This window comes from Epinephelus fuscoguttatus, linkage group LG12 (assembly GCF_011397635.1).
Source record: "Epinephelus fuscoguttatus linkage group LG12, E.fuscoguttatus.final_Chr_v1".
Lineage (NCBI taxonomy): Eukaryota > Metazoa > Chordata > Actinopteri > Perciformes > Serranidae > Epinephelus > Epinephelus fuscoguttatus.
In genome coordinates, this window is record NC_064763.1 from 38,557,755 (window position 1) to 38,629,843 (window position 72,089).

At 41.8% G+C, this 72,089-nt stretch overlaps 1 long non-coding RNA gene across 1 annotated transcript; it reads left to right on the forward strand.

Moving 5' to 3' along the window:
• The first annotated feature begins 36,493 nt into the window (after positions 1–36,493).
• Positions 36,494–60,205, forward strand: LOC125898532 (uncharacterized). The gene is made up of 5 exons (XR_007450636.1): positions 36,494–36,661; positions 37,404–37,455; positions 47,157–47,210; positions 55,066–55,112; positions 60,079–60,205. It is a non-coding gene; the product is annotated as an uncharacterized LOC125898532 (long non-coding RNA).
• Positions 60,206–72,089: the final 11,884 nt, after the last annotated feature.

Genomic DNA, 72,089 nt, shown 5'->3' on the forward strand with positions numbered 1-72,089 from the left:
CCTGTCACACCTCTCCGGACTCCTTGGACTGAACCAATCACAAGCCAAGGTGATGTTTGCCACCATGGATATCAGTCACACGGGCAGCCAGTATCTCACCCGAGAGACTGCTTACACTAGGAGTGCTAATGCTTGAGTGTAAAAAGTATGTTTTTTTTTTTTTTAGTAAACAATCAGTGTCTCAAGGTTGTTCTTGTCAAAGTTCTTTCTTCCCTCTCAGGGATGAAATTGAATAAACAGGTGAAGTCAATGGACCTGCATTCACTTTATCAACAGAACACATATTTTTACAGTTGTACATCTGTTTACATAGGCATTGCCTTTAACTGCTTCGTTTATCTATAAAGGTTTTTAAAAATGAACTCTGGCACTGCATTCCAATACACTGTACATCTGCTTAACATTTTCTGATCATTTTTTATTTCAGGCTTTTTTTCTTTTCACTTGATGCTGTCTGGTATTCATAAATGAAGCAGATAATTGGTCACAATTCACAGACTTATCAAATAAATGAGGCAGGGACCTTGATGCTTTTAGAAATGGAGTGTAAAATGAGAAAAATGTCAAACTTAGATAATTCTTTTAAACTGCGAAGATGATCACGCTACACAACCGAGAAAAAATATTAAAAATACACAGGCATTTCAAAACATTTTGAATTTAACTATGAAAAAAAAGTTAAATGATTTCAAACAATACCATGCCTAAAACTGAATTTAACTTATTTTTTAAAGCTTGCCAGTGTTGTTGCTCTACTTGTTATTTGTTGTGCATTCATCTGCATGTGACTAGACATACCTGCTCCAATCGCCAGTCTTGCATACATCATTAAGCCATCAAAGAATTTAAGTGTCATGAGTGGCAAGAAGCATTGTGTGAGAACTATTGAGGCTGTCAGAAAAAAGTACCACATGAGGACACAAAAGTATTTAAAGTGTACACAAAAAATACTCGTACAGAGTGCAGAGGTATTTTTCAGTTCCCACTATGGCCATGCAGGGATTCTGATGGTTTAAAAAAAGTGTGGATGCCGTTTGTTCTGACTGTCCCACTGGTGCATCAGAGGTTAATTTCCACAAGGTGGATCCACCGGTGGTTTCAAACACAAATGACTGTCAACATCTGTCAGAAGCTCCTCACTTCTAACTATGATTTATCGGAGTGACACTCTTCAGTGTGAATGACAGGACAGTAAGGAGAGTTTGCAGAGCTGCCAACACAAGTCAGACTTCTTTAGAGGAGAGCTACAGGAGAGACTCTGACTGACTGTGACTAGACACTGAACAACCAGGTCCTGGAGATCCAGAGAATATCACTGCGAATAAGACCATCATCGATTTTGATCTTGTTGAAATTAGAGGTCGTGGTGTTCTAGCAGCCCAGTCGCTACAAGAAACTGTTGGCATTGTATGTTTCTGCAAACCACGGATATGTTACATTTGCACGTTTCATGCACATCGTATAAGTGTTTCTGTAGCATTCTTGTGCTGGGTGTACAGAAACTGACTAAACACCAAGGTAAACTGATGCCAACAAAGACAGAGTCTGAAATAAGTTTGACCATGAACTGTCGGGTTTTTTCAATAGCAACTGGTGAAAACTGTAAATAAAAACAATACAAAAGTATTAAGTATCTGTGTTTTTGTTGTTTTGAACTAAACATTCTATTGCACATAAATGTAAATAAATGTGCTTTTAACTAACTTATCAAATCTCATTTTCAGCAAATAGCATCTAACATATACTTTTTAACATTTCTAAAATCATATAAATCAACTTACAGCATTGCCTCTATAATATTTATGAGTGGATTGAGATGGATTGCTCCAGGAGCATGCAGCACACGTGTGGCTGAATCCAAATGTCCACCCTCTTGACCTGTAGACTGAGACTACAACTGAGGATTTCAGATTTCATGTGACGTATTTACTGTCATCACGTAAAGTCTGCGAGGGCAGAGACTGCAAGTGGCTGATAGGCAGCCCTCAAAACCATTTTACTTGTTGCCGTGGAAACGTTCAACTATTACATATTCATATATATGTCATATAAGATGATGAACAGTGCCTACTCATCTGTCCCTGCAGATAACAAGATATAAATCCCATGCACAGCCTTTTTTTTGAAAAGAAAAGAAAAATGTAAGCTATTAATACATCTCTGTATAACATACAGTCTACACACATTCAAAAACAGAAATGTTTGTAAGTAAGGACAAGAGTATAACTTAATAAACTGGGTATTTACTACACTAAAAGACCTTCTTTTGTTGTTTTCAGCCTTTTCGTCTCATGTTTTTGTCTCGTGCATTTTCATACCCTCTACAGCCTAGACTTCTACATATCTCTGTATCATGATGTGGTTGAATATTATTTCTGGCCTACACAGTTCAAGAAACATTTTAAGAGGCCTAACTTTCACTAACTAATTTATATTTTCATTATATTTTTTTTCGGCAGTTGAAAAACCCACAAAGTCACGTCAGTATTGCAATGAATTGTGGGTTATTAAATCAGTGAAGTCTGCTGAAGTCTGCACCCCAAGCGGACTCTGAGGGCCCTATTTAGATGGTCTAAAACGCGAAGCACCAGGCGTGCGGCCCATGGGCGTGTCCCAGTCACTTGCTAGTTAGACAGTGTGTTTTTAGAGTGTGCGCCATGGCGGAGAGTCTAAAAGGGTTGGACTTACTCTGTGAATTAGTCATGGGTGTGTTTTGGGCGTATCGTTCAATAAGCCAGTCAGAGTGTCACCTCTCATTCCCTTTAAAAGAGGCGCGATCGGAGCGCATGGCTGAGAGCTAGTTAGATGGCGGACCTACCAACTGGAAAGAGTGAGCGTTTTACAGCTGAGGAGACGGATCTCCTCGTGCGGGAGGTGAAGGCCCGTCAGAACCAGATCTACGGGGACAGCAGACAGGCACCCAAGCTCCCCGAGGTAAAGCAGGCGTGGGATCACTAACACAAGAAAGACCTTACTAAATATCTGTGGAATATTATTCTAACCTGTTTTCATCATATAACAGAGCACAGCTAATCCTGCAGCTAGGACCTGTTCAGCGTTTTCTCCCCCACCCACGTTTGTTAATTGTTTTCACATGTTTCCTAGAGCTGTGTCCTGCCTCTTATTTGCATGTGTGTCCTCTCTACACTCAGATTACAATATAATAATATAATATAATGTAGCCTAGTATAACATGTTAAAATAAATGCAATGTGTGGGCTTTGGTTTTCAATCAAAAATGATTGATTGGTCAGATAATTTCACAACTTCATTTGTCATTATTACAAATTATGATGCTCATTATTACTGCGATTAGATCATTCTGATTAATGACTGACCATTAAGACGTGTTTCTGATAAATATTTTAATGTGCACAATAATAACCTTTCACATTGTAATCATATTTTTATTTATCTTTTGCATATGTGTGGCTGCTCCGTGTGTGTCTGAGCAGAGTGCACGTGCGTTGTACACCTGCCTAGAGACGCATATTACTAACTTGTTTAACAGTGAAATACTGTGCCGTTGACTTTAGACCAGGTTTTTGTTGGTCAGTGGCGCATTTGCTTTTTACGTCATCTAACTAGCAATGCGCCATGACTGCGCCTGACCACTCCTCATTTTTAGACCATCACACCCAGAGAAGCTCAAGTTCATTTGCTAGTTAGACGACAAGGGTGCAGGGCGTGAAAATGACAACTGCGCCTGCATCTAAATAGCAATGACACTTGCGACATGGATTATATGCCTTCCGCCGTCTGCTTTAGACCATCTAAATAGGGCCCTGAATGTTCCGCAGGAAGTCCACTTGAGGCCCCTTGTGCTCTGGCTGAATTGTGGATTTGGACAGCCTGTGAGTCTGCAAGTGTCATGAAGTGCGGATATTTGGATTCAGCCTTTCTCATGGCAGGACCAGGTAAACAGGAAGTAACTGAACAGGAAATGACCAAACAGGATGTGTTGTCATTATGTTTCAAAAAATAAAACACTAATATATATTTTACAACTTAAACATTAAACAGTCAAGTTATAATCTACTTCTTATTTTTAATCAGAAACTAAATTAAATTGTGAACAACAGGAAAGTGAACATGAAACTGAAAGAAACTGCATAGTTCTGATTACATTTACATGAGCTGACTTTCTCATCAGGAGGTAGTAGGGGTGGTGGATAGCATGAAGCGTAGGTGAGACAACTGCCAAGCCGCAGATCACTGCAGAATGGGTCGTGTTTCTTTTTTAGTGAGACATCGGCAGCATTTCACTGTTCAAAACTTTCAACCTATCTGCTACATAATAAAGTGTGGGTGTTACATATTTGCTGTTTGCAGAAACGTACAGTGCCAACATTTATTCCATAAACCCCAAGGGTAATGCTTCCTGTCCTATGACACGATAGCCTTTTGTTGCTCCCTGCTTTTCAGGATCAGAAGTGGATATAAAAACTAGACAACATTGCTTTCATAGTTGAACACAGCGTAGGTGTTTGCTATAAAAATATTTGTCTAATTACTTGGCAGTACTGAAGCACAGTGCTTTAAAGTTTAGTTGGGAGTTTTCTAAAAGACACTTCAGAGCCCTGCCATTGCTGTCAACACCACAGCCACTCTAGAGAACGTAACACCCTGAGATTTAGCAGGAGTGCTAATGACTCCCAGTCAACAAAGATTCCTGTATCTATTAGCAGACTTGTCAAATGCTTTGGTTTCAATGCTCACTGTGGTGAAAAGCTATTTCAGACTGCACTGGGCAAACAGCAAGTTTCATAAGTAGCATGCAATGACTGTCACAAACGGACAAAATCAAATGTGTATTTGCTTGTTATATAAAAACAGTGTAATTATCTGCACCTCATGTCATGCATTTTATAGTGACTATGGTAACATTTTTTTTCATTTGTTTCAAACATTAAATCTTATTTTACAGATCTGAAGACCAGGGAACAACAAGGTAAGGTGAAGTTGGAATAGTTGGATGAAAACAGTGGGCAATTCAATTTCCAGGTGGACAGAAATGTTCAACCATTTCTGACTTTTTTTTTTTTTTTTTTTTTTTTGCAAGGACAGTACTGCCACCATCACCTTATATCCTCCGAACTGAAGTGGCACCAACTGAACAGCAGTATTGAACAAATGAGAAAAAGATTGTGATGTGTGAATTAAGAAGACTGACATGTTAACTTCATCCATTTGTCAAAAACATAGTGAATGGTCAATCTAAAATTATGACTGATTTTTTCATTATTTTGATAGTCAGAGAGAAAAAGTGTTATTTAAAAAGTCATATAAAAAACAGCAGCTGGAGGCAGCTTTTTGTAATCATTTTTAATGAGAATTAAGCTTTTTGCACGGTGTTTTGCGTTGCTACGGGCATTGTGTTCTGTGCTTTAGGTGCCTGGTGATTTTTTTCAGGTTGAAAAAACTTCAACTCAAGCCATGTTTCCATCAGCCTGTTTAGATGTGCATCTAGAAGTATCACATCAGAAAATTATGATGGAAACGCCAAAATTCGAATTAAAATCCCCTGATTCGCACAAACTAAAATACGCTCGCTTTAGCTGGGTTTTGGTTGATTCGAAAAAATGTTGATTCGCAAAACGGGGGATGGAAACAGTTATGTTCGAATTAAGTCTGACGTAGCGCACCTCTCTCCATGGTGATATCCACACTCCGGGTCGGGAAGGCGGTAATGCATTTACAAGCTGGTTGCCAACCGCCAGAAAATGTAGAAGAAGAATGCGAGACTTGTTTTGTTTCCGGTTCTGCGGAAAACTCGCGCGAGTTCGCAGTTTTCACCAAAGTCCGTACATTTAATGGAAACACACAGGATTCGTATTTCTTTTAATGCACATTTCCCAATGATTCAAATCACTTTTGGATGGAAACACAGCTACTGAGTGGAAAAGCGCCCCATGTCATCTCCGCCTTTTTTTTTCCATTGTCCAGTTGGATGATATGAGACAGACCTTCAGCGCTGGTCACAACAACAAGTTTAAAGTCAGTAAACAATGGAGGAGAAACTGGTGGTAGCGGTTGCTGGATACAAAGAGCTATACGACCCGACGATAGACAGCAGGTTGTCGAAGGTCCTGGACCAACTGGTGGTACTCCCTATGACCCACCCTCTATTTTACGGTGTCATGTACCCACACAGGTCTCCATTTCCCTGTGCCTAACAAACTATTTACTGACAGACTCTCACCCTCAACCAGAGCTGCAGCAGCTACCCTCTGCCTGTCCATTTTAGCAATTAGCTACTAATTTCTGTGAAATAAATACAATCAATAATAAACGGTAGATTAATTACACAAGAGAATTAGGATAAGAATGTGATGGTGTGGTTGAAATCAATTTGTTACAATTAGATAATTAAACGATGTAGTCATGATAGGCCGACAACAGGATGCTGGTAGACCAATTGAAAGCCTTTAAGCAAAGCTGTGAGCTCTAACACACCAGGTCGCCTAGGTTGTTTCTGTCCTCACTTCAGCTTCTGTATTTGCTTATCGTACACCTTTGTGTTCACGCTTTACAGCAACCCCACAGCATGCTCGCTGCATGAACCACAATCAACACTGATTACACCGACTTTCACCTTCACCTGCTGTTATTTGTTTGTATATTTCAGACGTATTTTATTTTTTAATTAAATTAATGTTGCTTTGCTTTAAATCATGCACATCCCCCCTCTTTTGTCATTCCTACAAGCTGTTACCACACAGCACGGCACCAAACAGGCAAAAAGTAAAATGAATTAGTAAAACTTTTTTATTTTGTCAATTTATTCAAATTAGCAAGCAGAGTACTTCCAAAAATATATATAAATAAATTAAACAGCCGGACTAAGGCTGACGCAGAATTGACAATCTGGCAGGGACAGAATGGGAGTGGGCTGGTATAAATACACTACAGGGCTGATGAGGAAGTGGAACAGGTGTGCAGGTAGGTGGGGGAGGTCAGGTGAGTGGGAATGACGGGAATGACAGGAACGAGGGTTACTGCAGGGCAAGAGCGAGTGGCTGCATCTAAAATGACAAGAAAGTTAGTACACGGCAGACGATGCAGACAAGAGAATGTGAGAGCAGCTGGATGGCACAGGGAAAAGTTATTTTGAAAAGTATTGAAATAATAGACATGCAGCTTTTGTTTAAAAGCAGCGTGAAGTTGGAAAATGCCAAATGTCATTTTGTGAAAACTGCTTTTGTAACTTATTTTTTGAAGATGATTTTGTTACCATTAGAATTGTGGGAATTTAGTTGCTGTTTTTGTGTTACCTGCCTCTTTACTGACCTCAGACAAAAACTGACTTTTCCTCACAGGCCTGAATCCCTGGCAAAAGATGAGTGAGGTTAATGCAGTAAATGAGCCAGGCCAGCAGATAAGTGATGGAGACCAGCTATATTATCACCCACTGCTCACGTCTTTCTGTTTGATCCAATCCTCCTCATGATGGCTGTGTCTGTGTGCAGGACCAACCACAAGTAAACTGGCACAGAAAAGTAGTTTCTTGAAATGAATTTGCTCTGTATTTGTATAAATGTGTAATTCAAAGGAATGAAAACAACCTCAAATGTCTGGGTTAATGACCTCCTAAATGTGCAGGCACCCAATTAAAATTTGACATTTGAACCAGCTGGAGCAGGCTTGATGACAATCACCGTCATAGACACAGAGCACATACAGTCAGGTCCATAATTATTTGGACAATGATACAGCTGTCATCATTTTGGCTCTGTACACCACCACAATGGGTTTTAAATGAAACAATGAATACCCGCTTAAAGTGCAGACTCTCAGCTTTCATTTAAGGCTTGTTTCAAAAATGTAGTATGAACCGTGTAGGAATGACAACCATTTCTTCACACAGTCCCCCAACTTTAAGGGCTCATAAGTATTTGGACAAACTAACATAATCATCAATTAAACAGTCAGTTTTAATACTTGGTTGCAAATCCCTTACAGTCAATGACTGCCTGAAGTGTTGGACACATAGGCATCACCAGATGCTGGGTTTCTTCCCTGGTGATGCTCTGCCAGCCCTTTACTGCAGCCGTCTGCACTTCCTGCTTGTGTTTTGGGTGTTTTGCCCTCAGTTTTGGCTTCAGCAAGAGAAACGCATGCTCAGTTGTATTCAGGTCAGATGATATGACTTGGCCATTGCAGAACATTCCACTTCTTTGCCTTAAAAATGTCTTTGGTTGCTTTTGCAGTATGCTTCAGGTCAATGTCCATCTGCACTGTGAAGCATCGTCCAATGAGTTTTGAAGCATTTAGTTGAATCTGAGCAGATAATGGTGCCCCAAACACTTCAGCTTTCATCAGAAAGCTCCACCAATAATCTGACTTATTCACGTAAAAGGAGAATTTCGGATTTGTTTGTACAGTGGGCGGGTAAGTCATCTGGGGGGGTTCCATAATGTTTCGCCATCTTGAAAATACATCCGCCAGCAAGGGACATATAGCTAGGCTGATCAAATGTCCTCTTTTGCCCGGACATGTCCACTTTTCACGTCCTGTCCGGGGCGTCTGGGGGGTGTTTATAAATTGATGATAATGTCCAGTTTTCCTTTCCGAACCCGACAGTCATTCTGTTTTGTTATGTCCGAAACCAAACCGAGCCCAACATTATTTAATGACTAAAGCACTGAGTTTGTGTCACACAGTTGTTATGGTTACAGGCTATTTAACAGGCCGGGCGTGCGCCTGGGTGCTCCGTGTTTGAGATGGGAGCGGGCGGCGGGAGGTCCAAGGCCTCCAGCGAGGGGAGAGGGAGAAATATAACATTTGGATGGACAATCAGTCAAATCTGACATCGCCCGTAAAAGTTTTGAGGTGGCCTTCATACTCTCCTGCTTTTTTAGTAGCTCAAGAGCCATGTGGACATAGTCTGTCATAGTCTCCTCAGTTTTGTGCTGTAGGTGATAGCTGAAGGTGAGGCAGATTGAACACACAGAGACATGTGGGCCACATTTTGTAGATGTCTGGTAAAAAATTTAGTTCATTTTCACATTCTGGGTTAATAGGAATTCGGCAGCAAAGGTACAGTGTTATAATTCCTGCCAAGTACATGCTTCTTCCTCATAATAATGGTGGCTGAGACTCATGTGTACTGTAATATTTACAGTCATCCACTGTATCTGAGAGGAAAACCTGATTTCTCAAAAAATATATTTATAATAATAGTAATAAATTAATGAAATAAAATGAAATAAAATACTTGATTGATTGAAATTCTGTGTAAAAAAAATCTTAAAGGGGCTACAAGCACATTTACTCCATCTCTCTCATTGAAAAAATCAATCAGAGTGGGAAGTATAGTTAGCATATTTTATTTGTTCACATTGTTTGTTAGCTTCTTAGTTTGTACCTGGCAGCGGCTGACACAACGTTCAGTTTACCTACACTGTTATTAAATTATTTACACTTTAAATTACACAAAAAAACGGGGGCAGTGCCTCTGGAGTGGCAGACCGGGGTGGCGGTCCCCATCTTCAAGAAAGGGGACCAGAGGGTGTGTTTCAACTACAGGGGGATCACACTCCTCAGCCTACCCAGTAAGGTCTAAGCCAGGGTGCTGGAGAAGAGGGTCCGGTCGATAGTTGACCCTCGGATTGAGGAGGAGCAATGTGGTTTTCGTCCCGGATGCGGAACCGTGGACCAGCTCTTTACCCTTGCCAGGGTTCTGGAGGGGGCATGGGAGTTCGCCCAACCAGTCCACATGTGTTTTGTGGATTTGGAGAAGGCTTACGGGCATCTGGTAAGGATGCCTCCCGGACGCCTCCCTTGGGAGGTATTTCGGGCATGTCCAACTGGGAGGAGACCTCAGGGCCGCCCCAGGACACGCTGGAGGGATTACATCGCCCGGCTGGCCTGGGAACGCCTTGGGGTTCCCTCGGAAGAGCTGACGGAGGTGGCTGGGGAGAGGACTGTCTGGGTTTCTTTGCTGAGGCTGCTGTCCCCGCGACCCGGACCCGGATAAGCGGAGGACGACGAGACGAGACGAGACGAGACGACCATCTCTCTTCAGGAGAAATGTAAGGGATAGGAAGTTTTTGACAATGACCAAGGACAAGCATTGTCTGTATTTAAGCTGTTTTGTTCTTATTTGTAGTTCAAGTTCCCTGGGACAAAAAAATGCCAGAAAGAAACAAATCTGTGTTGGACCATCTCTCCATTGCTCCAGTGCTACATTAATTATTTTATCTCCCAGGACACTTCAGGTTATTTAATATTCCAGGTCTCAGCTTGATAAAGGAAGTGAGAAAATCAGAGCGCTACACATCAGTTAACACCAGAGCCCTTCAAGAGTTTCTCACCAAGCTCTCGGAAGCAAAGGAGTTGTTGAAATCCTCTCTGCTATTAAATCAAAAGCTCTTTGACACTGACAACCACCGGAGAGCTGTATCTGTAGTCAAGTAGTTTTCCCAGCTGTGAATGCAAATTACAACCATGAGATTAAGCTATGGGACTCCTCGAAATTACAGCAGTTGAATCATCAGTACCCAGACCTACAATATTTCATTTGTCAAATCTGTAATAGCTCCATCTTTAAGGATGACTACAGGAAGAGGTAAGCTCCGGTAGGGCATCAGATAGGTTATTAAAGAGTGTAGTGTGTGACATAAACAGAGATGGACCATGGGTGTGCATTACTATGAGCTTTACACCAAGACATTAAAGGGATAGTGCACCCAAAAATGAAAATTAAGCCGTTATCTATTCACCCATAGCGGCTAGCACACCTAATGGCAGACGGCGCCCCAGCCTAACGTCCAAGAACACAAAATTGAATCCACAAAGTATCTCCATACTGCTCATCCATAGTGATCCAAGTGTGCTGCAGCCGCGACATAAAAAGTTGTTTGGAAAAACGTCATTTGAACTCTGTTTTTAGCCTCACTGTAGCCTGTAGCTCTGACTGCTTCTCTGTGCACTGTGTTCACGTGTGCGCGCTCAGGGTGATCAGTGATGCACGGTCTCTGAAGAGCAGCAGTCTCGTCAGTACTGATGTCCAGATTCTCAAATGCAGGCATTGCCAATTCCCAGTCTGAGCAGCAAAGACTTTCCTCATCTGTTGGCATTGCTTTGCATTTGAAACAACTACACCACCAGGTTTCCAGTGCTCGACTCCGGTATTCTGCGGCTGGCTGAGGCTCATGAGCTGCGGCGGCTGCTTCGTCCAGTAGCCTGAGTTGGAGTTGGAGTATGGAGATACTTTGTGGATTCAATTTTGTGTTCTTGGACGTTAGTCTGGGGCGCCATCAGCCATTAGGTGTGCTAGGCGCTCCCCCCGCTGATCTCCGCAAGGGATGTGAGGACTCTAAAACTTCACCTGAGCCTCCATCGGCATATGGGTGAGTAGATAATGGCTGAATTTTCATTTTTGGGTGCACTATCCCTTTAAGAGAACTGTGAGGGATAGAAAGTTTTTGACAATAACCAAGGACATACACTGTCAATGTTTAATTTTTGTGTCTTTATTCTGAGTACAAGTTTCGAAACAGATAGGCTACCCTTAAATTAAACTTTATTTCCCTGTTAGAAAAACTGGCCCCTAAGCCTGCAACAACAGCCTTGCAAGGCTGTGACACACTGAGTAGCTCGTCAAAACAATTTTGCCTTCTCTCACAATGTTTACAACGTGTTTTGTTTAGAGGTCAGTCTGGTTAAAACTAAGTGCTGCTTAGATTGTCAACCACCTTGAATGCCTTCAAGGAGAGACAGTCCGTAATTGTACACCTGCATTTATATAATTCATCATGTCAAGATTACAAAGGCGCGCAAGAGACACTTCTCTCAGTGACATTCAACTAGGGGGGTATGATGGCAGGCTTCACCCCACCTTTTGTGGCATTTGGGACAGGTATAAACACTTTAGCCTTTAGAGGTGGTCCAAACTACACAAGCAGTTTGTTTGAAGAATACTGATCCCTTTACTTGTGCAGCACCATCCATTTTTTCGGAAGACTTCAAGCTATGCAGGCTGTCCTCATGCACTGTTTATAACTATGAAAAGTATGCACCACAATTTGTATATAACCCATGTAATCATGAGCCAGTAAACCATGTATAATCCATGTACTGGGAAGGCTGCGATCATGTGACCAATGCACTGACGGGGGTAAAGAAGGAAATACTAAAAGACTGACAGTCTGTGTAAGGAGGCAGGTTGGTGGATGGGTTGAAAAATAGAGGACTTTCCCTAAAGCCTAGTTCACATTACACGATTTTCACCGTGATTTTGACGTCGCAGAGGATCTTGAGAGCCACCTTGGGTCGGACGTGTGGCAGATAATCTGCCATGACAAGTCCTCATGTGTGAACAAGTCTACAAGCAAGTCGCCCCCTCGTCTGCGACTGGGACTGGATATCTGTCAGTCGTGTCACACTTCTCCAGTTTTCTAGCATGCCAAAGAGCATCAGCCAATGAGAGTTGCTTATTTGGGCTTGCTCTCTGAACGTTGCCTTTCTCTACTATATCCGTCGCTTCTTTTGGGCCTGTTTCCATAGCCCTGGTTACTTGTTCCTCTCCCAAGATCTGGCAACACTGACAAGCCGGCAAGCAACAACAACAATGGCAGCGTCAACAGGATCACGGGGAGCGCGTTGTGTTTGGACCCAAGACCTGGAGGCAGATCTGATTCAACACTGGGAAGAATATCCATGCCTTTACGATGTGTCGTCTCCAAGTTTGGTGACGTCACCGCGTTATCTGTGGCTCTGTCGGCGAGGGCTCGGTGGAGAAATCTTGTGGTGTGCACACACAGGTCGTAACGCAGTTGGCGAAATCCCGATGACAGAAACACACGTCGCCAGGTATAAACACTCAAAACATGACAATAGTCTCCGCGACGCGTTTTGCGTGGTGAAAATCGTGTAATGTGAACTAGGCTTAAGGAGAACAGTGTTCAGAACTGTGTGGAGCCAAACGAACTGTGTGTTATTTTAAGGTTCATCATCACCATGTTTCTTTTCCTGAACCTAACCAAAATAACTTTACTTTCCAAAAACAAACCTACCTAGTTTTGCATGAAGTTGTTGTGTAGTCTGATCAAGGTATCCTATTTGCCATACAGGTTTTATTAACTGAGGGTTAACACTATCCTCGCCCTTGACAAGATTTTCCACCATATATGACAGAACGCTTCCCCGCCATTGACGAGATATTCCAGCAAAATGTGTTTTCACTGTTATAATGTAGAGGGTGCTGTTACACATCTTGTGAAATAGAACAACACTGCCATGTCCAAAAACAAATATGGAAGAAGATCCCTTGGAAACCAGAAGAAGATGTTTGTTTACAGAGCTGCAGCAGCTTGTAACAGCATGTAAAAATGCCGCTGCTGATGGAAAAGTTTACAGTTGCGCAAGCAGTGGCGATTTGGAGGAAGAAGCAAACATGTTTGGTGGGACGAAACAGGATTTCCATGACAGTGACAGTAGCCCCTTTTTCGACAAATGTTGGGCCATTTTGCCGGCAAGCTGCAAGCATTTAGACACACAGAGCCGGATTGGCGAGTTGATCTGAGGTGTCCAATTTTCCTCATCGTAGGATAGTCATTTTGGTGGAACACTTTTAGTTTAAAAAGACAGAGGCAGCCTTCCACAATGGGAGGGGCTGTTGAAGACTTGTGGGAGGAGCTGTTGATGACGCCGCACGTGTGACCCACTGGCGGTGGATAAACAGGAAACAGCTAATAGCATGGATGAGCAGCTAGTAGCAAGAGGGAAACGCAAACCTGACAGACACTGTGAAGATGAGGCCATTAACCATCAGATGACTACTTGAAAATGACATTGACTGTGTTTTTTTTTTTTTTTTTTGTTGTTTTTAAAAATATTTTCTCAGCTTTCTGTCCAAAATGTGGACTCTTCTTTAGTTTGATGTATATACTGTTTACATATTCATAGAACAAATTATTCTGTGGGTCTTGAAAGATTAGTGAATATAATCAAAAATGCTGGTGTTGGCTAAATAATACTCTGTCAGGGAAAGTGTTAATAAGAACTGAACAATATAAAATCACATCCTACTAGCAAGTAGGTGGTAAGGTTGTGTAAATATTTACATTGTAGAAAGTAAGAAAATATATAAATAAATAGAAAATAAATTAAAAAAAATAATTGTTCTGTATTCACCATTGGCAATAGGATTGTATTCAAAAACATCAGTATATAATTGTGATTTCTGAGTCCTTGACGTTCAGACGGCTCACCAAGTAGAACCCCTCATTCCTCTCTTAGCAATGAAAGACACACACTCAGCATTCACTTCAAATCCTTCTCAGTGAGGCCACAGTGCAACATGTATTGATTCTCACACACAAACACATGCACACTGCCTTAAGTGTTGGTTGGAGGGATTAGCACAAAGATAGAGTATGTGAAATGTATGGAAGTGGTGAGAGAGAAAGGCAGAGAGAAAAGCTAAAGTGCAGAGTGCTGAGAGGTAAGAAGACAGGTTTAGAATAGGTTATCTGTGACAGACACTTGAGGGAATAACTCATCTGCTAAATATTTCACGAGCTAAAGTTGCCTCAACTTTGTTGAAAGAAACTTTCCAGTGTAGTTCAGATGCCATGCAAGTGTTCCAATTGCTCATAATTCTGAAGCTCCAATAGTCCGAATAATGTCCCACTGGATTTAAAGGCGATTCGTCTGACAGCTTGGTGTCCCTAAAGCAAATGCACATTGCTCCAAAGGGCGGTTTCTCCAGAAATGGGTTCCACACTCTCCCAAACAGAAGTACGTGACCAATAAGTCATCGGATCTTTGTACTATGGTGAAGGCGTGACCCACCTTACCCTGCCTCTGATTGGCTTACGCTGATATGTTTACCAATCTAACTCCACATGTCTAAACCTTACTAACCCAACCAACAAAGGCAAGGACTACATGCTTTCCATAGTAGGATTTCTGCATAATAAGTAGCCATGTGCTTCATTTCGGGAGAGTGTGATGCCTATTTTAGGGCAACAGCCCTTTTGAGTAATGCACATTTGTTTTCAGGATACCAGGCTGTTGGACAAATGGCTTTTCAGACCAATAGGACATAGGGCTTCAGAATTATGGGCTGTGGGAACAATGGGTAGTCCCTGTAGTTCATGGACAAATCTGTTGTTGTTCCACTGTAGTGGGAAGACTCTATGAATGAAGTTGATGTAATTAAAAATGTCACTTTCTGGACATGATTATTTTTATGTAAAAAAGAAAAAAGAAAAAAGAAATTGACACAATGCACCCTCTCATTGAGCCTTTTTAATGTTTTACTAACATTCTTATTTCCATTTTGCTTTGTTATGATTCCGTTTTACTGGCAAGCTGCAAGCGTTTAGACACACAGAGCTGGATTGGCGAGTTGATCCGAGGTGCCCAATTTTCCGCCTTGTAGGGTAGACATATTGGCGGAACCTTTTTCGTTTAAAGAGAATGAGGCGTCCTTCCACAACGGGAGGGGCTGCTGATGACTTGTGGGAGGAGCTGTTGATGACGCTGCACGTGCGACCCACTGGCGGTGGATAAACAGGAAACAGCTGATAGCAGGAATGAGCAGCTAGTAGCAAGAGGGAAACACAAACCTGACAGACACTGTAAAGATGAGCAACTGGGGAGACAAGGAATAGCGCGCCCTCCTTGTCCTCGCAAACGAAGAGGCCATTAACTGTCAGATGACGGGGACGGTGAAGAACGGGCCGACTTATGAGAGAATCGCCGAAGGACTGACCAGCCGCGGCTTCCCTCCCACGTCACTGTTTACGTCACACGCTGAGCTATATGTTTTGTTACTTGCTCACGCCCCCCATTGCCCCGAAAAAGGCACATTCTGTATAAACAAAAGTAGGTAGGCGGCATTTTGCTGCACTCCCTGATTTTGTTTTTATACTGCCAATGCTGAAAAAAGACTGATTGGGCTTTCCTGCAAATTTGCACAATTCCTATTTAAAAATGGCTTTGGACTAAGTGGTTAAAACTAGCAGATAAAGCATTTTTACATAAAAACAAAGGGAGGGACTCCCAAATAGTGGCCAACACAAAAATGAATGCAAATGGTCCTGTCAGCCAGTGTTTGATTTGTCTGTTTTGGGTTGCTTTTGAAACATGGTAGTGCAATATGGCAATCTCAGCTGACAAGTACCTGTTCCCTACATATATAGAAACAGCTCATTCTAAGGTAATGAAAACACAACAGGGGATTAAACACTAAAGAAAGCTGTACAATATTTTATTCTATTTCAGCCTGTATTATCTCCTGTACACACTGGATCTCTAAAGAAAAACATTTAAAAACATTTAGACCTACCTTGATTCCTTTGTGCAACTATTTAAGGGTATGTGTTGGCAGTCACATCTACAACACAAATACTGCAGCTATTTCTCTGCTTCCTCTCAGGCTCAGTTCCCTCCATGCCACAAGCTGTCTTCAGACAGCAACAGTGAATAATTCCTTTTTCACCTCTATTTGGCCTTGACAGGCAGTGACTGAGACCCTGCAGCCCAACACAGCTGAGTCCGTGCCCCTGCAGTACATAACATGTCACCCTCTCTGTTGGTCATTCAGCACACCGCTGTTTGTCAAGCCCTCTGTGTTCACCTAACACGAGCTAGCTACACTTGTTTTTAGCTTGTTGGCCAGTAGCATATCTGCTGCAGACTACACAATGTGTCCTAGATGTGGGTTGCTTTTAAATTACAGAGATACTCACTGTATTTTTGAAATTAGAAATTATGGTTAACGTCTGTGGTGCATGTCTGTTTCTCTGTGTCCATGGTCTGAAGAAAGAAGGATGGGTGGATTAGTCTGGGTATGTAAAACAGATGCATGAATATAGTGGGGGAAAAACAGTAGCTAAAGCCTGAGAATGTAAAAGTTTTCTGCTCATCATGCAGTTTTTAAGAGAACATGACCATATGGCAGTTCACAGGGACTAATGAATGTCACTGCTTGTCCATTTGTGAATAAATAAAATGCTTTAATGGATCAAATTCTTTAAGGAAACTTATAGAGTCCTAAGACATTTCTGATGTGCTGCAACATTTCCAACAGAAGCCTTTACACTTACATGTTATGTGTGAAGTACGTCAAAGGCCATGCTGTGAAGAACACACTGACATCCTTACAGAAGAAGCTGCATTGAAGCTGGATGTGCCGACAGCTTTCCCCCACTAGAGATGTTGGTATAATACTGTGAGATTCAAGCCCTCCACAAAAATACTTTAAGAAAACCTCTAAAACACCTTCCACATTTACAAATGGATTTTAAATGGATTTCCACCCCTGCAAGCTCAGGAGGATTTGCCTCACACCTTTAGGAAAGCAGCCTAGATGCTCATCCAGGTGTTTGTCATTGCCTGCCTGGACTATTGCAAGTTTCCCCCTGCCAGAGTCCATGTGTCTGCCCCCAGAACTCTGCAGCTCATCCAGACTGCAGCTACTCTGCTGGTCTTAAACCTCACCAAGTTTTTCCACTCCACTTCTCTACTCAGTAGGCTGTTGTAGTTCATGTAAAGGTTAAGACTTTGCTCCTGTCTTCAAGCTCTGATCAAACCCCACACTCTGGTGAGAAGTTAAAGAATAAAAACAACCTTTTAAAAGCTCTCTTTTTTTATAACTTAAAAAAAATATACACTTTCCTTTTTTTTGTTCAGGGAAAATATGCTTACAAGTTCTGATGACATCATGTTCAAGTTTGATGCACTTGTAAGTTGTTCTGCCAAATGATTGTGATGTCTAATGTACTGTAAAGGTGTAGGCTTGAGCAGATAGGTTGTATTTGTCGGAGGCACGTCGTGCAACTGAGAGTGTGGGCTCTTGGCTGAAAGATGCTCAGAAATATTTCATAGTGCCTTAAAGTCTTGAAAACATCAACTGTAATTGTCAAGGCACTTTTTTGGATAGGCAGGTACTCTACATTAGACTTCTAGTGCTGCCGCATGTCTAGATCCATTATGTAGGATTAATTGCAGTTTAAAGGGCCGTCCACACAAAGAATGATAAGTATAACATTAACTAAAAATGTATCATTTTAAAAATCTTTCTTACTCCAGAGGAAGGCAGAATCCACACCACCACTATAACAACGACACTGGCAAACAATATTGTTGGCATATCTTTCAGAGCTATTTGATGAACAATGGAGACGCTGATGATGAATTAAAATCCATCCCAATTTACAGGGAATCACATTCAACATGGCAGACACTCATCATAGAGGTTCAAAAGAATGCACCCATTTTTAATAAAACAATCTTTATAAAGACATCATCAAGACAAGGACATCTGGTCGCAATTTGGCTCATCCTTGGAATCAGTGTGGTATTGTTATTCAGTGTAATTAAAATCATTAACAGAGATTGGGGAACTCCACTGTTCACAGATTGTTAGAGTTCATCAGTGTGCATGCTCACATTGTTACCGTTCTAGTTGCTCTTAACCGTCTGTTGTTAAGGATGTTTTGACATTGAGCGGTGAGGTGGCAGAACCGAAACTTCAAGCACGTAGGAGAACTACAGTGGCTGATACAAAAATGCTACTGTAGAACATGGACAGCTCAATGCAAGAGGATGCGCCGCGTATGTACATAAAATGACTCATTCTAAGGTAACAAAATAACAGGGATTACTTTTGTTTCCAGGTAATTAAAAACTAATGAAAACATAGTTCTGAAAATTATACACCATTTCTGCCAATAGATGCCCCAAAATCATACACACAGGACGTTTAACTGACATTGTTACATCCAAACTTTTCTCAGATCTCTGGCCAAGCACATGTTGAAGTATTCTCTGTATTTCTATACTAGCTGTCTTGAGCTTATTTGATACATTCAGATTCAGATTCAGATTCAGAATACTTTATTAATCCCCGGGGGGAAATTGTTTTTGTTCCAATGCTCTGTGCAAAGTAGAAATAGAAATATAGCATTAATGGAAACAAGAGATAAAGATGAAGATATAAATAAAATACTAAAACAGACAATTAAATAAATAAAATAAAATATTAACGTAGACAGTAAAATAAAAATAAATAATACAATAGTAAAGTAGACAATCTGAAATATATACAATATACAATGAAAAACATATAATAATAATATACAAAAACATAACGATGTTACCGTCACTGCCCACATACTTCATGCGTCCTTTATGTTGGCATGGATGTTAACCAATATATCCACCAGGTGGCAGCCCAGCGTCAAAAGTTTATGACAACAACAAACTCAAAAACAAACATGGCGACTGTGGAGGAGATATTGATAATGTACCTCTTGCATAAAAGACAAAAACAGAGGCAGCGTTGTAGGAGGCGGTGGTCAGTGAGGCCGTTAAATACATCATGACTGGAGGACAGAGAATTCTTTTCTCTAGTACTGCCGATGAGAGAAATTGAATTGGTATTTCTTCTTCGTGTCTCACTAGAGCTACGTATCGGGTAGTGACAGCAACACTGGCCCCACAGTTCCCGGTGGTACTGCTCCGTTTGGCCCGTATCCGTAAGCTTTATGGAAACGTGCAGAAATACGGACGAAATGAACGCAGAGCACGGACAAAAGGCTCCGTCCGTATCTGGATCCATATTTAACGTTGAGCATAAATGAGCCCTTACTCTTGTGGGCTCTATGTATGTGTAAACTAGTACCACGTTGTACCTCCTACAGGACATACATAAAGTTACATTTTACCCGATGCTTTGTTGCAGTTTGCATTATGGGAGGAAAAGGTGCCACATAGAAAACTATGTTTTGCCTCCAGTATTGCCTGAGATGATGGGTGGCTGGAATAATACAGAGAGTGGGTATTTTACTGCAGAGTGCATTTAGACTTGCCCTACACAGTCTGATGCCACCGGGGAGCTTGTAGAGAACACACTTCCTGTCGATGTGTCCTACCCTGGAGCAGGCGATGTCCTCCATGCAACCACAAGACATCCATACCTGCAGAGAGAGAGCGAGAGGGGGAGGGAGAGGGAGAGGGAGAGTGATGTACTGTAAAATGGACAGATGTGCGAAGGACAGCGTATCATTTGTGTGTCGGTGCCTGCAGTTTGAATGTACGTGCTGCTGACAGGGTGTAAAAGGCAGGAAACTGGAAAATAGTGGGACACAGAGGGGGAGAGAAAGTATGGGATGGCAGATACAGATACAGAAATATAGATGTAGGCTGGAAAATGAGAGGTAGAATGGTGAGAAAGTAGAATGAGAGGGAGAGAAGGAGTAGAAAATATAACCAATATAGAGGCAGGGCCAACGGATGAGAGGCGAGACAGGCAGAGGAGTCTCGGGAAGGAGGAAGGGTAGAAGATGAAGAGTATTTTAGACAGAGATAGAATGAAAATATGGAGAAAAACAGGATGACAGGAAGTAGTGCAGTTGCAGTGAGGAGCAGGGGAAAGACAGGAGTGAAAGCAGCTGTAGAATTACAGAGATGTAATACTATAGGGGCGAGAAAACTAAGGACTGCAATATGTTAATGCAACATACTGTACATACTCACACCCTCATTCAGTGACTGAGGTAAACTCAACATTCTTCATGTTAGGGAGTTGAAAACATGGCAGTGTTCCTCCAAATGACTTCTTGAATCTGATGCCAGGTAGAAAATCCTCAACATGTATTCCTGTCCACTTCCTGTTGGACGAAGACACCCCATCAGAAAGCTGTGTAGTGAAAGCAGCAGGTTAGCAGAGCAGCAGCAGTTTAGTCCTCCACCAGTGTGTACGCAGGATGCATTCAGGCACAGTGCTGCATGTAGTTGACCTTCGTTTGTGCTATGTATAAAACACAAGGAAACAGACATGATGTAAGTAGTGGTAAAGTAAAATGAAGCCAATATGTGGCCCATATGGACAGCTGTATTCATTAAAAATATCTGTTCCATCACATGTGCAAGAGATGAACGACTGAAACACCTCCTTTGCATGAAAGCCTTTCGCCTACATGCAGACATCTATTGCTGAAAAACACTGCGTACCACAAGTCAGACCTTTCAACAGTCCCTCTTTTTTGTTTGAGGCTGTGCTTTGATTGGCTAGTTAAATGGCTGCAATGCAACTCAGGAGGAAAAAAAGGGCCCTGTTCTATTTTACAGCTGCAAACAGCAATGCCAGCCATCAAAGCTTTTTAAAAATGTTTCAATTTCAAATGGGTTGATGCTTTGACTTGTGATGTGTGGTGTGTGATGTGCCTGTTTTAGCTGCAAATGCTTGCACGCTGTAATCAGTAGCCCCTTTTACACTTACTGTTCAAGGCAGAAAGGCCATTGTGCCACCTTGCTGTGTTGTTTGTAAGGTACAATTGTGGGACAGGGGGACAGAGCCCCTGTAAGCTGCCGCTGGAGGTCGTAACAATGTTGAAATGGTTGTCGTGGTCGTTGTCGTTGTTGTCCTCCGCTTATCCGGGTCTAGGTCGCGGGGGCAGCAGCCTCAGCAAAGAAGCCCAGACAGTCCTCTCCTCAGCCACTTCCGTCAGCTCTTCCGAGAGAACCCCGAGCCATTACCACGTCAGCATGTCCTGGGGCGGCCCCAAGGTCTCCTCCCGGTTGGACATGCCCGAAACTCCTCCCAAGAGAGGCGCCCGGAAGGCATCCTTACGAGATACCCGAACCACCTTAACTGGCTACTCTCGATGTGGAGGAGCAGCGGCTCTACTCCGAGTCCCTCCCGGATGTCCGAACTCCTCACCCTATCTCTAGGCTGAGCCCAGCCACCCTGCGGAGGAAACTCATTTCGGCCGCTTGTACTCGCGATCTCATTCTTTCAGTCACTACCCAGAGCTCATGACCATAGGTGAGGGTTGGAACGTAGCTCGACTGGTAAATCGAGAGCTTCACTTTCTGGCTAAGCTCCCTCTTCACCACAACGGACCGCTTAAGCTCCTGCATCACTGCTGGCGTCGCCCCAATCCGCCTGTCAATCTCCCGCTCCATCCTACCCTCACTTGTGAACAAGATCCCGAGATACTTAAACTCCCCCACCTGAGGAAGGACCTCCCCCCCGACCTGGAGTGGGTAATCCACCCTTTTCCGGCTGAGGACCATGGCCTCAGACTTGGAGGTGCTGATTCTCATCCCAACCGCTTCACACTCGGCTGCGAACCGTCCCAGCAAGAGCTGGAGGTCACTGTTCGATAGAGCTAGGAGGACCACGTCATCTGCAAAAAGCAGGGACCAGAACCTGACACCCTCCACCACTCAGCTGCACCTAGAAATTCTGTCCATGAATGTTATGAACAGAACCTGTTGAAATGGTCTGTATAAAATCTGTATAAACAGAACATACAACAGGTCGGGAACATGGGCACGACTGGTGTGACATTTTGACAAGTTGTTATGCGTGCGACCCACCGTGGGAGATTTAAAAGGGAGCTGCTAGCGGTTAGCGGCTAACTCAAAGACGAAGATGATGAGATCTGGGAGCTCCCTACCCTCCGAGCAGAGGACAGTTTCAGTCTATGATCACACATTGGTGAGGCATGATGCAGCCCTCGTTTGGCTCTGACTTTGTAGCGGCCCTATAGCACGGTCTCTGTGTAAAAAGGGCTATTGCCACTTCAGTAGGTCACTCCTAGTTGATCTGCACTGGACCTATTTTGGAGTAAAAAAAAATAATGAATGGAAGTGTAATACCCAATCAAGATTAGGTGTCAAATGGCTTCAAAGCCTGACACGAAACCGCAAACTTAATACATCTTCAAGTCTTCTACCACATATTTTGTTTTGACATTTGGAGGACATTTTTACAGACTGCTCCACCATCATGACACGCTCAACCATGAACCCACAAGAAACATCCCATTATTGTTCTTTAAACTTCTGACCAGACCATCCTCACTGACTTCCTATCAACCGATGGAAATACAAACAAGCTAAACACCATGAAAGCTGTTAAAATGCACTACTTGAAATGCTTGACATGGTGAGGCAGAACTTCATGCTCCAAGAATCATCCACACAGTTACTGTAGAGTTTCCACATTAATTCATTTCTGCTTTCACATGTATTTATTGAGTAAGCATATCCAGCAGTGAGGTTTCTGCCCATCCTCAACCACAGAAGACCATTTGTGCGGTTCTTTGCTTTGCCTCCTCCGAAAGTTTTACAGCAATCAGAAAAGGAATGAATAATGAACACAAAAGGAAAGACAAAGAGGCTTTTAACAAAAGAGGATTAGAACAAAATGGTGGGTGTGTGTGTGTGTGTGTGTTGAGGCGGTGGGGGACGCGGGTAGGGCAGAGAGCTGAAAAGCAAGACTAAGACATGAAACATACGGGGAGAGTGATAACGGAATGGAGAGGGAGAGGTACTCGCTCCAGCTAGATTTGGCTGAGCAGGGTCCCTTGATATGTAAATGCGCTACTGCGGTATGAATGTTTGATGGCTGCTGAGGCTCGACGTGCAGCGAGGGCCAACAAAGCATGAAATATACATTACAACTTGAGGCATTGTGTTGGCAAAGAAAGGTGTGAGGCACGCACACACACTCATACACATTGTTCTGAACTGCATTGCTCTGTCACTCACACACCGCAGTCAATAAAGGACAGCAGTTCAGCCCGGTGTCAGAAAGTCGGGGCGTTTGAGGGTGAAGGAAAAAAGAAAAAGAGGGGCAACTGTGTTTATTTACATGTTATGAGTTGTGTGTGTTGTGTCTCATGCTGTAAATGCTGGGTCACACTAGGTGACTTTTGCTGACAGAGTAATTCTGTGTGCATGTGTGTGTATGTGTTGTGGAGTGACATGTTTGTTATTTGAGATCCAATGGGCGGGAACTGCACTGCTAAATGTTGATAACAATGTAGAACTATTCACACATGTCAGTGTGCAGAAGACGCTATTATTTTGGATACAGTTTTGTTTTGTTGGATTTCTTGTCACTCCTGGTTTGACAGGTGATCTGTGCTGCACCCCATTAAAAGCAAAGCTATTGCAACTTTAGGAAAAAAATACAGTTGTGAGTCATGGAATGAGGTCTCTTTTCACGTTTCCTCAACTAGCACCAGTGATTGTGATTTGTAATTCTCTTTGGATTCATTCTGTAGGAGAAATCTTGCAACATACCAATTTAACGGCTACATGGCCTACATGTTATTTTGATGACCTATATAACTTGAAACATGTCAGAAAAACCATGAGGATATCAGGATGGAGGGATACATGCCAGACACCAGTGTGTCTCATACCCCTTTTCGACAGTCATGGGCTGGTTTGGCTTGGTTTAGTTTGGGTCATCATCAGTGATAAACACATTTCATTTCCTATAGATTCTTCACAATAAAAGTCCCCTGTTATTTTGATAGGTAAAAACTTTTATTGTGAAGCAGAAACACAAGGAAATCTTGAGTTTTCGAGCAGCAACTTCACACAACTTCTAATACGGCTTATAGCGAACATGAATGCAGGAGAGAAACTAAACTCCAAACCACAGAGATTCAGCTAGAAGCTACAACAGTACTGAACGCTGAACACTTTAAAAAACGCCTTTCTCTCTGGTCTCCTGCAGACAGAGGTGATTAGAGTCTTGCAAAACACAGGTTTCTTTCAGGGGGAGAAGAGGGCTCATTGTGGGCTGGCTATGGTCAGGGAGACGTCACGGCTACCTGCACGGACCAGCTTTTGGACCTAGTCCGGAGAAGGTCCATCTCTAGTGCACGGCGCGTCTTCACTGATAATGGAAACACAAATTGGCACGGCATGGCTTGACTCGGCACGGCCAAAGTGACAGTGGAAAAGGCCCATCAGTGTCTAAATCTTCCCCTCAGGCCAACCCGGTCTCATTCCCAGCTCGTCAAATACTGAGGCTGGGTCAGTAGCCCTCAGTGTCAGATACTGAGGCACTGAAGCACCATTAGTCACACATGAGTCACACTGCGCAGTGGCAGTTTCTGATGCTCTGAGTAACCTGCAGTATAACACGCAAGGAAGTACATGTTGGTTGGGAGGGAGCGGAGATGGTGGGGTTTTTCTTCAAAGCTAACTATGTGCTTTTGTTGTCTAAACCTAAGGAAGTTCTGAGTAACAAACTGCACATTTGCTTTGAAAATGGAAGTTTATTAAAAAAAAAACACACAATGCATGTAAAAAGCATAAATTGACAAAGCATCCCTATGCATCCAAAACTGACATTAGAGGAGTACCAGAGCATCATAGCTTAACTTGTACGGGCAATGACCAAGTATTCGATGAGCTGAGAGTGAGAATGTGTTGCTCAGGTACATACTCCGAGGATTGCAGGCAAATTATCTAAAGTTTAGGTGGGCCCAGGTTTGTTCTCAAGCAGTAAGATTTAGTAGGTAAATCTGACCATGTTGGCCACTCAAATAGTAAAAGATCATTTTCCCAGCAGACATTACGACATGTGCAGAAAAAAAGCACAGGTGTAAATAATACACAAACCAAGCCGTGTCCTTGAGTAGGCACGCACAATACCAGAGCCCTGAAACTGGCTCACCTTAATGGATTGCAGCCGTCTGAGCTTTTCCTGCTTTGACAAGTCAAAATGTCGGCCATTAGACCACCCCATGCATCCCATGGTTCACTGCATTTGTGCATAGGTTTTGGTTTATATGAACAGAGAAAAACACATGCTTGCTTTGCTCTTCTCGCTGCCTCACATATCCTTTTGCTGCCAAAGCACCTTTTGCAATAAAGCAGTGTATTTAAGTATTTACAGTAAGTGCTTTCGGGTGGCCTGGTCACCTAAAAGCTCTGCTGTAATTGCTGCAGTCTTTTACTGTTGCTGCTGATGTTCATACAGCAGCTCATGCTCCTAACCTCCACTCATTACCCAGATTAACATATGCACCCTGGATCCTAAATGAAGACCAATCTTACAGATATAGATATTGTGACACTCACTTTTTTAATGCACACAATGGTGATGGATGGATAAGATCTATAGCTAAAGTAGAAGTTATTGTCTTTCTCCCACTCTCTAAGCATGAGCTAGATGTATGCTTCAAGGGAATAAGGTCACAGCCTAAATGCCAGATATCAACTCCATACACATCACACAGTCATAAAAATCTTGTCCACTCAAGCATAAATTTAGGTTATAAAGGGTCAAAACTCCTTTCAAAAAAGACAGAGGAGGAGGCAGTTCTGCCATGTTGACTCTATTAATCTTTGGTCCCCTAAAATTTTGCCTTCATCATATGATTATTCTCATTTAACCACACTTCACTGGTAAGTGGATTTTCCACAACTCTGCTTTTACTGTGTAGAAGCGCACCAACACCAGCATTTCTATTTCACAAGGATAAAGAGCACTTTGCTCTCCTGCATTGTCTCGTCTCCCTCTGCACAACAAACAATCCCTCCTCCCCACAGTAACACCCCACCCCCCCAACTCCTTCTCCGCATTCTGCATGTCAAACTCCATCCTTCATCCTTTCTTCTAAGTATGATGCCAAACCCTCCATCTTCCCAATGGCATGCCAAACATTTCACACCCTTCATCCTCTCCACCACACCGTTTGAGCTCACTAACTGCAGGGACTGGCTGTTTGTACAATCTGAAGTTTGAGCTCTGTGCCACGGGGATTACTCTGAAAGCCCTTTAGTCATTTTGTCTCGAGAATATAACCTAAACTGTGCCATGTTGCTACTGCATAGCATGCCAGGGCTGGTTGCTGCACTATGATTAACAGTGACTTACTTGCATTATAATTTTTGCTCAAGTGACAGGGGGCATTTCTTTCTTTTTGGTTTGGTCCATTTGGTTTGGTTTATGGGAAGCTGACCTTCATGATTTCTCGTTAATCAAGCAGTGAGGGTTTGTGTTTAGTTTGCATCTGTTTTTGCTTCCAGCTACTTTCTCATTTTTATTTTTGTTCATGTTAATTAATTCCAGTGAAGAATTAATTCCAAAAGAACAGAGGAATAAAATGAATTAGTAACTTTGTGATATGTCAAGATAAAAAAAACAACAAAAAAAGAGGGGTTGAATCAGGTAAAGTGGCCCTACACGATGTCTGTGCTCAAAAAATTTGGATTTAGACCCTCCTTCATAAAATGGATTGAAATAATTCATTCACGACCGACCGCAACAGTTATTACTAATCAGAATATCTCCATACCTCCATTTGCAGTTCACCTTGGTTCATCGAACCACTTGCTGCTAGTATCAGACAGAGCCCTTTAATCTCTCCCATCGACATGTTTGGCCATAAACATTATCTTTCACTATATGTGGACGACATCCTCTTGTACATACACAAGTTTTGCAGTCTGTCAAGATTCTCTGTCAACTGGGAGAAAAGTATAAGAAACTTATGCCAGTCTCCGCAGCAGTTAACAAGGCATATTTGCAGTCCATTCCATTTAAGAAATCCTACAAAGCTTTTACATATTTAGGAGTGACGGTCACCAAAAACCCAAATGATCTCCTCCGCTTAAACTGGCAAACCAAAATTAAGCAAGCCAAAACCAGTATGTTTTATTGCGCAATCATACTTCAAGCAGTTAGACTCAATTATTATACCTTTCATTTAGAGCTATAAAACAGTTAGAATCTCTAAAAAACACCTATCAAAACCAAAGGATATGGGAGGTTTTGCTTTACCGAATTTTAAGTTGGATTATTGGGCTGCACACTTATCTATTCTCGCATGGTGAAAGAAGGGCAGACTCCTGCCCTGCATGGTTGTGTACGGAATGAATGCTTTGCAAACACACTTCATTATCCGCTCTTCTTAACAGTCCCACTGCTGTTAAAAATGTATGCTAATAGTTTTGTAATTGGCAACACCATAAGAATCTGGAAGCAGATAAAACATTACGTCGAGGCTCCAAAAACCTACTTGCACACCCCAATATGTGAAAACCATTCTTTTTTACCAGGTCTGACTGATAGTGTTTTCCTCCTCTGCAAGGCATTTGCAACATAGGTGAGTTATACATTAACGCCATTTTTGCCTCATACCCACAAATATGACATTCCTAAATCTGGCCTTTTTTGATTCTTCCAAATTCGAATTTACGTCAGGATGCATTTACCCAACTTTGAAATTCTGGTAGAGCATGAGGCCCTTGAGGCAATAAACAAATTTGACCCTGCTGCTAAAGGGGCTGTTTCGTTCTTTTACCGGATCTTGCACAACAATACTCCTTTGAACACAGCGAGTCTTAGACAGGCAAGGACGGATGAGCTGAATGCAGAACTGGGAGATGAGGTATGGGATGAACGTTTAAAAAGTATACATGATTGCTCTGCGAATGTTAGGCATTGCCTTGTACAGTTTAAGACATTGCATAGGCTCTATTATTCTAGAGAAAAACTGCACAGTTTCTTTCCTGATGTTTCATCCATCTGCAACAGATGTAAGTCTATGACTGGTAACTTAGCACATTCTTTTTGGTTTTGCAGTAGATTGTATACATACTGGAGAAGTATTTTTCATTGCTTCTCTATGGCTTATGGGAAATGTTGGGAGCCTGATCCATTTGTAGCCATTCTTGGGGCAACCACCCCTTTGTCTTCCGCCAGTAAATATGAGAAAAAAGGCTATCCTATTTGGAACTGTGATTGCGAAGAAGTGAATCCTCCAGGCATGGAGGTCAGACATTGCACCCACGTACGATCTGTGGTTGAGAGAAAAGGCAAATATGCTTCACCTGGAGAGACTGAGACTTTATAATGAAGACAGGGGAGACACATTTGATAAGATGTGGGAGCCGGTACTGCAACTGTTTCAAGGAAATAGTCGATCACTGTGAAACACCTTGCTGTGTGTATCTCTCATTTTACTCGTCACTTTGTACATTTTTTTTTTTATTTGTATGTTTATTTTATTGTCATGACTGCGGCTCCTGTTATTATTATTATTTCTTACTTATGATTTGCTGATCCTGTTCATGATTTTTGTTTTATTTTTTTAGTTTTGGGGTGGGGGGAGAGAGGGTCTTTTTTCTATTATCTGTTTGTCCTGTGTTCTTGTTTCATTCTGAAAAACAATAAACATGTATTTTAAAAAAAAAAAGAGGAGTTGAAAGGTCAGTCAACATTTGTTGTCTAAACTAAACTTCAGAATATGTGTATGTTAATCCGTCCCATGGCTTTTGTTTCTGTAACAACTTGTAATGTAAAATAAATTTTCCCCTTGTCTTTTGTCAGTTATTCTCAGTTATTTTTTTCTTTGTGCAGAGCAGACTTAATGCAGTAGTAAGCTGGATCTTGGTAGTGGATTTCCGAGCCCGGTCTTATTTCAAAGTCATTGAAATTCGGCGCTTGGGCAGTAACTTGGGGCATCAGACACCGCCGAAAAAAGCTGTCCTCAAACATAAGCATGATAGGCGGCCGGTCCCCGATATAATTTAACAGCGCCTGGCAGCATCGGGGGAAACACGGTGGGACAAGGACGAAAGTTAAGGTGCTGAATGTCTGAATGAGGTGGGTGGGAGTAGTGGTGGATGGGTCCAAAACACCGACTTTCACCCAAGAGAGCGGTGTTCACGTCCCGTAAGATTCTAAAGCCAAACCCTGTTCTTTTTTCCTAACCCTACATGGGGTTTTGTTGTTGCCTAAACTCAACCACGTGTGTTTGTTGTTGGAGGAAAAAAATGTCCATTCGTGGTGTTGTACCAATGTAGTGCGTTTATTTTGAAAGAGACTGTATGTAAATGTTAAATTGTAAAAGTGTATCTTGAAAGAAAACGATGCATGTAACAGGCAGAACGTCAACAACCAACACACCCAGGGTACCTTGCACATCGTATGTGGACGTGGAAAGTTAATGACCAAGCATGTAAATACGTGACGAGGTCGGAGTGAGAATGTGTTTGTGATGCCCTCTGCAGCCTGATATATGCTTTCTTTTACTATTTTTCATGGCTGTAGTGCATTAGTAAGGTAGCTATGTAGAAGGATGCCATCAGCGGCTTAATAACGTAATAATGCTCTGATATGGTAGCATGAAAGTGAACAGTAAACAGTCAAAATTGATGTTGATTATGAAACTCATGACATTAGAAATAGTAGCCTTGGACTGGACTGCGTGCATTCATAAATGTATGTGAAACCTCAATAAAAGGCAATTTGAGTCCATCACAGGAATGGTGCGCTTTGCCACAATGAAAACAACTATATAGATATGACTATATATTGAGATGAGATGATACAGAATGTGAGTACATTGAATAGCTACTCCTAAAACCAAGCCAGACCATAAAGAGTAAAATAGATAACTTTAAGTGGCCTCTATTGAAGAAGGGGAATTTATCAGGCTGTATTATAGCTGGGTTTCTGTGATTCTGAAAATCCCTACAATCGATTAAAGATAGGGTTTGATGTAAAAAAAAAAATAAAATAAAATAAAAAAGTAAAACAATAATAATTAATACATTTAAATAATAATAGTATTTGCTAAATCATAAACTTGTATAGCCTTTATAGATTGATCGGGATGGGATTATGTATTCTTGGGAATCCAGATTATTATCTTGTCTTCATAATTTTGTTTGTATATAGCTACATATATATATATATATATATATTATACATATAAAAAAAGACATGCTATAGTGTAACTCTTGTGGTGATTGTCTGCTTGGTTTGTGTGTTGGAGAGTGACAGAGAGACAGAGAGAGAGGAAGAAAAGAGAATCCTGCTGCATCCAGTGTCTTTCATGTTCCTGTGCTCGAGCCTGAAGGTGCTCTGCGCGGCCAAGAACCAATTAACCCATCTGCACCACTGTGGGCTCTGACTGGTGTGACAAGCTCTGCGGTGCCAAACTACATAATGGTCCTCAGCTTCAGGTGCAGTGGGAGCTCCTCCCTGTCGTGGAGCTGAATGAAACAAACTGAGCAGCTCAGGACGCAGAGGGCACACTGCTCTGCTGCTGAGCGATGACAATGTGACAACAGGTGACGATGGAGCTATTGTGCGAGTCCCACTTGTCCTTGCATGCTTGCTGGATTGATTTTGCACTTTGGCTCACCAATAGGAGGAGTGAAGCTAGCAAAAAAAGGGGAAATAAAATAACTTTCTCAAGCCTGTCCTGCATACGAATAGGAAATGAATGGATTACAATGATTGGAAGATACAAGGTTAAAGATGCAATGGGTAGTTCTGTGGTAGAAGTAACCCCTGAGAGTAAATCATGCTGGGAGAAAGATACATAAGGGTTTGGACAAAACAATGACAGCCACAATAAGAGAAGACAAGAAAAGAAGTTGATCTAAGAGAAAGGAGAAAGGGCTGGAAGGCCTAATCTGTATGTTTAGTTCTTCATCCATCCCCTTTCCCTACCAGATTTGTTGTTGAAGCTGGCTGTACATAACAACTACAGCTGTTCTTGCTTTTTAAATCCATTTGAAGTGTGATGCTCTGTCAAAGGTGAACAATATTCAGTGTAAGACATTTAGGTAAACATGTTGAACTCTGAAATACATAACAGCACATCCTTTCAGCCGAGAGTAAAGATAAAAGGCAAAGCAGAAAACTATGCAGAATCACTTTAAAGAAAGGCCTCCTGTGGACAGAAAGCCCTCCACACAGACGGAGGAGGTTCAGTGAGGGAAACACACAGCGAGACTGCTTCTTCTTTGACTTGTCAGGTCCCCAGAAAAGAGAAGTTGCAAGCTTGTTAAATAACTTTTTCACTGTCATTACTGTGGATGTTTTGTTGATGCTGAATGTTATCTGCATTAGTAGAAGAGAAAAAATGCATACACAGATTTACAGACAAAAACAAACGTTTCAAGTTTCTCCTACACATCACCATTTGGTGAAATAAACCTAAATACAGGTTAATGACAACAGCTGTGCCCTGCAGCTGTATAGACATATGATGTTATTACTGACAGTATTAGACGTGACAAAAGTTTCTGTTCTTCACTTTACTGCCACATAGCACCATGACCATTATTTTGCAAAACCTCAGTTTTTCTTGCCTATGCTTGGATGTCAAGTTAGCATGTATCCACTCTAACTGTGCATTCACACCAAAAGTGCCATGAGCGCCAGCGGTTGCTCAGGTCGCTGGCATCGCGCTGCCTGGCAGCAGCTCCAGCAGACGCTTGCAGTGGCCAAGGGGCGGGGCCGGCTGCTGCAGATGTGTCCATCAAGGCTGACATGGCTGTTCACTTTACAAGGATGAACAAATATATCATTTATGTCTTCACTTTGTATTATCCATGACTTTCACTGCACAATTAAAATAACGCTAATAAACACAGTCAATATAGCTTCTTAGAGTCTTTTATAATTATGATTTTACTCTCCTGTTGGCACGTAGGACCACTGAGAAATGTAATTGGTGGTAAATAAGTGGGAGCTCATTAATCGCACTTTTGGAAGCCTCCTTTGTATTGCATTGGCGTATTTGCTGAGGAAACACAGGGCCCGGAGCGTCGGGCCGTCTGGGTCCACAGGGTCTTGCAAACCCGGCAACTCCACGGTGAATTTCACCGGCTTGTACAGCTCCGGGAGAGCCAGACCTCCGTACCCGAATCCCGGTCTGCAATTGGCTGCTGCTTCGGCTCAACTTCTACTTGACGCTCTCGTTGCTGGCATCGTGCTGCTCGCTGTAGCCGACGCCCCTCGTAGCAAGCGTACATTGAAAATGAATGGCTGCCGGCCGCTTATGACGCTCATGACGCTTTTGGTGTGAATGCACAGTAAGGACTGTTTTCACTGTTTTTGGTTGGTGCACTTTGGACAAAAGTTTGATATGAAAAAGATTCATTTTTACATTTGACCAACTTAATGTATACATATAGCAGGATAAAAAAACATTGGACATGAAAGAAAGTATGATTTGTGCATTGTCATGGTTTGGTGTATAAAAAGAATACCTCAGTCCTTTACACTGACATACTCTATGTGAGGAGGCCCAGGGTGTCTGGAGGTGAAGATAAGAAGACCTTATACATGTTGTTGAGTGCCATGGTAAACTTACCTTGCATGGAAGCTGGAGTCACAGTATAACATGAAACGGAATCACATGAAAATCCATTTTCTCAGGCTTCAATATTGCGTTTGTGAGGAGCCACTGGCAGAGACTTGTCTTTGCTACTGGCAACTATTGCCACAGTTACAAGCCCAGTACAGACCAAAGATTTGCGATGAGACAAAACGGTTTTAGGACGTTGCAGAGAAAAATAGCAGCTGTGTGAACTGGCTGGTCTGAGCTCGACTGAAGCCGGCTGATGGTGTCACTGGCAACTCAACCAGTCACTAGCGGCTGGTTTTAGAAGGTAAAGCATATCAACTGTTTCAACATCCAATTGGTTTGTAGTGAGGTCTGCTGGTCAAGCAAAATGACTGCAGACAGAGGCCTCTAGTTTCGCAGACCAGGCGAGGCGGAGGCGCACTGCACCTGTGCTTCGCCAACTGGGTGTGGCCAGGCGGATTTTGCAAATTTGGCACACCGTGCGTGCTGGCACAGCTACTCCTCTTTCTCATCTCCGTCCCTCCTACCTGTGCAAGTCGGAAAGAGGGAGGAGAGAAGGCGTGGAGTGGGTTTTACAGAGCACTGGTGTGTTTTGGCCTTAAGACTGATTGAATGTAATGTAGTTTGAATTTTTGGTATATCTCTGTCCGTGTGCATGTGTCGTGCTGTACCAAGAGCTTCTCTGCACAGATTTCTGTTATAATAAACAAGTAAGGACCACACGGGGCTCATTGAGTTTGTTCTATTATTCATCAAATTTTAGTACAAGTGTTGTAGACGTAACGCACTCTCAGTCATTGACACAGCTGATTCAGTTCAGCTTGATGTTGAAGACTGATTAGTTTGTGTACTGAACACCTCTGTAGCCAACGATGCAGCAAGCACTGCAAAACAGTTAGCCACAGAAATGGTGTTGATGATGGTGATTATATAAAGACCGGCATTGTATAAACATGATGGACTTGACCCAGTGTGTCGTCCTAAGAAATCCCAAACTTTCCCTGCTTTCCCTGCATAACATTTTCAGAATTAGTAACTGTACATTTGTAGCTATAAGTGGGTGTTTATAAGCTCCTATGGCTATCAATGAGTTTGTAGGTAATGTTGACATGGTGATGTCAGTTCTGATTAGACTTATTTTGTTTATTAATGCTGTGTTAAGATATGAAAGTGACATCTGATATGTCTTTTGCTCACTGAACAGTGTTGGTGTACTGTGAGGTTAATCTGCAATGTTTCATGCTATTAAAAAAAGACTGCTACGCTATTTGTATGAGCTATCTTTCTAAATAGCTCCTATGGATTCATCCTCCCAAGTGTGCAAAATCAATGGCAGTCAAGCACCCTTGCCAAGGAACCCTGTGTTCACAGCACAGCGAACAGAAATCCATTATCTCTATCAAGAGAAATCCACATATTGTAGGTCACATTATGCTCCTCAGATGGCAGCAACACAAAGCACGACAGGCCTCTCTCTTATAAACTGCTACAATAGCGACTGACAGCAAATGAATGAATAACACATGAAGAGAAAGGAAGCTGAACTGGGGTGATTAGTGCTCAGAAAGGCCTTTAAAGAGATGCAGGAATATTGCAGCAGAGGAAAAGCAATCATTAGTTCTTTTGCATGAGAATGTCATGGAGCAGGAAGAGCAGGGAATCGACTGGGTGAGGTGGACTGGAATAGGAGAGGAGGAAGATTATGAAACTAAAAAAACGTGTTTTGGGAAAAAGAAAGGCTGAACAATGCTGTGATTTATACAGGATGGAAGAAAAGGGAAGCCGAGAGGACTGAAGATTGATAAATGGACCGAGAGCACAGAATAATGTCATTCTAATGACCATAGGGAGCATCGACCTTCCCTCCTTCCACAGCTACTAGAGTTTTTTCCCCTTTATAAAACCTAAAGTGCCATGCCATAAACATCACATCTGTCTTCCCAACAAGGGAGAATACTTTGGAACTTTTCAGTAAGCAGTAGCAATACAATGCACAATACACACAGTCCTCTCTGTGTTGTGAAACAAACAAATTGCACACACAGTGACCAGATTCACTCTGGTTTTGGCACGAGTTTTGTTTGCTTGGCATATCGCCTTCCCTATATTTGCATTTTTTAGCACTGTGTCCATGATTTTTGTAGCTTCCTCATGAAGGCATGCTGCTTACAGTCTGGCACCTGGTTTACTACCTTTTTATAAAGTTCCAACCTCACCTACGTGCTGTTTCTGCACTATTTTATGTTTTTGTCTTAGATTCTATGTTTTAACTTGGTTTTCTGATCTGCTGCCTCTTTGGTTAAGGTCATGTTGGGGTTAAAAGACTAAAATTACTTGGGTAAGATTTGAGAATGATCGTCTACTTGATTAAAAGAAACCAATGTTGATTTTTGGTTGAAATTCCACTAAAATATTTGCAATTCTCCAAACAAAGTAAAAATTGTGGCTTATCATAACTTGGATTTTATCTTCATAACCTTCCATCAGTGACTATTACAACATACTCACTGAGGTAATTGCTGAGGTCACAGAGTGCAGTCACATAGCTAAAAATAGATCTAATGGTACAAGAAACAAGAGCGGTGAGATGATCAGGAAAGTAAAGTACAACACACACTGCCGCCGGCGCAGCGCTGTGGCCATCAAGTGCCGCCCTCCAAAACACACTGGCAGCGGCGCGCAGCGGCACCGTCGACACTAAAGTGTATTTCCCACCCCAGCCCGCTGGGTGGCTGTACCTACACTCAGACATTGCGCTAGACTTTTTCGTCGCCGGTCATTTTGACCGACTGGGTCATAAAAATCCGGTCATAATCTATTTTTACCGGTCATTTTAATTTTCATTTTTAAATGATAATAAAGATATTCAAAGACATTTAGTTTCCATTCGTTCGTTTTTAATAAATCCAACAAGCAAGTTATAAAGTGTGCATTAATAAGGACATGAACGAAAAGATGAACATACATCCACACACCCGTGCCATTAGGCTTCGCCCTGGACACACCGGATGGCACTAATGTGTCACTAACGCATCTGGTGTGTCCAGGGCGTTATGTAGTTATGCCTGTAGGCTTGGTGACACAAAATTAAAATTGTAATGAAGTGATTATGGTATTGAAAAATGTGTTCAGTTATGCACTGTTGTGTTATTTTAAATTATAAACACGGCATTTTCTCCTCACGTTCCTCAGTGCGTGCTGTTGTTATTTTATTTTGAAAATTGGCCGGATTCTCTCGTCTTTTCTGTGTCCGACTTCCTGTTTGGTACGATCCGCTCGATCCAGCTTGACAGAAGCGCTCGCTGCTCCCGTGAAAAATAGACCAGACGCCGAACTGAAGCACTGCCTCCGCGGTCGCTTGGCTCTGCTCAGCGGCCTGTGGGGACAGACAGATAGGTTAACATGGGCGCTGACTGAAAAGTGCCTCCGCTGCTGGACGCCGTGCTTCGGTTCCGCATCCGGTGTGTCCAGGGCGTTATGTCAACAACGCTACATGAAGCAAATGAATGACTTTTTCTCTGCAGTGTGAAAACGGCAGCCACTTAAACCACTGACTGTGCACTCCGCCGCCAAGTGGGCAGGGGTGGTAATTGCAACCGGTCAAAATGACCGACGGCCTTCAGATTATCTGGTCATTGTTGTAAAAAACCGGGCAATGACTGAGAATATCCGGTTAACGCGACCCCTGCCTACACTAGTTGCCAACGGTTGCCAACTGCTAGTAACGGAAGAAGAAGAGGAAAAACTTTGAGGCAACAACAACTTGGATTTCACAGGTGAGTTTCTTATCAAAATCGTCTTATTAAAAATTTGAAGCAACTGGAGTTGATATTACAGCGGCTGAGACGTACATAAAAGGCTTTTCTCGCAGCGCCGGCCCTGCTAGAAATAGAGCATTGGGCTGAAGCAGAGCGGAACGGCGGCCAGTGCTGGTGTTGGTTTGTTCATAGAATATAATGGAGGCGGGCGTTTTGACACACGGCATATGGCGCCGGTGTGTGTTGTACTTAACAAACATGCAGAAAAGCAGGCTGATTATTTAAACACTTTATCTGGCGGTTAAGTAGTTACAAGGAAACTGAGTGCACAAATACCAACCCATTTGCCAGAATAAATGTTGACATGGTACGTTTCTGAAAACTGTGGATATTTTACATTTGTACATTTGATATGTAGCGGATATGTTCAACCTTTACAATTCTTTATGTTTAAATAAAACTGACTCAGCAGTTTTATTGCAACAAACTTGGCTTGAAATGTCTGAACTCTCATTTCAAACATCCACTTTTGTTGCACAAATGTGATGTATGTGTTGTTTACAAAAACAAACAATGCCAACATTTTATTTCAGTGATAGGCTCACAAACACGTCAAGTATGGTAGGTCAAAAGTGATGGATGTTTACAACAAACAGTTGATTTATTCATTTTACTGTGTTTCTAAATACAGTTGATTGACCTTGGGGCTGGTTTATAGCCTGTCCAGTCACCTGACTGCTCGTGTTTCTTGCTCCTTCAGATTTATTTTTTGGGGAATTTTGTCGCAGTCCAAGATTTCAGAAATTACTTCGGTGAGTACCAAAGTAAGGTGGTGAGGGCGATGTTATTGCCAGTACGGGCGAAGAATCTGTGTAAAAGGAAACTTGTCATGTATTGTCTACTACATTTATTTGCTCCTAATGGTCCAGAGTGCAGGACTGAGTGGCATCTGGTGGTGAGGTTGAGCTCAAACTTCTCCCATGTGCCAAATGTGTGGAAGACCTACATCAGCCGATACAAAAACATGAAACTGTGAATGGTCCTATCGAGGGACAGTGTTTGATTTGTCCATTCTAGGCTACAGTAGGAATGTATTGAGTTATCTGTTCAAGAGACCCACTTATTACATAGGTATAAATAGCTCATTCTGAGGTGATGAAAACACAATGAGTTTTAGTTTCAAGTGATGAAAACACAGTAATGAATATCATATTCTATTTCTGACAATATAAACTGGACTTTAAAAAAAAAAAAGTGTTAAAGTGAAAGTGAAAATTCTCCCAATCCAGGGGTGAGATTAAAATGTTTAGAGTCGCTCAGAATAAAACAGAGAGATAATGTTTGTCCAACAAGATTAATTATGCATCAGCACATAAGTGTCTTAGTGCTGTAAGAAAGCTATTAAGCCCTAAACAATTAGGCCCTAATGTTTTTCCAATTCATCTTAATTTGTTCCATTAAATCTATTCAATTCAATCTATTCAACTCAATTCAATCTATTCAATTCAAGCCCTTTGCATGTTGCTGTTTTTGTGCTAGTAACCATATTTTATGACAAAGACTCAAGGTGCACCTCGTGCAAACATGACACCATTTCAAGCCACGTTGTTGTAAAGAGCGGTATTGAACTTAACATTTCTCTCACTGACTCATCCGCTCTCTGCCTCCACTCCTCTCCCCATCCTTTTCATCTCTGAATTCACGCTGCAATAAAGTCCAGACAGAGTAATTACAGCTTACCGACAAATAACACAGAACCATCCGACAGAGTGCAACTTCATATGCTTTTAAGCTGCTTATTTTCACCCTGTAGCAAATTAGACACTTTGTGCTAAATCGACCGGCCTCTCCCTCACACACTCCCTGTCAGGGTTTAATTGTGTAAACAAAAACCCACACAGTCTGTCACCCTCCTCTACGCCTGCTCTCTACTTCAGCAATCAAAATATCGGATGAAGTCCATCCTCTTGTTCTGCTGGTTCTGACAGCCTCTTTTGATTTGATTTGATTCGTAATTACCACGATAATACGTATTATATAGCAGCACATTTTAGTCATTCCATCATTGTTAGTTTCAGTCTCATGTTAGTTTAATTTCAATAATTAGCATCTTTTTAATCATGAGCTTTGTCATGTTTGGAGGACAGTTAGCTCATTATTCTCTTTGAAAAACAAAGGAATATTTTTTTTTCCAACAAATAAGTTCCCCATCTTCACATATTTTAACCATCATGTTGTGTTTTGGGCTTCTCACTATTAATAAATTCTTAACCTCTGTTGAAAATCCAACAAAAAAGAAAGAAAAAAAACACAAAACAACTACTACTGAATGAGAAAGTACTTTGACAAAAACTTTCAACTGAGCTTTCAACTGCATCTGACCGTCTTTATAGTTTGTTCCTAAGTATGGAACATAACTGCTGCATGTTTAATCCAACAACAGTGTGCACAGTTTTGCTATGGAGATATTTCTTCAAAGCAATGTGAAACAGTGTGCAACATGTTTTGGGGTATGTTTTCTCTTGTTTAGTGGGTGTATCTGAGGCGTTACCCAATCAGCAGCGACGTGTATACAAATCAGATTCTAGTAGATCTTTATTTGTATTTCACACTTGCTTCGGCAGTGTAAACATATGTTTTCTATGCCAAGCCCCTTTGAACTGAATTGAATCCTGTTTTATGAAAAGGCAGTGCACTTGCTGAACACATCAGGGTGTTGAACGCACCATCATTTGCATTTAAAAAATGCTTTGCAACATTTTGTCTGAACGCAGCCCAGGTGATTTTCTGTCATCCTGTGGAAGAAGTTCCGTAATTAGGCAAAACATTCTCACTCCGACCTTGTCACATATCGATATTTGGTCATGGACTTTCCACGTCCAGATACGATGTGCAAGGTACCACAGGTGCGTTGGTTGGCTATGTTCTGAGACACTGTGTCAAGATCTGCCGCCTACATGTATTGTCTTCTTTCAATATTTGTTGGACCCATCCACCACCCCTCCCACCCACTCTACTCCGACTTTCGCAGCCTTAACTTTCATCTTGTCCCATTGCGTGTCACTCCGACACTACCGGGTGCTGTTAAACTATACCGACACATATCATGCTGACGTTAGAGGATGGTGTTTTTTTTATATTGGTGTCTGACACCATGCCCAAACATTGGATTTAGAAGACATAGGAGTGAGACTGGGTTGACCTAGGTCATCAGACAACTGAGCAAACTCCACCTGTTGATGAGGACCGTCAAATGCCATTGAAAGCTCTGGAGGAAGCAAGTACATGGACCTTGAATTGTTTTTGTTTTGTTTATCAAACATCAATCAATATTGGCCTGTTACTAACACAAGGTTTTAACATTATATTGCTTCCACAAAATGTAGGTTTATAAAATATCAACAATAATTCAAGTTGTAAGTTGATGAAAGAACAATTCTGGTGGTTTTGCAACATTAGAATCTGTTAACTACAATCACTTAAACTGCTGACCATCCAAACACTGTTACAATTGCATCCTTTCTTCCAGTTATGCATGGAAAAAATAAACGTGCAGAGACTTGAACCTTGCTAAATAATGATAATAATAATAATACACTGGATTCATATCGCACTTTTCTGGATACACAAAGATGCTACTAAACTAAAATCAAATAATCCATTAGAAGGGAAACAATGCAGAGAGGGAGATGCAAGAGTGTGTAGGAAGACAAGCATGGATTATGGATGTATTGTTGTTTCTTGAGAGTTTTGGATGATTAACCGTAGAGGAGGCTATTGCAATAGTCTAGTCTGGAAGTGATGAAGACATGAATGAGAGTCTCTGCAGCTGAAAAAGGAGAGGGATGGATGGAGGCAGGCAATGTTTCTGAGATGGAAGAAGGGTGTTTTTGTTATGTGTTTGATGTTTGTCAAATAAGACGGTCTGATCAAAGATGACACCAAGGATACGGACATGGAAGGAAGTGAGCCCAGTGGAGCTGTCAATGGAGAGGGAGAAGTTGTGGGTGGATTTAAAAAGACATTTGGGGCTGATGTTAATGACTTCTGATTTGATATAATTAAGTTTGAGGAAGTTGTTTGAAGACAGGATTTTATTATCATTACTATTATTATTATTTGACACTTTTCATGTTCTGGTTTTCTACAATATCTGTAGCTGTCTTTGTTGCTTATTTTTTTTCTTGGTGGTACACCGGCTTGTCAAATACCGTAGCTTTGTCAGTGGACCTGCACATCAATATATGAAATGCTAGGTATCCTCCTGCATCAGTTTTGGATGTTCAGAGATGATGTGTCACTTAATGTTTGTTACATACATTGTGTCTTTTTAAAATACTTTCACAGGAAATGTACAGTTTTTGCTCGTTAAATAAATACAGTAATCGTCACAACAGTCTTACAACACTGGTAAAAAGGTTTAGGCAACCAAAGACCATGGTTAGGTTTAAAAAAACGGTTGTTACTAACATTACATTATGTCATGTGACATTTGTCATATAGCATAGCATGCTACACATATTAGCATACTATGTTGTTGTGAAAATAACTTAATGGACTTTTTGTTTCATACTGTAAAAAACAGTGGCCTCCCAGGTGAAAGTCCAGAGTTTATTTGACCCATTTAGCTCCATCTCTTTCACCATATTTGGCCTTTCTCATTCTAAATACGACAGTTGTCGCCCACTGTGTCAGAAACAGCCAGCGTCTGGTGCGTATCATACCACCAAAGGATGCCTATGTCCATTGGTGTCATGGTGACCCCCTTGCCCCCCCTAAGCACAAGGCTGTCCCTATGACTGTCTATGTACATCTACTATTGTAAATTGCATTTTATTTACTGGACAGGATGACGCCAAGGGAGTTATTCTGAAGGCTGACATGCCTGTACGTAGTGGTTGTAACTTTTCTTTGCACCCTCTTGCCTCTCCTGCCCTCTGCAGCTGACCATGTCCCTGCTCCACTTGTTATTCATCTTTATGAGCTTCGTTCTTTTAAATGACCTTAGGCCTGAGGCTGAGGAAACAACATCTCTGAAGGTCCTAATGAATGCTAAAGAAGCAGACTGCAAATGCCAAACTGTGTTTAAGAAGCAAGTTTGTTCATTGTTTTTTTATTACGTTCCTAGGCTGAAATCTCACATAAAGTAAACACACAATAAGGCAGGGATTATTTCTCTCATGAGTGGACTGAAATGTGTTTTACACTGTGTTTTGTAGACATGCTAAAATGTCCTGTGCCTCATTTACAAAAGCCAATTTACAGGCAAGTAGCTGGATAGGCACACAGTTGCAAAATGGCAGCTTAATAATGTAATGTCCTACTTATTTATTGGTATTTACAAAGTTTTGCATGACAGCTTTGGTTTCAGGACTTTTTTTCTCAAAAGCCGCCATCAGCAGGATAAAGCCACTTTGAACAGTCTTATCACCAGCAGCAGACTCACCATCTGCATGACAGAGACGGAGGCAAGAAGAGGTGGGCAGAGGGGTAAAAAATGGAAGAGGCAGCGATGAAAAGATAGGAAACAATTTGTTGGAAAGGCGGGGATGGACAGAGAGAGAAAAAAATCAGAAAGATGAAACCGAGTTCAGGGAGAAGGAAGATGTAATAACAAGCCCAAAGACTGAGGGAAAGATCAGAGAGAAAGAAGAGACATGGGAGCAGATCAGAGAGAAACACAGCAAATCACCTGTACAGCAGTAGCCACTGTTAAATCCTCCCCCTTTACAGATTTCTCCTACATCTATACAGTAGCAGGACGTTGGATTCAGTGACATCACGTTGCAATTATTTTGCAAAAGCTTTTGTCCAAAGCAATGCAAATGTAGTACTTGTGAGAAAGAGCTAGTTAGAAATTAACTAATTGGAACCATCTGCAATCAGAAATGAGTTTTGGTTTCTTTGGGCCAGGTGAAACAAGTTGTGAGCACAACTTTGACATATCATCACCTTTGAAGTTGAAATGGTACATTGGTTAGCCAACAGTTGCTTATTTACACATCCAGCAGTTTTATTTGCAGTAATCTGGAGCTCTTGCTAACCTGGTAAATGCAAGCTAAATATTCACTCTGTTAGCTCAGTTTCTGTTCATGGTTTCTACCAACCTCTGAGGGAGATATCAGTCCCTTTAGCAGCAAATTGATTGACTATGTTCAACAGTTAGTCACTAACTGTGTCTGTCTGCCGGTTTTTGGTGCTTTCTTGTCTACAGCAGCCAAAACCTGGCCGTGAGGAAAGAGTAAATAAAGTTGGTCAGGACATCTCAGCAATGAGCTGAAACTGTAGGTTCAACACATTCACACTCCCAACTTGTCAAATACCAACGTAGCCCTACACCTCAAACTAAGAACCTCAGCATCAGTTTTGGATTATTGGGAATGACACGTGAATTTACACTCTTTACATGCACATGCAGTCTTTTCTAAATAAAACTAGTATAGCGCCCACATCCCAGCTACATCAGCTGATCTCAAGCAGCTCAGTCAGCTGATTGATGGAAGGGAGTCAGCTGATAGACCACATGATTCCTTTCAATGCAACCAATTAGCAAATCTCATTCAGGGCGCCCTATTTAAACTGCTCTGGCCTGCCTACTGTTGCTGCTTCCTCTGCAAGCCGCTTTGCAACCCGCCTCCACCCCAGCTCCTCCTTTTCAATGCTGTATCTGACTTATCTAGTCTAGTATTTCTGTTTGTCATTGATGCTGCTCTGTTCTGTTCCCAGGGGAAATAGCCTAGCATCTTAGTACAGTATTGTGTATCCATGATTGTTATGCCATATTAAATACATCTGTATGGCAACATATTGATACAAATGCTATCTCAACACAGCAACCTGCAATATAAATTGTTTTTTTCATATTTAATTTATGGCGCCGCAGACTGCAAACAAGATCATGTATTAAACCTTTACAGCTCTAATTGTCTATTTGATAATATTTAAATTGTCTTGGCATGTTGGGTGGCTGCAGGATAATTGTGTTTAAGTATTAAATGCAACACTGAGACAATCAGGGTTAACTTGAAGCTCATTTCATCTACTCATTATTCCTCGCATTATGACAGCTGACAAAGTGAAATCTGGCTGTTCTTTAACAATGTCTTTGGGAGCCATGATGCAGCCACAGTTCAGCAAGTAAGCAAAGAAGTGAAAACTGTGATTATAATGGCTACATCTGTATGCTGCCATGTTTTGGGCAGAATCCATTCATCAGCGAGTGCTGTGAGCTGTGGTTTAGCTGCCTGTAGTTCAAAAAAATCAAATAGAACGAGACAGAGAAATAGAAAAGGAGAGATGCCCCGTGGACAGCAAATGCCAATCTCCAGTCTTAACGAAGCCGGCTCTGTCTGATGTCTGGCAGGCTACAGCTAATGATGAGGCTTAGTTAGGTGAGGGAAAAGACGCAGGGGGAGACGGAGTGGGGGTGAGATGGCTTTGGGGAGGAAGGAGAGAGCGGGAGTAAGCGCCAATCGTAATGAAAACTGCCTTGTCTGATGTCTGGCTGGCCACAGCTAATGATTAGTTAGGTGAAGACAGGTGAGAGGGGGAGGAGGGAGAGAGAGGTGGAGGGGGAAAGAGACAGGAGAGAGAGCTTTCCTTTCCTGCCACTACAAATATTTAAAAGGTGAGATCAACCATTCAGCTCTATCTCTGTCGAGAGAAGCTCTTTCCTCCTTTGTATGTAATTTTTTTATCATTAGCACTCCTTTGGCATTTCACCCTGCTCACAATGTGTTCACTGAATTTCACATCAGTGTTACAGTCCATGTTCAGAGTGTGTGGACATGACAGTGCCTTCATGCACAAAACCAAGTCCATAAACAATCAGTTTTTCCCTGCTTGATTTGGAAGAACTTGGCTGGTGTGCAATGACCACTGACCCCAACTGCATGCAGCGCTTTTGGGGTGACTTCAAATGGGCAGGGGCAGTGGTGGATCAGGCTGTTCTCATGCACTGTCTGTACTTAGACCTAAAAACAGTAACTGAAATCATGAGTCAGTAAACCTTGTATAACCAACACAAGGAACATTGTGACGTGACCAATGCACTGACAGGATTAAAGAAGGAACACTGTGTAATGAGGCAGCTTGGTGTGGTGGATGGGTCAAACATACACAGGACTATCTCCCAGGGACCCAGTGTTTGGGACCACATGAAACCAAGTAAACTCTAAATTAATGTAAGGTATGTTGTCATCATCTTCTCGCTGTGCTGTTTCCTTTTCGTGATGGAGAGGCTTGTGCGCTTCTATCACCCTGAGAGCAAAGTGGTGGTGGTGGTGGTGTTGGGGGCTGCAGCCCCTGGTCGGTTCAACCTTACTGGATCGGTCTCAGGAGAGGAGCTAGACGAAAGTCAACACACTGGCCCTTCAAGCTTAGGGGTTGGGCATGGCGCTAACAACGCCACCTCATAAAAAACACATTGTTACAGAAACTACGGTAAAACTATGGACATCAGGCACTTAGTAGAACCCAGCTACCAAAACGGTGGCAGGATTACCACTCCTGATGAAAGCCGACAGAAAATCAGGAGTGCTAAAGAGGGTCGACTTGGGCCAAAATCCAAGATCCACCTTGAAGCATATACAAGACCACCAAGACAGCAAGTCCTCAGTAAGATAGAAAGATACCACCTAGACATCATGGGGATAAGTGAAAGTTTATTTCAACCTGTCTCCTATCGTCCGGTTCTGCCTTCCAGCTGTTGCTGCTTGTTCTTGCAATATTTCAGGCACGGTATGAAATCGCTGTTTGTTCTCTGACATTTATCCTAACGATATGAGGCGGTCTTTGTGGAAAAAAAGCTTGTTTAGTGGACTAACTTTGCACTTGAAGGTTGCCCGTTCACTCATGTTTTAACAGGTCTGATGCTACTATGCGCCTCGGCTGTATCTAGGCTAACGGCTAACATGCTAACTATTATTTTTATGTCACTAGTCACTTGAAACAAATTTAGGACGATAGGAGACAGGTTAAAATAAACCAAAATTTCCCTTTAATCAGATCTAATCTCATGTTGTCACCATGTTTCTTTTCCTAAACCTAACCTACATAATTTTACTTGCCTAAATTTAACTCATGCAATTTTATGATGCCCAACCATGTTTTTCTTCCTGAACTTAACTTACTTAACTTTATGAATAATACATTACACTATGTTAAGTATGTAGCATTATTCTTAGGGCACGTAAGGATAGATATGAAATGGTCTGTATGTGCAATGTGGTTGGAGTCAACAAAAATGGTACTCAAAAAAAGTATTGTTACGTTAGAATTATAATGACTCAAATGGAAGTAAAGTATTCATAAAAATAACCTCACAAAAATCTCACAAAAAACTAGTCAGCTACTAAATTGCCTTGCTACGTCGATGTATTACAGTCAAAAAGGTCTTCAACAGCTAATAACAAATGTGAAGTACATGTCAATGACAAATGACAAAATATGTGCTGTCGAGCACATCATGTGACTGTTGTTGCTTGTCGTTTGAAAGGCAAACAGCGTGTGGATGTTGGGCCAGCTCTGTGCATGTGCCTCTTCTGAAGGAGACCGAGGCGTTTCATCTTCTGCCATGATCTTGAACTGTAGTCAGTTGAAGGGGGGTTGTCAGGATGGGGGTAGGGTGACACCTCTTTTTCATCTGCGGTGCTATGATTGGCTAGTAGGCTCTGTTATCTCTCCCTCTCAAAGAATTGCTGTTGTGTTTGTGTGTGTGTGTGAGCTCAGCTGAGCATATTCTTTATAGCTAAATGTCGAAGTAGTGAAAAATGTGTAGTCCACTATAATACAATAGAAGTAGATACATGTACATTTGATAGAGTAAATGTAATGCTTTCCAACCCTCCACTTGGCAGCAGTGGTCATCTTCCAGTCCCTGTGCACACAGCTGCGTGTGCATGTGCCCCTGCATCATGTTCAAATTCACATTTACATGACTTGATTAATTATTGTAGGGAGGGGACGCAGGATGAGCGTTCAGCATCATTACCTCCGCCTTGATTTGTCTGTGGCTGGTTCATGTGCCGTCTGCTAACTCATTACCTTTTGTGTTTCTTAGCGGAGCTGTGTTTATGTGTTTATGGGGCCGCAGGGTACAAGGTGCTGTTTACATATGCAGGCATGCCATCTGTATCCACTGCGGCAGAGAGAAAGGGAGTCGAGGCTACTGCAGCGCCCTCCCACAATGCACTTTTTATAATTACTCTTTAAGAGAGGCCTGTCACTACAAATTGTTACTTCGGCATTTTTTAATGATACACTCAAATGCCTTGTAGAAACGAGTCGTTTTCTTTGTCTGGTCTCCTGCACACAAAGTGGCGATTATTATCATTTCTCTTTAATTGGACTTTATTTTGGAGACAGAGCTGTTCCCCTTGAGGAACACAGCTTCATTAGCATCTGTAATAGCATAAATAAATGTTGAAGCTTTGCATTTTCTTAATAAGGTCATTGTTAACATTGTCATTATCAACATCATCATCTCCTAACTAATCATTTATCACCTGTAAAGGAGAGAAAGAGGAAGTGCCAGAGGGAGGGTGACATCTGAAGAGAGAGAAAAGAGGTAAGTAAAGGCATATTATTATGTTTTAATAGCTTTCCCTGGGGAGTAGAGGGCCCATTTCCTGCTCAGCTAATGAAAGGAGGGAAGTAGCGGAGCAAGGATGAGAGAGAGGGTGGTGAAGTGAGGAAAGGCTGAGGACACAGGGACAGGGAGGAGGGATGATGACAGGAGAAGAGGAACAGGGGGAACATGACACGAGACAGATCCTGATTTCACCAACATGTAAACTGGAGCTCAGACCAGCATGTGGATATCCCTTTGGTAGTGCACGTTAGCAAAGTTGTGTGTTTACCTAACTGAGGGTAAAAGAGCACCCACCCTGTGTTATTGACCTGCTGCATTTGTAGCTAGCTTTTTTATTTTTTACTTTTTTATTTGTGTCCGGCCATATCAGTGACATGGCTCAAGGGATGGTAATGTTCGCCACTTTGGTCTCAACTGAATTTTTTTCTTAAAGTCGATGACCCTTTGACCCCTCTCGTGCTAACATGGCTGTAGATCCTCCGTGTTTGCTCGGTCGTTTGCTCCTCACCCCTGGGCATTTCAAGTTGTTCTTACGTGACCCAGGGTCACGGATGAAATCTACCGTAACTGTTGTTAATCCAAGCTGACTGCAGCAGCCATCCTCCACAAAAGTGCACTCAGTACAGTGCAGATCTCTGCAAGGCAGCTATGTTGATGCTGCTTCGTGGTTGGGGTGTAGCAGTATATTTCAGAAGCATCCCAGAAGCTTATCAAAATACATACCTTGTTTATCTATTGGAAAGGCATCTTTATTTTGGCTTCTGACCTCTCCTGCACAATGTTTTAAATTTAAAATTTCTTTTTCATGTATTCTCTATTCATGTAGGTGCAAATAAACTAAACTAAAAAAACAAATTAAGTATGAGGACAACTGTATATTTACACACATGCAGCCACGGATATTTGATTCTTTGTCATTCATAACTGGACTGGCAAATATAAAAAGGAAAAAAATGCTCTGCTGCTGAAAAATGCTCCCTCTGTGATATGACACCTTGCAGCGGACAAAACAAAACCAGGTTGCAGCCACGACAGCTGGAATGCTGTGCCGGGTGGAACTGTGCCTCATGCTCAGATTGTGGCAAAAAAAATGGAGATTTATGGATGGTATGGATTTAATCTGCAGATGCTCTGGCTGAAAATGAGTAGAAAACGCAAAGTAGCTCTGGTGTGGTATTGGGGTACATCTATATATTTTTTCTTGGTTTATTGTTATTATAAATATGGGCAGTCAGTTTGGCATGTCACATCATCTCTATATACAGTCTCTACATTCAGTGAATGTAGAGTCTGTAGGCAAACCCCGGAGATCTTGCCTCTGGAAGAAGAACAGAAGAGCACTGGTTTCCGGTTGTAGGCTGTTTATAGTCTGCGTGATATTGACCAATCACGTTTGAGCCGGCTGCAGTTGTTGGCAGGTTAAACAGTCCGTATGGAGAACTAACGAGGCGGAACATAATTGGTGTCACTGCAAACTCTGAATCCATCGCAATGGTTCAGCATATTTACTGATATATGAACGGAAGTCAGAAATGGAAATTCGCCTCCTCCGCCCAAATCAAACCGGAATGCCAAAAAATTGGGGGTCTGCCCCCAGAGGCTGTATCGCCGTCTGCCGGAAGTCAGACGCCAAATACAGCCAATGGGTTCTGAGAATGCATGTCACATGACTGGCTCAGGCACTATGAGTAATTAAGATGCCAACTGTCTGTCATGGGGATGTGTGTGTGTCTCTATTACTGGTTCAAAATCAGACCAAACCTTTCTAAGGCACGACGAAGGCCAACAGACTAGGTAAGGCTTCTTGTTTTTAGCTCAGCCAATTTCCAGAAAACTTCGTGGCAGCTAGTTCATGTGGTTTGAACAACCCGTGATTTTATGTTGAGGAATATTGAAGATATCAGATATATGAAATGTAAACTCACAGTATGGAGGAATACTTCCGCGACCTGCTGCTTCTCCCACTTTATATAAAAGTGTTGTTGGTGCAGCTTCAAACTTCCCTCTCACATTTTGCACCACAACACTCCTGTGAGGCACACTGTTCACGGCTCTAAACCCATAAACAACTGTGCACTTGCCCTTTGCTTGCCGTGTGATCGCTGCTTCAGGCTGTGCAACATCTGAAAGCTCAGAGAACAGCTGGAGCTGCCCTCAGCAAACAAGCCTTTATACTTCATTCACTGTTTGCTCTCTCCCCTCTCTTATTCTATTTAGCGGTTCAGTTCATTACAGTGGCTTTTACCGGCCTGACATTTGGCGTGTTACCAAAGCAAGCTACAATAATGTTAATAAAGGGAACACACACATGTTCTCTGTCTTCTCAGTCTTTCACTCTCCAGTTCACACACATTTCCACACGCTTTCTGTCTCCCCCTTTCCTGTGCACGCCTGCCAGTGCTGAAAGCGATTCCTACTGAACAAATGAGTAATATCCATGACAGCACAGCTTCAATTCAGCATGTTACTGTAGTTTTACTGTGCCCTCCAGAATTATTGGTGGCCTTGGTAAAGATTAGCTCATTACTTTTACAGCTTTTTGGCTCATCCTCGCCAAGGGTGCCAATAACTCTGGAGGGCAATGTATATCTTACCCTCCTACAACTCTTTCCCTTCCTCTTTCTCCTCTCTATGTGCCTCCCTATCACACTTTTAAGCTCATGCATAATTTATAGACTTTTTTTCTGTTTCTAAGAAATTATATTTCAATGAGCAAACAACAGGGATTTGATTATCTGGACAGGAATGAGCTCCACAGAGCAGCTCTTTAATTTGATCTGTGAGGGCTCTCCTTCATCGCTGTTAGGTAAAAACTTGAAAGAGCAATAAGCATGAAGAGTTTATGAAGAATCTTTTGGGCAGAATTTGAGCTGTTTTTAGATTTAGAAGTGGGAAAAGAAAATGTCAAGACAGATTGTCAGGAACCTTGCTTCAGGCAGAGTCAAACATTAAGAATTTCTGAGATGTTTATTACTGGAATGTTTTTATTGGCCGAATTATTTTACTGTATATTTATCAGCTTTTTGAAAGTAGATCAGGTGAAGTACATTCCTCTATTCAACATCCAATCCAAATGTTTTTTTCTATTTTTGTCTCTCCCTCAGTTCCTTTGCTTTTCCTGCTGTCAGTGATGTCATAAGTGCTATATCATAGGCAACTGGACTTGATTGCATTTCTTGAAGATGTTTCGCCTCTCATCCAAGAAGCTTCTTCAGTTCTAAATGACTGGTGCGGAGTCGCAGGCTTTAAAGTCTGTGTTTAAAAGCAGCCACCTACAATGCAGCCTTGGGATCCATCCCAAGACGACTTCACACCCATTCACACCATATTCCATGTGTGTACTTGTGTGTACCGGCTCCGTCACAGCTGCAGGGCTCCGGAGCCCTCCGCAACAGATACGCAGGACTTCTATTTCTGCCGGACGCCGGAGCACAACACAGCAATTCAGCACAGAGCAGATCGTGCGGGGCAGGAAGTCATGCACAGAAACAAAATAAAACATCCGGTTAATTTTCAAAATAGAATACACAGTGTTCACGGCGGATCATATTTCCCTGCACTACACCTTGAAAACTACATAATGGGCGGAGGCAGGCCTGAAGTCAACGGGTCAGAGGTTTCCAGACATCATTTAACACCTTGGACGAGGAGATATTAATCATGGAGGTGCACCAAGATGTCTTCCTACTACTCCTCTGGTTTTGTGGTTCTGTTTATAGAAACTACATCTTATTATATCGTGCGATTATGCGTGAATTCGCGAGATCTTGAGGGTCCTTGTGACTCTCACTGTCTGGTGGCGCTGCACCGCTCTGCACAACAAACGCAGCCGCTGGGTGTTGACGGACGGCCGAGCACACAGCGGATAACCAGCGCAGCCGTTTCGCAACGGACACGCATCCAGTGGAATTCTGGCATAAGAGCTCATATGTGACCTCAGCGACTCTGCGAGGGTTCACACCCACACATAGTTTAAAAGCCTGCAACTCCACACCAGTCATTAAGAACTGAAGAAGCTTCTTGGGTGAGAGGCAAAGTGTCTTCAAGGAACGCAAGCAAGTCCAGTTGCCCACGATACAGCACTTGTGGTTTTCCTGCATGGAATTTGTCATGTGATTGTGGAGGCTCTGTGGCAACACGACTGTATCTAACCTTTAAACCCGGGGAATCAGGTTTCAATAACATTGCAGTTTGTTCCAAGTTTAAGGTTACTATAAAATTAGATTCATCTACATTCTGAAGGTAGTGTCAACCTTAAACCTGTTCCGCAGACTATTGCTTCATTGTCAAATTGGGGCTTTGAGTTATAGTTAGGTTTAGACACACTAAAATATGCTTTAAGTTCAGGCACTATTGCAAACTGTTGACCAAACACAAGTACGTGTGTGGCTTCCATCAACACCATGTCCATAGTTTGCAGCGTGAAACAATAGTGTTTGGTACATTGTAAACTACAGAAAGAATTTTGTTAATATCCACTTATATAATGTCACTAAATGCAAGTGTATCAGTAGCTCCTTTGCATATGATGTCATACATGGGTGGGTTGTCCAGATGGAGAGCTGGCAACTGGAGGTAAAGACTACAAACACTGCACAAATACCTATGATTTGTGCTATTTACTGCTGTTCGAATGCATCAAATTGGAAAATTAAAAAAACAGGGACCACCTTAAGTCTCAAAACTAGCAGGACATAAAGGAGAAAAGTAAGCAGGCAGGTGTGACTCAAAAACCTCTCGGAACATTGACCTAGATGGTAGAAAATAGTTGTTAAAGTTAGCTAATGTTAGCTAGTAATGTTAGCCTGACAGCAGTGCATCTATGTAGAGAGTTAAAATGTATAAGACTGTGATACTCAAGCAGGTTTACTCACCCGGCCAAAAACAAGATGGCCCTCATTTCAGTCGTGGATCTGACCACACACAAAATAGTTATAGATGGACACTGGACTCTAGTGTGCTTTTATCAGCTTGTGGTTTAACTTTCGTGATGCTGGGAGGTCTGGAGGAAGAGCAATTTGTGACAACAATCCTGTCCACACCAGACAAATTGTTGTGTAAAACCTTTGTGTAGAAGTTGTTTGAAAATCACTCTTCTTCATTTTGTATGGATCACACTCGACAAAGTTTTATTTCTTTTATAATACCTGCTGCCTGCAGGTTCGTACAACGATTTGATGTAGTCACATCATTTATTCTATTTTCTATTCATGCATTATAGCGATGCATTACTTCCTGCCCTTGAGCTGAGTTTTGCACGTCATAATAGTCACATGATTGCATCAAGCTATTGTGTAATTGTTTTGCTCAGTCTACTTTGTGAAAAGACACTGTGTAAAAATGTGACAAAGCATGACTAAAAGAACTAAAATAAAGTGACAGGAGAGATTTTAATTCACAAAACCCTCTCTAAATCTTCCATTTTAGAATAACCTTCCTCAGCCTTTTTTTTAATGTCTGTACTGCAGGAAAGCAGCCACAAATCTTCCTCACTGCGCACTGGGAGATTGGGAGGATGTGATGGAGTTCACAAGGGCAGTAGAATATTTTGTTGGAGGAATAAATTAGCAGCTTCAGTTTTTGGTGCTGTGCCAAGGCATCTGGGAATTCATCCACCACCTTGGAAAGACAAGCTTAGGATGCCATAATGTATCCACTGTAATTTGAAGCTAATTAAATTTTTTAAAATTTCATCAAGAGGATGATGCTAGTGGCGAGTTTCTGCATTCATCCAATCAGGCAGGGTTCTTAATACATGTATCTGAGACACACATTTTCTAAACTTTAATGGACTGTTGTATATCATGTTGAGGTTTTATGTGCAAAGCGTCAAGTGGATGATTTCCTTTAAGACACCTTATTAATCAGTTTTTATTAATTTGTTCCCACATACTGTGGTCCAGGATGAGAATAATATTTCTCCTGAGAACTGCTCTTGTTTATCGAGCTTGAGGATATAAAGAGCTAACAGACTTTTATTGAGATTCTCTGCATCTCTGGTGATCCATTCCAAATAACTCATCAAGATCATGAGAAACTGGGGAAATTTCGGCGCAACAGTCAGTTGAAGAACGGCAAAAGACATGGGGTGCTGTCTTTGTAAACTGAAAATGTTCTATGGAGAGTCGATGGAGAAAAACAATGTTGAGGTACTGTTTCCACACGGTGTTTTCCAGCTCTGAGCCAGCTGAAAGGCTGCCTCAGTTTTTACAAAGGTCTTGGATGATCTTTTCACCACAACCTTTTGAACCCATTACATGGCCTGATCAACTGACACCAACAACTGACCACAGATATTAAGCTATGAGGGATTGTGACCTTGTTGCTGCACTGTTGATACCTATTTAAGCTTAAGTTAAAGTCATCTGGGGCTGATGAAAAACCTCAGCAGGAGACACCATGGAAGACATTTATCTGCAGCCCAATAAAAGACAACATTAGAGTTAGCAGAGGCAAGCGCTGGAGTGCAGAGAGAAGCTGACATAATCAGATCAGTGCACACATGTTCATTCCCCATACTACCTTCAGCTCATTTAAAGAAATATTTCACAGGTGGAAAGATGGTCTCCTCATTAAAGTGGGCTGTCTATGTAGTAGAAGGATGAAAATACTTTGGAAATTGGTGCTACATGACCTGAGAAAATGGAGAAAAAGAGCTGTGGCATTCAGTTTTGCTCAAGAGGTAGAGAACCTACAACCACCAACACACAGCATACTAATAACCGCTCCCACTGGTGAGTGAAATAATGCGAGTTCGTCCATTTTGATATAAAAACATTTATATATAACTAACAATCTCCAATTACAGTTGAACAGCAAAGCTAAAATATGTTTCTGAAAACATTGTAGGTAGGTGAGGAAAAAAAGGCTACATAGTAACATAATCTTGTTTCATATTTGATCAGCTAAGCTCAGTTTTACCATTTGATCTGATATTTTTCAGCCTCCATTTACAACACAACAGTACAGGTCCACTTCCTGTTCACACACTCTCAAATTACAGCCAAACAGTGCACTAAAATATGTTTCTCAAAACATTTTAGGTTAGAAATAAGCATTGCATTAACAGAAGCTCAGTTTATATTTGGTTAACACTGCCTAGTTTTAGGTACAGCCGTGCATCGTTGCGAACCCTGGGTGGAGGGTTTGGACCCAAGGGTGGGGAAGCCCCTCTGTGCAGAATGTGCATGTTCTCCTTGTGCCAGCATGGGTTTTCTCCGGGTACCTGTCCGGTGACCTGTCCAGGGTATACCCCGCCTCTCGCCCAATGTCAGCTGGATAGCGGTTATGGAAAATGAATGAATTCATCAATGAATAAATGCCTAGTTTTACAGTTTGATCTGAGAGAGAGCGAGAGAGACAGAAGGGGCGAATCTCTCTTCATCCACTCCTATGCTCTTTGTGTCTGTGGTGGTGAGCATGTGAAAACGCAGAAGCACAGTTTGTTGTATTAGCAACAGTTTAAGCCAGCAAAAGTCTGCTGAATGATCGTTTGTTACGTTAGTTTAAGGTTACCACAGTTCATTTACACATACTACCCACACTGATATGATACAGAGATTGTTCGAATTTGGCAAAGTATGCCTTCAACAGCTACAGTTCACAGTTATACATTTGTGATCTTCACCTTTCGCTGGAAGATTTGCCAATTTCACTGAAGAATGTGATTCTTCAGATTCTGTACTATTTCACCCTGCTTTGTTTTGTATTCCATTTTTACAAAATAGTAACTGTGTATCTCTACCGAGGTCCCACAGACAGTGAACCCTCGTTACGTGTTGCCTTTATGACATGCTGTTTAATCACTACCTGAATTCTCACTTGTCAACAGATGCCAGAAGACAGGAGACTGGAGTCACAGTCGAAACTGTCGAGCAGGTAAAAGAAACATCTCCTACACTTTTTTGTCTGAAGATAAGAAAATATTGAACAATCGATACTCAGTATTTTAGTAACATTTAACTGAAAACCTTCAATCATCACACACACACACGCACGCACGCACACACACACACACACACACGCACACACGCACACACACGCACACACATCCTCCATAAACTCCTCTAGAGCTGAGATAATCGACTGTAGCTGCAGGGCACAGAGGTACCTACCTACACACACACACACACACACACACACACACACGCTCATACAGTATATGGTTTCATTTCTTTTGCCTCCTCTCTCCATATACTTTTAGTGCATTATTTAACACCTCGGGAAATGGAAATGTGAACAGGAAATTATGCATCCCACAGTGGTTCAGAACCACACTTTATGATAAATCTCCTCTTCCTCCCTCCCTCCTCCTAAATCCCAGTGATAATATTGCACTTGTCCCCTGATTTATTACATAAGGGTCCAAAGTCATGCATTGACTCCATAGTTCAAACTGATTAAGCTGCCTGTATGCGAAGACCAATACACACAGGAGCTGTTTTGCATTATTCTCTATAATGTTCCTGCTGCAACACAAGGCAAAGCAATCAGCGGTTCCAGTGGTTTGTATATCCCACTGTTGCTTTTATTCTTAAGTCTACTGAAGAAGTTATTTCTTATACGAGGAAAGAGTCAATTAAAAGTTTTCTTACTGAGTCTTTGAGGAGCCTGCAGCCCCAAATTCCATAAGGGTTTAAGTCTTCACCATGGTTACACTTGTAAATACATTTAGAAAATTCAAAGATCCACGATAATGTTGTTTTAACAATAGAGGTGGAGATCACAAATCATTTTGCTCGCTTTTTGTCACCTCAGTTTAAAGATTTGCAGTCACTGACTAGCAATCCCATCACAGTTCAAAAGCACTTCAGTCTGTACAGCAGTGATTGAACACATCATCATTTATACAGCCTGGAATTTAGTGCAGATTCAGAGTGTTTTTAGTTCATTAGTGTCTTCAGTCTGTTGCTAGCCCACACTATGTTCAGTTCAGTACTAAACTAGGCCCGTAAGCACTGTCTACATTGGTCCGACATCCCATTGTTCCGACCATATTAAACCCATTGTTCCGAAGTCCCGTTGTTCCGAAATCATCATGATGCCCTGTGGTTAAGGTCTGGTTAGGTTTAGGCACAAAAACCACTTGGTTAGGGTTAGGAAAAGATCATGGTGTGGGTTAAGATGAAAAAGAAAGTGACAAACACATAAGCTGTGAGCCTGCTCCGCCTCAAGCCTTTCCCAGCTGACCCAGAGCCGGTCGCGGCGCACCATCAAGGCAGAAATACGCCCGCCAGGAGCCGTTCAGCACCGTGGACCGTCAGACCAATGGGCTGTTGGACCAATGACATGGACCCAGGTTAAGAGAGCTCGTAAGTTGCGTGTTTCCGTTTCTGATACATGGGACCTTAAAAATCGATTTCTCATAATGTATTTCAATGGCTAGATGAAAATTTTTTTCTGGTCCCGTTTGAATTGTGCCATGAATTTCACACGTTGTTTGTGAATTTTTAATATATTTTTTAGTGCAAAGAAGGCTACAATTTAGCGGGAAGAAGTTTGATACTGTTAGGTTTTGTGTGAGAGCGCTTTGTGGACTACAGCTCTTCGCTACTCTCGACGCGTATGATACACGTCACCACTCGCACTCGGAACATGGCTGTGTCTCTGGTACACTTCACCGCCTCGAAAGAAAATCGAAAGAAAGAACAGCCGTTCTTGTTGGAATGGTGACATTCAGGTACGAATCACACCGGCATCTTGATCTGATAGCTCCATAGATCGTGGCAGAAGACGCAGCAGCAGCACTGTGAGTTGAGAAGTGGAGGGAAAGTGTGATGACGTGACGTCACATTGGCGACAGGTAGTCTCTCATTACGTTGTTTCCACAGCCTTTAACTGAAGAATCATACAATAAACTGTCAAACTCTTAAAATGAAAAAATATTTTTAGACCCACACAAAGCATGTGTGTAATCCAAGGCATTTAATGACTGGGACCAAAAAATAATCATTTTCTCTCCATTGACTCCCATTCATATTTTCCGAGCCTAGAGGTCCGATGGGGGTCTACCGGAAGGGGCGTGACTTACGAGCTCTATAGCTCAGCAGTATATTTGTTACAACTGAGTTATCAGATTATGATTGTTTTTTTGTGGCTTTCACATTCATTCATCTTCTAACCGCTTCATCCTCTTGAGGGTCGCGGGGGGGCTGGAGCCTATCCCAGCTGACATCGGGCGAGAGGCAGGGTACACCCTGGACAGGTCGCCAGACTATCGCAGGGCTGACACATAGAGACAAACAACCATTCACGCTCACATTCACACCTATGGACAATTTAGAGTTACCAATTAACCTAGTCCCCAATCTGCATGTCTTTGGACTGTGGGAGGAAGCCGGAGTGCCCGGAGAGAACCCACGCTGACACGGGGAGGCTTTCACATTCTTTAAATAAAATTTTAACAAGGAACTAACACACTGTGAATCACAGCTCATCTGACAACATCGCTGAATGAGGAGCTCCACTGCTTAAAGCTATTTGGTCAGTGGCAATGGTGATCCCATATAGTCAGTTAACTTTGACGACAACAGCAGTCAATTACCACCAGCTATTTATCTCCATATTAAGCCTTTCGATTTCTTCTGTTCTCCTTTGGTTTGTTTTTAAGGCATGTTTATCTGGCATTTGGCATTGAGTACAGTGAATTGTGTGCTACCCATACAGTGGGTTTATCCAAGTTTGTTTTGAGAAAAAACAGCTAGGTGCTGCTAGACCCAGGCTGATGAGAGCACTAAGACTAAGGTACACAGGAAATGCTGTAACACCAAAATAATGAGGCCATAACTGTTTTGGGTTCAGTGCAGGCAAGTATTTTCACATCACACAAAGTCATTTGTGTCTTTGATTCATTCAGACATTGATTGGTGCAAAGCTCAGATGCTTAATGACACAAGGTTTTTGGTGACTTAAATAATGTAGTAATCAAATATTTGCCTTAATCAGGCTTTCATAATGTTCATGGCACTGGATCTGCATCACATAGGTCATGCTTATTTGTAAAAAATGTTCTGAGAATGTGTCTCCTCCAGTATCCTTGTTTTATAAGAAAGAAATACGACCTAAGAGGGAGCCTTTGGCAATTGATTCCCCCCTCATATGTCATGTTTTACTGTCCACCCTGAGGGGAGTGGAAGTAATCACAGAGGAGCTTCAGGCTTTGAAACTTGGCAGAAATAGATTATATTGTGGTTGAGTGGGATCTTGTTTTAAAAGTACTTCCTGCTGCTTTACTTAAGATATATTTCAGTCATCTAATCTCTTCTCTTAGCTGGTTTCAGGTGGATTTAAGGTTCACATGGATAGTATGAGGACAAAGTGTCTCAGAGTCCTGGAATCTGTCAGTGTGGGGTAGCAGGTTTAGAGTTTGTCCTAATCTTGAGGCAGTTGAGTTTGGTTTACATTTTGTCAGCTTAAGCTTTAGCTCATCTGACTCTCTAGATGGCAAACGCAACACCTTGTAGAAGTATACAGAAACATCATTATCTGTAACTGCATTTGTATGTGTGTAACCAACAAAATTCTCTGTCCCTGTATCTGTATTTGGATACAAGACTGAGAGTGGGTGTTGTTCATACTGAAATTCTCATTAAATCATGAAAACCTTGTTTGCTAACCTTATATTCATGGGCATTTCAATTGCTGTATCTTCAAAGCAAACTGATTTAATACTGGCATATAATTAATTATGAAACATGTTTCCACATCCTCATACTGTACTTTTCATCTCTCTCAGAGGATCAGGAGATCACCACAGTTACTACAATTGATTACAAATGTGTGTACCAAGTTTCATGGCAATATAGCCAACTGTTGCCAAGACATTTTGCTCAAAACCAAAAATGTCAACCCCATAGTGGCACCAGCTGAAAAGTCACAGGATCACCAAAGTGACCTGGCTTCATCCTCTGCAGACCATCAGTGTCTGTACAAATTTTGATGGTAATCAATTCAGCAGTTGTTGAGATATTTTAGTCTGGACCTGGCATTTCTAAAGCCATGGCACAATGGGTACAGACAATACTGAAGCAAATAGCAAAACTTATGGGTAAAGTAAAGTAAACCAAAGTCTAGTAAAACAAATAAAGAGACATCTCAAGTAAAATTAAGCAAAACCTCTGTCTAAGAATCATAAACTCTGTCCAGGTTCATATAAGGGCTAAAATGTGAGAAATATAACATAGAGCCAGACCACAAATAGTCTTTAAAGAAATCAATAAGATCAGAAAACACCAGAGGCCAATGTAAAGCCTGCAGCTGAATTCTGTAGAGTCCATACCCATAACTTTTGATTAAGAAAGGTATTGATAGCAAAGGAAAGTTATTTACAGCCAACCTGAGCTCTCCGTGGTTCAGTAAACATCGCTGAGTTGCTGCCAGACAGACTGAAAAAATAATGGGTGTGTTGAAAGGCCAGCTATTTCGCTGGCCAGGAAATGTGTTTGTCACAGGGTCTTTGTGGTTAGTTATTTGACCAGTTAGCAGGGATTATCACATCAGTGCATATAAGTGTGGTATGTGCGTCCACTCAGTGCGGAAGTATGATCTATCCTAACATTTAACGAGGGCAATGCAACACAGTCTTTAAATGTGTTTTACTTAAGGGGGAGGGGGCTTTCGTTTAAGTCAATAGAGTGGTTTCCGTCAGTTTACTTTACTGTAAGTCCATAAATGTCAGCGTGAAATTTCTTGGCATCCATCCAATCAGGGCTGTAGAACTCGAGTCCAGTCTGTGTTCACCGTCTGTGCCCATTGTTTTGAGCTGGTGCAGTCTTTACATTGTCTATTTATATGTCTATGGTCTAGCTGTCGAGCTTACTTTGTCACGTATATCAAAATTTTGCAGATTCTTGTAAATTTGGATGCTTGCTGAGACAAACCAGCCCCTCGTCCCTTCACCAGGGGTACCTACAGGCAGTGATTCACATCAGCAGCAGAAAGATGAGGACAGAGGATGAATGACTGACACTGACTGATTTGGCTCTGTTCTTTGTACTTGTTCTTAACATGATGTCAGGAATATGATTTGTCATATTGTCATATTAGATGTATTTACACTGAGATGCTGAGTTCATTAATTGACTTTGCTGCTCTAGAAACAACATTTGGTTACATTAAACCTTAACCTACAAACCTACAGTCTATGCACTGATTATTTTGATGTGAAGATGGATCCGTGTTGTTTACAGATATATTATTTCTGTCTATTCTAACTCCTAAATCATTTCATTAGCATTAAAAAGACATTATTCCCTATTGTGGTCTTAATCAGAACTTGCTTTGCTTTCAGCTGTTTTGGCTAAGTCTCTACTGCCTTTGGACTTGGCCTTGATTTGCATTCGACTGGACCTGGTCTTCAGCTTGAACTGGACTTGATTAAATTGGTCTTTACTACAGCTCTGCATCCAGTACTTGCCGAGATATTTTATTCTGGACCAAAGTGGTGTACCAACCCGAGCACCATTCCAATAAATTAAAACCTTTAGCAAAATTGACTGATTTAATGGCATCACCTCCACCTCATTATTTCCTAACAATGTATCAGGATACTTTTTTTTTCTGTCTTGTCACATACATAGACCACGAAGTCAGCCCACACATTCGCTTGGTAAAAAAGTGTTACTAAAATACCAAAGCAAATAGGATTAATGAGTGTAGATTTTTTTGATGGCAAATTGTAACAAGAGACTTGTTTGTCCAGTCAGATATCACACTAGACTGGCAGTACAAAATGACCTTAAGTATTAAATTAACTATGGTGTGTGGCCCTTAATACACTGTCAGATTTAATCCCCAAGGATTTTAATGGGTTTCGACTCCCACTTGCAATTCTACCATTGGATACAATCAGGTTGTTGTTGTGAAAACAAAACAAGTATTGGCGGTGATTATTGTTATAGCATGTCTGCTTCAGCACTAGACCCACAGTTCAGCAGAGTATATAAGATAATACTGATACTGTATACATGAAAAGATTAATGTGCAAGACTCTGCTATGATCCACTGCCCATCAACAATATTTCTTATCTCATAAAAGAAATATTTATTTATTTATTTTCATGTATGATTTGCACTTAAATGTATTTCAGAATTCTATCCGCCAAAAATACAACCACTGGCAATACCGGCACTCATGTGGATGCCACTTGACATGCACCACCCACCCAAACACTTTTACAGACCAAGTAACCCCTGTCATGACGCAGGCACTCCCCGATTGCGATGCACCATGCCTTGATGCAAAAACTGCTCAGGAATGGCCCAAGGAGCATGACAAAGAGCTTAAGGCATCGACCTGGCCCCCGAATTCCACAGATCCCAAACCGATTGAGCATCCCTGGGACATGGTTGTACCCCAGAAGTCCTGTTCCCATGCCTCGACAGGTCAGTGGCCCCACTGTGGATCTGACTTGGCTCTGAGGTGTTGAGGCTTGGACACAGGAAATCTGGGGGTGTCTGGCACTGTGGCATTGGCAGCAGAACCTTTGAATCCTATTGGTTGTGAGGTTGGGTACCAGCAAGTTCCATGGATGCTCGATTGGACTGGGATCTGGGGACTTTAGAGGCTAGGTTGATACCTTGAGCTTTTTGTAATGTTCCTTGGCCCATTCCTGAGCAGTGTTTGTGGTGTGCCACAATACATTGTCCTACTGGGGGGACCACCGCCATTGAGGAGTGCCGTTGCCATTAGGACAGGTACTTGGTCCACAATGTTTGGATGGGTGGTGCGTGTCATGTGGCTTTCACATACATGCCGGGAGCCAAGGATTCTTAGCAGAACTTTGCATTGTAACAAGAAGATCAGTGTTATTCACTTTACCTGTGAGTGGTTTTAATGGTTTATTGGTGTATAAACCTGCATAAATACACAATTTATTTTCCATGTCTTATTCAAGGATCAGTTTAAGTGTCGAATATTGAGCAAATCTAACTGTGGAGTTAACCTGTTTTTACACCTAACACCTAACTACATACATAAATCAAAAACATCCCTGACGCAGACTTTACAACAACCAAACATAATGTGCGCCCTGGAAAAATGACATGTATTCACTGACTGACTGTCATGTGTATGTGGCAAAACTGAAAACTAATTGGCAACTGTGGTGAACTCCATCTCACCTTAGTATCAGTAGAACGCACAGGAGAGAAGGGCACTGCCTTGCTTTCATTTCCTGGAGACTTACTTGAACTAAAGCCTAGATTATGCACTATGGAAACATTCCTTCAGTCCACACCAACTGCAACCTCTGTTACAGCCATCAAGTCCTTGGATCCAGCTGCTCTGTCAGCAGGACGCGCAGCAGGATGGATTGAAGTGTCTTCATTGCTTTTGTTCATGTATTCATTTTTGTTGACTTAGTCTTTATTCTTAATATTGTTAAGTGCAAGTACACAGGAATTTTAAATGCTAAATGGACTTAATTTATATAGTGCTTTTCTACCTTAGAGGACAAAGGGCTTTACAATTTGCTTTGATTGAAATTATATGTTGCTACATCTAGGGGAGGGAATTAATAACAGACCCTGAAACTGCAATGTTTTTCCCCCTCCAGATGTATCCCGTGAGGACTTTTGTGGGGACCAGAATTCTTTACCCCAATAGGCACGAGTGGCCCCATAATGTGAGAATATGTATTTGTCCGCAAAGTGATTGATAGTACACACACAAATAAAAAGGCCTATGAAGGCCAATATCCATCCTGTGGGTCTCATTCTATTCAGAGACTTCACATTAAAAGAATAAGATGGATTTAAGATTCAATTCAATCCATTTTCCTGTTTTCAGCCAAGCTCTTTCTCACAGAATTTCCCTCCTTGAATTGCCAAATGCGCACTGCTGAGAACTGCAAGTTTACACAAAGAAAATGTACTCTGCTATTTCATGCTTGATGGCCCTGTGAAGAGAATATCAATTCTGCATCAGCATAAGGTGGTTTTTGCACATGCACGGGGGTGCGCACACTTCCTGTGTTATCTTTCTTTTGAGCTACTAAACAGGAAAGCGCAGACACAGTCATTTACTTCGACAAATTGTTTCACACAGCAGAAATGAGTTTCAGCAGCTCTACAGTAGCCTGACACAATGCAGAAATAATTACCTCATGTGAGAGGATGCAATTAGTGGAATTGAAGAGATTGAAATCAGCTTAAACTTCTAATCCCTATGAGTGGAACAATATAAATACAAATGTTAGGAGTAATTGCATTGAGTCCATTAATTGTTAATCAAGCTGTTGACTCAGACATTAAATAACAAAGCCTGTTGCCACATAAATTCAGCATAATGTATGTGTTCATGAAGGGAGAATACAGCACATATAGCCTCCTTAAAATGTGTGCACAAATACATGTACACATACATATTTTAAACATGTGCACATTACACTAATACACTGCCCTTACTAAGGCAGTAGGAATATAAACCTTAAATCAGAGGGAGACTAATGTGTCCACAGGGGCATTTTTATGAGAGGGGTTGCAGCTTCCCCGGTATTGGATGCTTGATGGACAAGCCACTAGGTGCATTACTTTTCAAACTGGACCACATGCTGGCTCTTTCGGCAACTTTCTCTTATGTAATGGAAAAGGTTCACCAAAGTGTATTTCTGAGAGCGTTTGAGGTGAGAAACAAGCCGTGCAGTTGCTGAATCTGTCTTCATTTGAGGTCAACAACAAATAGAGATAAATAATGGTTGGATTTGTGTGTAGCTGAATGTTAACTTCAGTCACAACCTGAAAAACACCAAGGCACGCTGTTCAACAAAAAATTAAAAAGCCTTTATTAAACTGGCTTGACGCCTACGCGTTTCAACATATAGTCTTCATCAGGGCATGGAAGCATGTGGCTTCTCACACACATATCAAGGCAGGTGTGTCTGCAGCAGCTAATCAGAATGCTAACTTGATGCAGGTGTGGTAAATCAGGAATGTCAAAGAGGTCAATGACAAGGTTACATCTCAAAACCCACTCCTCACTCCTCAGCTACACACAAGTCCTCTGAATCTTCCCTTGGACCCAATGAGCACCTCTTTTGACACTTGCATGTGCGACGTAGCACTCCTCAGCGTACTTTTGGTATTTTGTCTTCATTGTCAACAACGAATACTTTAAAGTTTTTTCAGAGGTGGCAAGTCCTGTTGGATGCCCCTGATTTGCATAAAGTTGCTAAGATTCAATTTTAAGCAAATAAGGAGCGGACGTCCCGTCTCTAGAAATGCAATGCAGCGCCACCAGGACGTATTGCACGGCGGCTTGCATAGACAATGATTGGGAAGCATCCTGTGGACACATAACTGAACTGATAATTCTTTTTATATTTTGCATTTGCAGTTATGTGCAGCAGTGACCATGAATTAAGAGAAAATATGATGCAAAAGAGAGATGATGGCCCCCATCTGGTCCCAGATGATAGCAAAAGACACTCTGGGATATGCAGGAAACAGGGTGCAAGTTCCTGAAGACCTTAAAATGTCTATGCTTTTTCCTAACATTCAGAGCCTTAAATTGTCTGCAATAGTGTCATGTGATGCCCTTAATTAAATACTAAATTAAAGAAGTCTTACTAATATCTTAATTTCCTGTTCACAAAGTACCTCTGCTCTGGACATCACAGATTGATGATATCTAATGCTATAAGAGCATTCAAAGGTTCTTCTGGGGGTTTTTTTTGGCTCTTTAAAGACATCCCTTAAACCATTTTCAGTAACTTCCAAGTATAATTACAACAATTGATCTTCTGGTGGCTGATAGAAGCACTGTTCACTGACAGAAAAGGATTGTTGTGGCCAAGTGTAGCAGAGAGCATGTTTATTGCTGATAAATAAGGTTTCTTCAGTTTCCAAACCTCAAAACACTTCAGGTGTGGAAACCCTGCAGCGTGGGACACACACCCCGGTATATTTCGGACATAATCACATCCATGGTCTGGTGATCCTGTGAGGGCCAAGCCACCGCACTGGCACAAAATCATTCCACTCTGGGCTCTGTTCCACCCTCTTAATATTCAAGAAACAGCACAAACTCCAGCAGGGTGTTCGCGCAGGAGCTATGCAATGAGCCACACAACCTATTTTGTCTCTATCAACCGACCGCTCATTAACTGACAACGTCTCACAAGTGGCAGGAAATGCATCTTAAATCAAGCAATTAATTCAGATGAAAACACAGTGAGCTATCGGAGGATGGGGACACAGTCAATTCTACCTGGTAGTAATGATCCTTAATTAAATATGATGTTTTTTTCTTTGTTTTTTAGCCAGCTCATGTGGGGGGTTGCTGCTGCAAATTATATCCCTGTGTGTTTCCAATGTAATTTAATATTCCATTTCCAAAACAGAAATACAAGGAAGAAGTTTAAGACCCTTGAAGTTCACTTAGAATAACTCATGAAACCTGCAAGTGTGTTGGATGGTTACTGAGCCTGATATTTTGGTCAAATGCTTTTTGTGTCATTTTAACACTTGCAATTCTCATTTTGTCAGTTATTAATTCTTTCAAGTTTAATATTAGATCAGAAAGCATTCTATATAATGCGCATACCTTGACTGTCACATAATGTCTTGTTACCTCTTATAAACGCCCAGGACATTAAAAAAAAAAAGTCAAAATCAAATTTTTGGCAGGGTCTCAAAAATACCGTAAAACTTCAATTAATAGGCTGTTCTATTGGAATCACAGAACAGGCACGACATGCATCTATATGGGGCAGGCCTTAAATTCCTTTCACACAAAACTGTTGCTCGTTAAAGATTGGGAAATACAATGAAATTGTTTATTTAAACTAGTATGAATATTATTTGTTTAAAAATTAGGTGTCAGATAATATAATTCATTAGACAGTCAGTAGCCCTTTTTAGATAGGAATTGTGCAGATTTGCAGGAAAGCCCAATCAGTCTTCGTTCTGACTTCTTTCATGCCGCCTACCTATTTTTGTTTATACAGAATGCGCCTTTTTCGGGCAATGGGGGGCGTGAGCAAGTAACAAAACGTGTAGCTCAGTGTGTGACGTAAACAGTGACGTGGGAGGGAAGCCACGGCTGGTCAGGCGGCGATTCTCTCATAAATCGGCCCGTCCTTCACCGTCCCCGTCATCTGACGGTTAATGGCCTCTTCATTTGCGAGGACAAGGAGGGCGCACAGTTCCTTGTCTCCCCAGTTGCTCATCTTTACAGTGTCTGTCAGGTTTGTGTTTCCCTCTTGCTACTAGCTGCTCGCTAATTCCTGCTATCAGCTGTTTCCTGTTTATCCACCGCCAGTGGGACGCACGTGCAGCGTCATCAACAGCTCCTCCCACAAGTCTTCAACAGCTCGTTGTGGAAGGCTGCCTCGGTCTGTTTAATCTAAAAGAGTTCCGCCAATATGACTACCCTACGAGGTGGAAAATTGGGCACCTTGGATCAACTCGCCAATCCAACTCTGTTTGTCTAAATGCTCGCAGCTTGCCGGCAAAACGGCCCAACATTCACACAAAATCTGGCAGTGTAAAAGGGGCTAGTGTTGCAGCACTCGAGGATTACGGCACTCAGCATTCCTGTTACAACAAAATTTTACCGAGATAAATTTTTTTGGAAAACGCATTTGATTCTATTGATCTGAGGACCCTTACAGACTGAAGGAATACAAATAACTTACAAGGTAATTGAGGAATGGACATAATTTTGTAGCCAAAAACCCGGTTTTATACATCCCGAAGAACTTCTATAAAAGAAATGAGCTGCTCGGCAACCAGACCAGGCCTCTAATTGAGACAGGCGTTCATTTGTCAAAACGTGTAGCCACACCAGGCTAGTAAAAAGGACTATGCATTTAATTGGGACTAGGCTTTTAATCGAAGTTTTATGGTATAGTCTACTGATCTCGGTGCCCCTTCTTTGATGGATTTCTCCCCGTTTGATTGTTGAACACTGGTGCAAAGTAGCAGCTATTGAAAGAAGCTCTTTTTCTGTGACTGTGAGGGAATGGCATCAAAACCTGACATTTACATGTTTTGAACTGAGAAACGTTCTGTTATTGACGCTCATTGAAGCTGAAATGTATTACTGACAGCTGGTTAAAAAAATCTAATGGTTTGTTATTTTCCTGTATTCATTTTTTGGTCATTCTGTATGCTTTTATCACTGCATAATTTTGTCCTTGCAGAATGTGATTTGACGTATCCTGAATTATAACTCATTTCCTTAGCCCACTCTGCATTTTTAAATAATGTTTCATCTTGCAGTGCAGTTGTGTGCGTGTGTGTGTTGTGTCTTGTGCACATACTGTCACCTGCTCAATCTTCTGCTCTAATTGATGAGCTTTCATGTTTTACAGTAACACATCATACTGAACTTCCAAACTGAGAGTTCAGTCCACACAGACATCTCTCCTTGGCTCTGTCTTCCATATTTTCCGTCTTACTTTTCTGTCTGCCTATCTCTTGCCTACTTTGCTATCATCTAACCTTAACCCTTTGGCTCCCACTTTGAAACCCCTAAACAGCACTATCACTCCCACTCCTAGTCTCAAGTAGTCCTAAACTGAACTGCGTAACATATCAAACTGAACTTACAACACTGGAAAATACCTCTGTTTAGGTTTCTGTAGCTCCAGTATTAGTTTGTGGAGCTCTTCTTGCTCTTTAGCAGGAGTGACAGAATCACCACTGCCTGAATGCTGCATTTTCTTTCATGGTTTCTCTTATTTTCCACACAACTATGGTACGTCCTCCAAATATAATTAATCCAAATAAAATGGGGATTCATTTCAAACCTCGCTCATGAAAAAATACGGAGTTACTCGTAAACTTATTCCTAGTTTCAGTGGGAGAAGCAGGTGTGGAGATAACAGTTCAGTAATAACTGTGTGGCACCACATGAAGTGCTGAGGCATAGTGCTGCCAGCTCCAAGAGCAGCTTACTGTCCCATCACAGTTGGGGTCCAATCTGACAGATAAGCAGTGCTGTCATCCCATGTCTCCATGTTTTCACTGCTGGTGTGGAAAAAAAGGCATGTCAGGAGCATATAAGTGTTTTTTTTTTTTTTTAAAAAAGTGAGTGTGTCAGGAAGTTTGCTGGATGGGAACAGCTGGAACAGAAAGAGTCATTATATTTTCTCGCTTAATAAGGTACCTTCCAGATTGTCCTGAACATGTAGACATTATCCTTTAAAAAGCTGTAGGTTGATATAGTGGTTGATGATTTTTTTTTTTTGTCTGAATTAGTTGAAATTACAATATTTAAATGACACCTGCTCCAGTGAACTAACATTTCTTATCATATCTAAATATTTTTGACAAGTTTTAATGATACTTACAGGTTATGGTTCTGAGGCTGCAAATGAAATTAATTTAAAGCTGTTCTTGTAATTCTGCCTTCTACCCAATATCACATTTTTTGTATTTGACATAATACATAAAATACACATATTGTATCACATAATGCATGACTGCACTCCTGGTAACAGCCCTCAGGCTTCCCACATGCACTGACGTAATGAAAAGCTTTACATTTCTGTCTGTGGAAAATCCTAATCAGCCAAACATGAAAAGGATCTTCATAACCCTCGTAGTTGTAATTAAAAGACTGACTCCATGCCCTGTATCCCAGGGCTGTCTGCTGCACCTGTCCCTCATTTGGCTCCATGTGCTGACCTGGGGCAGCAGATCCCTTACAGGCCTTACAGAGCAGCTTCTGCACACGTTCAGTGTCTACTTCAGCCAGGAGTGAGTCAGGATCCATTTTTCGGAAATACTGTTTAGAAGAATCTGCCACTGTTGCAGTCTTCACAGGTTTGGGTATATTGTTTTCCCTCATGGGAATTGCTACTGACTTCCACGAAACAAACAGAAGCAAAATGCTGCCGAGACACCTGGCTGGTTGAATGCATAGTGGCATCACAATATTCGGTTTGAATTTATCTTTTAAATAACAGATGACTCCATAGTCCTACTGCTTACTGTGTTTGTCCTGGAATATAACTGCTACCATTTAATTTTCTTTCTCAGAAAAATATAAAGCCCTCTAACCTTTTGCTTCGGGCGGTGAGTAGCCAGTATGATTTCTAGGCTTACGTACAGCATTAAGGATAAAGAGGACTCTGGTGTTTTCTGGGAGAGAAATCAAAATAAAAACCCTCCAGTGTCTGTAGCAGTATGGCGAGACAAGCCACTGAAGCCACAGTGCTGTACGAGATATGAATAAAATGTCCCAAATATAACCACAGTGGCAAACAGAGAAGTCATTGGTAATCTAACTGTTTATGATATTTGAATGAACTCATTTTAGTGTTTAAAAGCATTATTTGGATTTTTAAGATAAACTGTGGCTAAAGAATGTTCTAAGACAGGAGTTCGTGGAAGACTAATGAGGCAAACTTAGTGACCTTGCTGGCCTTGATGATGTGGCAGGTGGGTGGTGGGGATGAATCTAATATCAGCGTTAACCAGTGTGTTTCAATCAATCAAAGTTTTGTCTTCATGCTGCATGAACAACCGCTTGTCAGGATGCATCATCTTGGGTCTGTCCAATGCGTGTCACAGGATGAACCAGAAATGGTCCATCAGCACCTTAACTCCAAATCTGCTCGGGTGAAGGCCATCTGCCCTGAAAAGATGTCTACAACCCCAGAACAGATTGACGTTATCGATATAGATGATCCCTCTCAGGTTTTGCTGAGCCATGTATGCAGTGATAAGAGTCTGCTGAACCTGTTGATCCCTCTATGGCAGTGGTCCACTAATAGAAAACTGGGATTCCAGTTTGTCCAGAGAGTTACTGTATACCTGTAGCACCTGTGATTGCTTTCTGCATTGGCCCCACGTATTATCAGTTGAGAAATATTCTCTTTTAAGTCAAGAACCTTACGATTTGGGAAGCACTATAGTTTAATGAAGCTCAGCGTGAGTTCAATCAGGAGGACCTTCTCTCGCTCACCCTTTCACATTTCTCTCCATCCCACTCTCACTACTCCTTCCAATCAGCTGTCTATGGGTGTTCACTCCTCTTGTTATCCAATCGCACTTTGGCACGATCTCTCAGCCACTGCAAAATTTTAAATCTGCTCTCTCTTCTGCTGATGCCAGCCATCATTTTAGGCAGAATCTTCGCACCCTCCTCCACCCCGTTGACCTCCAGCCATCGTACCCAGAGTCCAGGACAAGCGCTCAAAGACTCATTGCTTGTCTCATCCAGATCATCGGTACTTCTCCATCTTCCTCTCGTCTCAACTTCACCACCTCTACCACCACCAGCGTCTAGGGTTCCCTATTCGACTATGGAGTCATCACCCTCCTTAAATCAAACCATCTCTACAGGGTCTAATCGCCAAAGACTTTCCACATTCTTATTCATACGTTCACATGTTAATAAATATTCTTTTACCAATAAAAACGTGTCTCTTCTGATTGAAATTGTCTTAGTTACTGTTTGAATCTTTTTTTTTGCTCCACATGGGACCTCTGCCTTTTTTTCTGTTCTGTTCTTACTCTTCTCCCATGTTCAAACATGAATCCGCTTTTACGTCTGGAACCTCCCATCCGTGGGAACCACTGGCGACCGCATGCCTTTGCTGACGTCAACCCCAGCAGGATCACTACACTAGCATATCAGCAATTATCTCCACCTCTGTCTCAAGGAGATGTATTAATGATTCAAGCCTGTTTTCCAGTTGTAAACTCTCAGATGACCGTGGACTGTGTTTATGCCCAATGCCCACCTTTGGCTGTCGGCCAGATGTCCGTGGTTGGACTTGAGCTGAGCTGAATCCATAATTTTGCCCCCTATGGGAGTATAGTCTTGCACAGTGGGCACTCCCCAACATTTCTCAATGTGGGAGAAAATAATGGGCTAAAACAGGCTGAAAGCTGTACAGCGCAGCACAGTTCTATGTTAATTGTCTTTTTTTTTTTATAATACTGACTGTCACTTATTTTGCAGTCTTTGTGGTTTGCAATGTTTCCATGCCAAATTTCTGCATGCACCATCATCACTAACAAAAGGCTCACATACAAACACCAACAGTATCAATATCAGTGTCAGACCTATATTAAAAAGACTCAAGTATAAACGCTCCGGTTCTTCAAAGCTATACTCTGTCTGTCTGTCTGTCTCTCCTCCAGAGTCTTGTTATCTCAGTCTTTGGTCAGTGGAGGATGTCAAAGGCCCAGTGTGAGACAGAATAGATCGCCCATTAACCCTGACTTCAAAACAAACTAACAAGCAACACAATCGAGACTCAGTGAAATATGAAAGCATGCTGTGCTCGCTGTGTGAACAGCAACCAAAAAAAAGCGAACAGCAGCAGTCAAGTGACTCATCTTTTAATGAGCCTGAGAGGCTTTTAAACAGCACGTGAGCGCATAAATAAAGAACTATTGATTGTAATCCTCAGGCTGACAATGCAGGAAACAGTTAAAGTGTTAACTAATAGTCAATGTGATTATAATGATCAAAAGAGAAAAAAACAGCCTTGGGGAGCCATATCCAGCCAGAACGTTTTAAGTGTTTTTCACTCTTCATTAACTCCTGTTGTTGGAAAAACAAATGCAAATTCTCCTAAGTCTTGTGCAAACTGGGGTCATGTACACATCGACTCTTCACAGACATTAGAAACATCCATACCTTAATTAAGGGCTGCTGCATTTGATCATTACTGTATGTACTGACTGAGATTATTTTTTTTTGTCTTGTTAAGTGGAAGCCTTGAAGGAAAGTGCATGCTTGGCCACCAAATAATGAGGATTCAGATAAAGGCTACAGGAAGGATAAGTGTGTGTTTCAAGGCGCTGCGTGTTCATGTGAGTCTCATTTAAAAACCACTCTGGCTCACTGTGTGGCTGTGTAAGTCTATCTGTTGGTATGTCTGTGTGTGGGCACGT